Consider the following 69,143-nt stretch of genomic DNA (forward strand, 5'->3'; position numbering starts at 1 on the left):
CCCCGCCCATCCCCCTGCCCAGCCCTCTGCACGTGTTAAAGACATTGAAAGTGAAAGTGAAAAAGTCACTCAGTTGTGTCCTACTCTTTGCGACCCCATGGACTATACAGCCCATGGAATTCTCTAAGCCAGAATACTGGAGTGGGTAGCCTTTCCCTTCTCCAGAGGAATCTTCCCAACCCAGGGATCAAACCCAGGTCTCCCACATTGCAGGCAGATTCTTCACCAGCTGACCCACAAGGGAAGGCTTAAAGACGTTGAACTTGAGGTTAAAGTCTTCCAACAAAGAAAACTCCAGGCCCAAGTGTTTCTCTGGTAAATTCTAGGAGGTGAGCAGTGTTATGCAATCACTTTCTGAAGGAGAGGACATACTCCCACCAGTTCCCCAATGACTCCAAAGCCAGGGCCCTGCAGAGTGAGGGCACCGTCTGTCATCACGGGGATCCAGCCACAGACCCAGAGGGTAATACGTCACCTCCATTCAAGCTCAACACAGGATGCAAGGCTGGATCAACACTCAGAAAATATTCAGTGTAATTCGACGTGTTAACAGATGAAAGAAGAAACCCCTGAGATCATCTCAATAAACTTGGAAAAAGCATATGGCAAAATTTAGCATCCACCCCTGATGAGAAGTTCCCGATCACTAAGAAGAGACCTACTGCCCACGCCGAGTCCGAGCCAAGTCCACGGCATCTCCACGCCATCAGCAGCGCACAAACACAGCACTCCAAGAAGGGAGGCAGCAGGCAGCTCCCTGCTCTCCGCCTGTACCCACAGAGGCCACGCTCTCTTTGCCACAGACCTGTGTCCTGTGTGCACTGTGATCCTGTGGTTACGTACCTGTGGCCACACAACAAACTACCCCAAAATCCAGTGGCCTCAAACAGTGACACCCATTTATCACCTCACACAGCCTCAAAGGCCAGGAATCTGGATAGGACACAGAGAGGTCAAAGGTCTCAGCCAGAGGCTGGTGTTGGCACAAGCTGTGGGCCGAGCACCCCCACGTGGCCCTGGGCAGCCTTGGCTGGATCCGGAAATGAGAGTTCCTGTGGGAGGAGCACCCTCCCCACTCCAGTATTTTCTGTGTGGCGAGAGCACAGGGGTTCCCAGCCTCCAAGGGGCCTGGGAGGAACGTCTGGGGTGAGGGTCCAGGCCAATCCCTGGATGGGCAGGCAGCCCCTCCTCCCCTCCAACAGGGACCCCATCCCCATGGAGGCCACAGTCAGGGCGACTGTCAGCAGTGTACATGGGTTCCCTCCGGTCTGGGGGTGGGTTACCCCCTCACAAGAGGAGGAGCACAGGCAACTGCCCCACAGGTCCCACTCCCTGGGCTGATTCTACAGGACCAAGAGGGGTCCCCAGGGGCCTGAGACCCCTCCCACCCCCAGCTGGCTCCTCCAGCTCCCTCACTCTGCCATCTGCAAGTTCTGAGCCCTGACGGGTGGCCCAGGTGGCCAAGGGGGAGGCCTGCAGCCCCCGAGGTGGGCACAGGCTGGCGGGAAACCAACTGCTCAGACCACATGGACCACCTCCTTCTGAAACCAGCCTGTGGCTCCTTTGGGGCAGCTCTCAGAATTCATGGAAGCTGTGCTCAGTGTCAAAGCCTGGCAGCCCACTCTGCTGTCTCCCCAGAGGGCCTTCTGTCTCCCCATCTTCTTGCACAACTCCCTCCGACCCGGCACCTCTGGCCAGGCCCTTTAGCTCCTCCAAGCCCTGTGGTCCTCTCCTAAATCAGGAGGGGCTCTAAACGCAGGCCAAGCCGCAAGTGGAGGACAGACTCCTGACAGGAGGACTTGTTCCAGGAAAGGAAGGCTGGGCGCTGGGCCTTCTCGGGAGGCACTGGGCTCTCAACAGGGGCTCTGTCCAGGCCCCTCCCATCTGTAAAGCTTTCATCTAGCCCTGCTCTGCCCACTCACCTAGCCTCTCTCCTGAAGAAGCCCCTCCCTCCCACCCCAACCCCCATCAGAAGCCTGGGGAGAGGCGAAGCTGGGGTCACAAGGCCTGTCCCCCTGGCCCTTGTCTACAAGACGGGCGAGCCTTCCTGGCCCGGGGTGGGCAGGCACCCATTCTCCGGATGCAGGCACAGCACAGCAGCATCAGGAGCGTGGAGGGATGGTGCGCCCTGTGAGGCTTGGAAGCTGCAGGGAGCATGCTCCTGGGCTTGCTGGAGCCAGGGGGTGCCAGCATGTGTGGACGCTGGGATGATAAGAAGGGAGCCACCCTGACCTGAGGCAGGTGACGTGGGACTTGGGCTCTAAAACAGTGAAGGGGCAGATGTGCTGGGGCTTCGCCAGGGAAGATGACCCCAGGACCAGGACCCCCGGACACCCTTGTTGGGGAGCTGCCTGGGTCCGGGAGGGCAGCTGTGTCCTGAGGTCAAGGTGGAAGCAGAGGTTGGGTGGAGGACCAGATCTGTGTCTAGGTGGCTGGGCCCCGAGCCTCCCCGGGGCGGGCAGGTGGGGTGGACCGCAGGCAGCGATGCGGCAGACGGGAGGATTCAGTCTCTGCTCTCTGCGCCAGCCAGCCACCAGAGGAAGTTAACAGAAACTAATTCCAATGCAAATGTCAAACCCACCCTGTGATGAAAAATTAGCAGCTCTGAATGTCAAGGAGGGAGTCCCAGCTCCAGCTGTCTGGCTCCGGCGAATGGCGTGGGTGGCGGATAGGGCTGAGCTGTTTTCTCCAGCTCCTGGGCCAGGGGCCGATGGAGGAGGTAGCTGGATCAGGGCCACTGTTGGTGCAGACTGACCACTGGATGGTCAGAGCACCATTGTCCTCTCAGCCCCTCTCCCAGGAGTCCAGCGGGTCCCTGAGTGGCTCAGGGGCTTAGTCACGCCTTCTCCCCTGCCTCCCCACAAGGCAGAGAACCAAGGATGCATTCAGTAGGTGCTCCATAAATACTCTTGGCCGTGTGAGCACGGCTCCTGTGAGCATGAGTCCTGTGCCCAGCGCCCTCCTGGTCCACTGGCCCATGGACACCCTGGGCAGGCCCCAACCAGGGTCACTCCAGGAAGGAAGGCAGTGTCCCAAGCCACCCACTGTGTTCTCTGCTCCCAGCCTGGCCAGGTTTCAAGGCCATGCTTGAAAACTGACAGGCATTTTCCACCTAAAAGTGTCTGAGAGGCACAGGCCACGTGCCAGCGTCACCAGCGAGGCCTCCTTCTGCACGTGCAGAAGTAAAACGCCAACTGCTTGAGTTAAGCTGTTTCATCTTAAATTGAAAAAGAAATGACATTCTTGCAACTTGTAAAAGCAGATGCTGGCTGCTACAGGGTGGGGTTTCCTGAGGACCAGCAGTGTCTGGATTTGGGGCCTTTCCTGGTGTCAAACCCCAGCAAGTCTGCAGGGACTCAGGCACCCAGGCTCAAGAAGCTGGCCCTGGAGAGATGGGAGGGCCTCAGACGAAGAGACCCATGGTGGGAGGACAGAATGGGCTGTACACCACCCACGGGACATAGGTCTACGCGAGGGAGGGGCCCTGGTGCAGGGCAGCACAGAGGCTACGAGGAGAGGGCAGGAGTAGAGGTGGCCCCAGAAGGACCGTAAGGATTGGGAAAGAGCCATGGAGGAGGGAAGGGGTGGGTGGTCACCCCTCCCAGAGGTTCAGATGTGAAAGGAAGGTTTGGACTTTTCCTTGCTGGCACTGGGGGGCCCTAGAAGGGTTCAGAGCAGGACGCTGCCAAGGACAGAGGGACAGAATGCAGAAGGAGAGGGCACAGTCAGCCAGGCAGAGAAGACCGCGGACTCGGTGAGGTGGGCTCACATCTGTCCTCACACAGAAGAAACTTCTGGGCCTGCCCTCCATTGGGACAAGCATAAATGTGCAGCTTCTAAGCCAGCAGCCTGGTGGGCTGGTGTGGACAGCTGTGTCCCACAAATCCCCATGCCACCATTTGAGGTGCAATCTGGGGGCTCCCAAAACACCAGGCAGTGACGACGGCTGGGTCCCTGCTCAGTAACCCTTCTTTCCCACCTGTGAAAACCCTGAACTTCACCCAAGTCTCACCAGATCTTAGAGCCCTGCCCTGCAGCACCAGCCTCGGGGATGTAATAGCGTTTGCAGACAAGCCCAGCATCCCTGCCTGCCTCCTGTGTTCCCAGCGCAGGGCCTGAGCTGAGCTGTGTTAGGAGAAGGTCAGGGAGATTTGCTCCGTCAGCTTCCGGAAAGGGAGCCGGTGACAATAGAACTTGCTCTGGGCAGCAGCTCTAGTAATGCGAGATAGCTTCCAGGCCTGTGTCTGTGGCTCCCTCCCAGGTCTGTATCTATGGCTCCCTCCCTGGGTTTCAGCTACTTAGGCAGGGCAGCAGGATGGTCCCAGCACCAGACATCCCGCTTTGGACTCCTGGAGGGTCAAGGGTCAACGTTTGCCCAGGACCTGCTGTACCTATGGCCCATTAGGGCCACTGACCCAGGATTGGATTAGGCTCTGCCTTGAGACAAAGGTGCTTGACAAACCAGCAAGGGCAGCCTGTGATCACCCATGGAGCTGTCTGACCTCTGACCTCACGCACACAGTGGCATTTCTGTCCCTACCGTCTGTGCTCCAGTAGCCATCATGAAAAGTCAGGCTTCATAAGTGGTATCCATGGTCTGGGTTTCAGGCTCCCTGAACTCAAGGCTGTGTCTGCCTCATTCTTGTTGCTGCTCCAAGGACTGACACAGATCTGTTCGGTGAATGAATGAATACCTGAATGAATGAATGAGTGAATGAATATGTGAGTGAATGAATGAATGAGAGAATGAATGTTTGAATGAATGAAGGGCACCACTCCCAGAGAAGCCTTCAGTCTTGTGTGCTAAGTCACTTCAGTCGTGTCCAATTATTTGCAACCCCATGGACTATAGCTCATCAGGCTCCTCTGTCTGTGGGATTTCCTAGGCAAGAATACTGGAGTGGGTTGCCATTTTCTCCTCCAGGGGATCTTCCAGACCCAGGGAAGATTGAACCTCCAGCTCTTACATCTCCTGCTTTGGCAGGCGGGTTCTTTACCACTAGCACCACCAAGCCAAGTCCAATTCCGAGAACACCACCTCATGGTCTTGGGATCCCAGGGGCTGCAGGTTTGAGGGTCCAAGCAGGACTGTGGCTGCAGCCACCCCAGCTTTGAGCCCTGGATTGCAGAGCAGCAGAACAAGCACCAGGCAAGTCAGTAGACTCAGGGACCCAGGCCAAAGTTGTTGGATGGAGCAGTGCCTCCTACTGTCCTGAGGCCTGAGGGCCTGGCTAGCATCCTAGCCTCTCCCCCTCCAGCTTACCAGCCCCCACCACAAGGAGCCCCCGCAGCAGGAGCCCTTCCTTGAACCCTCAGGCCCTTCCCCAGGTGTCACAGAGTCCAGGGCCAGGCCTGGGGACGTCGGTACAGTGGAAGCCACCAGTCAGCCTTTCCAAGTCGAGGAATGATGGTCCTTGGGAGCTGCAGGGGAAGGTTCCCCAGATGGGCTCCATGTCCCAGAGCTCCGGGCAGCTCTCCTCCAGGTGAGTGCTGCCACCTAGTGGCACCAGGATGCAGAGGCCCTGGGGCCCAGGAAGGGCGAGAGGGGGCATCCATCCTGGAAGGGCTTAAGGTTGGGCAGAGGCTGGACACACCTAGAGGCTGGCATTCCCCACCAGCCTCCCTACAGCCCATGCCTGCGCGTGGCATCTGTCCACCACATGTCCTGTCACTCCGTCACCACAATCTCCTCTGACCCTCCAAGGCCAGCACTCACATGCTGGGTCCCCTGCCTGCTTCACCTTCAGGCAATAAGAGGCGCCGCGTGTGCTAGGAACCCTGGTGGAGCACGAGTCACAGGCAGGGGCATGTGATCAAGGGGGCAAGTGAGCTCGTGGGGGGGCTCATAAGCCATCTGGAAATGCACCATGGGACGGGGCGGGGCATCATCTTCCTACCCCCAGAGGGCTTGTCCAGGTGGGTGGAAGGGGCAGAATTGCGGGGGAGCAAGATTTCAGGATGAGGGAGGGGCCGATGGACCAGTAGGTGCCCAAGCGGCCCTGTGGCGGGCAGGCAGGGGGTGAGCTGGTAGATAGCAGGTACCCACGGCGCCCTTGGAGCAGCACCCCAGGAGGGAGAGCAGGGCCCCCAGGGGTCTGCTATGACCCCTCGTCTCTGGAGCCCTCTCCTCCGGCTCGAGCAGACGGGCAGGGACACAGCAGGACCCAGGTGGGTGATCTGGGTGGACACAGGTGAGAACAGAAGGGGACCCTGCGCCTGCAGGCAGGAGCCCAGCTGCACCTAGAGCCCAGTTCTCCCCCAAACCCAAGGCTACCCCAGCCAGAACTTTCTGGAAGTCTCACAGCACAAAGGCCTCTGGTGGGTGGCCTGGGCCTGCCAGGTGCCTCCCTAAGCCCCTGCTGCAGCCAGGTCACCTGGAAACAGGCTGTGGAGGCAGCAGTCCAGGCCTGGTCACTGCCTTTCAGGCCATTGTCCTGCTGAGCTGCTCTTCCTACTCAGCTGATCCCCAGGAGGGTCCAGCAGAGTGGAAAATTCCAGAGGGCAGTGGGCAGTATAGTTGAAAACACAGGCTTAGCTCGCCGCCACATCTCAGACCCACCTGCAGCCCATTCCTCTCACAGAGAGGAGGTATGGGGGCAGCGACAGAGCAGGTGCCACGCCTGGCAAGAGGGCCTAGGGGACATCAGAGTCCAGGCAGGGAGCCAACAGCGAGTTCTGGGTCTCCACTCACATGCAGAGCATGCACCTGAGAAAAGGCGCCCACGCAGCATCTCCTGAGGGTCCGGTCCCAGGACTCCTGCCGCTCCCAGTGACGGAGAGAAGGCCAGGTGGGGAGCTCGGTGGACTCAGATCCCAGGCCTGGGGTCATGAGCATGTCTATTGTGTGAGCCACCAGCCTGTCCTCCATCGTGACACCAGTGACAGGACACTGAGGACTCGGTGCCCTGACCTTGGAGGGTGCAACCCCACCTAAGCCCTGTCATAGGCCAAAAGCCCTGAGCCCCGAGGAAAGAGGCCACACACTGTCCAGGTTGAATCACTGTGTTTTACTAAGTGCACAGGTCCACTGGGCATCCGACTCCTCCCCGTGGCGCTACAGCTTCCCAGAACCTCCCACGTGTGTCCCTGTCACCAGATCCCACCTCGGCCGTCCCCGGGCAGCCTGCGCTGGGCCCTCCGGGGGACACACGCATCAGCCTGATAGTGAGTGCAGTCAGTGAGTCTCAGCTGGTCCGTAGAAAACTAGATTCTTTCCCTGGGCGTCTGTCCCTGGAAAACGGACGGCACGCAGGTCACCTGTCGCGGGCGTGACAGGTCCAGGAGCAGAGGCCCGGCTGTGCTGCAGGGGCGCGGGCGCGACGGCGCTCGTCAGCACTGAAGGCATCATGACATATTCTTTGGAGCATGAACACGAACAAAAGTGCAAAGACAGCCAAGACAACAGCACAGATGGGGCCGGGGGCCGGGCCGCCTTCGGACGGCGTGGGATGGGAGCAGGGTCCCCAGGTGGGCAGGCAGGCAGAGCCCCGCAGGAGCCATGCCGTGAGGCCCCCTACCCCCTGTACTTGCTGCAGACCTGGGCCCGCAGACCCTGGATGGAGGAGGTGGCAGGGTCGCAGGTTGGTGCCTGGCAGAAGCCAAAGGGGCAGGGGGTGACCACGGTGAATTTTCGTCAACGTGCATTAAGGCAACAACTTTATGAAACTGTCAGAGCTGGACGTGCAGCGTTCAGCAAAGTCCACACACCTGCCCAGAAACCCCAGGACCGAGGGCTGCCCCCCAGGAGGGTCCCTGCCTCTCCCGGTGCCTAATCTGCCTATACTGAGGGTCTCTCCAGACAAGGCCATCCAGCCACAACTCCATCAGGCAAGGGGACCCATGCAAGTGTCCAAGATAAGAGCCACCCAACTCCTCCTCAAGACAGAGGGGTCTCTCCTCCCACAAGCATCTTTTTCATGCTCCCTACCTCCTTCCTACACTCTTCTGCCCCCAGAATGCTCTCCGCATCTGCCCCCATCCTCACAAGTCAACAGAAGCCAGCAAGCTGTGTGCCCCACCTGTGCAGCTCCAGGGGCTACAGTGTCCCACCCTGGGCAGCCGGCTTTCTAGGCCCCTTGGACAGAGGGTAGGTGTAAGCCCCTGATCCTAGCACATCACATCCTTCAGGAAACTCCCCGATCGTCTCTCCCACTTAGCACTTGGTAAAGGCCCAAGTGGAGCCCCTGGGGGCAGGAACACAAGAAGCAGCTGGCCTGGGATGGCCTGTGGCTCCCCTGGGCACTAAAAGCAAGTAGCCCGGCCCTACGGGGCCTAACATCCATCCATACACGCAGGCAGCCTGGAGTTCTGCTCAGGGGTCACAGAGGGCAGGACTGTCCACATCACTGCCCAGGGCAGTGAAGACCATGCAGGGCAGTGCCACACGAGGAAGTGTCTAATTTGGAGCCATGTGTACTGGGAGTCATGAAGCCACCCTGCTGCTCATAACTCCCCACCCCGCTGGTGGCAGGGTGCCCTGAACCCTCCAGGTGGGGCCTCCCTGCCGAACCAGCCCTCTTCACAGCCATTTATTCTGGGGACTTAGGTGTGGAACCAATGTTGACTTTGCAGCAGGAAATCCGGGCCAATGCCTCCACCAGCACCTGGCATGGTCTTGACGTCGGGGGAGCATGGAAATTAACACCAGCCATCTTACGAAGGCCTGTCTGCAGCACCCCCGCTCCGGGGCTTCAGAAGCATCAGCAATGTCCCAGGGCCACGTTCTGTCCACAAACAGCAGGTAGACGGTGTAGCAAAAAAGAGGACACTTCCCCCCATCCCGTGCTGACATCTTAGGCCCGTGACCACCCGGGTGCCCCAGCCTCGGGAAGGGAGAAGTTAAAACAACGTGTGAAAGCTGTGGGGAGCTGCTGTCTGGTGGCCGCTCCAGCTGAGTGTTAATTAGAGGGCAATGACTGGCTCTTCTCATGGGGTGGACTCCCTGGCAAATCCCCCCAAAGGAGGGTGGTGCCCCCCGGGGGGAGGGGCCCGGCAGGGAGGCCCCAGAGGGAGTCCCCTGCCCCCTGGCGGGGTTCCTTCATCCTCCACGGTGGCCATGGCTCATGCTGTCACAGAAGAGGGAGGTGTGGGGCAGAGAAGGGAGAGGGTCCTGAGGCTGGGCCACATGGCTCAGGAGGGCGGAGGGAGCCACCAGAGCCCCCACATTGCAGCTGGATGCCCACAGACACCAAGGCCTCCCTGGCCCAGCCTAGGCCATCTTGGCATCTGGACAGCCTCCGGGGCAGCTGAGGAGGAGGAAGAGGGTAGGTGGGAACCTGCATGGGCTCTGGGGATCCCCCTGAGATGCTGCCCAGAGGCCAAGAGCAGGAACCCCACCCAGGGTCAATGTCCCAGGACTGTCTGCAACTCCCAAACTCGCTGATTGCTATGGATTGAAGCAGGTAGAGACACAGCGAGTCAGACAAGGCGTCTGTATATGGGTGGGTAAGCATGTGTGCACATGGGTGTGTACGATTGTGCATACATGGGTGAGTGTGTGCACTCTGGTGTCTGGGTGAGAATGCATGTGACTCTGTGTGCAGGTGCTGTGTGTGTACCTGTGGGTGTGTATGCATGAGTGTGTATGTGCTGTATGTCTGCAGGCATGAGTGTGAGCACAGGCTTGTGCAGAGCTGGGGGAGCCGCATGATCAAGTAACTGAGATGCTTCTCTTGGGAAGCGCCTACCACACGGGCGGTGGGGCAGGGTGGGCCCGCAGCCACGGGTCACCCAGAAAGTGCAACGACTTGCCCGGAATGCCAAGCACTCTCCTGCCACACCTCCCGAAGGTGGGGCTCCTGCAGCAGCAGATGGACACAGAGGAACACATGTTGCTCGGGCTCCTGAGGAGCCTCTACCCCATCATCTCCTAAAACTGCACCCCGAAACGGTCCTCCAAGCAAAGATGAGGGGCAGGATTTCATGGAGGACGCGTCACAGACTCCTTGCTGAGCACAGCACGTGGAGAGTCAGGCCTCAACCCCTCTTGCTGCAACCTTGGAGGCCCTCCTAGCAGTGGCCTTGGCGCCAGCATCTGGCTTAGCAGCTCTGCGGACCAAGCCAGCCCCTCTGGTCACCAGGGACCCACAGCACAGGGCATGCCTGTGACGGGACATGCACCCCTCTCCAGGGGCCAAAGGCCCCTCCTACCAGGCTGGGGGCCCACGCAGGCCAAGATCTGACGTGGGTGGGTCCCTGCTGCTGGCAACCTGAATCGAACCCTCCCAGAGCCAGACAGCAACAACTGGAGGCTGGAGCGGCTGTGGATGCACTTGGTCCAGGGGCTGCCCTGCTCGTGCCCTGTCGGGGGCCTCCAACTGGTGCCTCTCTCACCCAAGATGGGGGGCAAAGGGGGCCTCCGCCCTCACCCAGAGGAGCTGCCACTTGCTGGGGTCTCTTCACACAGCCAACACTAAAGAGGGGCTTTGCTCACCACTGAAGGTCTGAGGTGGAGAACACGAAGGGGGCACAGAGCAGACACGCTGGGTGGAGGGGGCCAGTGAGGCACCACCCCCTGCCCCAGTCCACATGAAAGATTCCACAGCCAAGCCCTCCCTGGAGACTGGGGGGAGGCATCCTCGTGCCTCGGCCCTGAACACAGACCTTGGTTCTGACTCCAAGCTCGGGTCCTCCTGCACTGGGCCAGCAGACAGGTGCACATGGCTGGGACCTGCGGATCCTGGTGAAGTGGTGGGGGGGGGGGGGCAGGGCACGCACAAAGGCTGCAGTAGACACTGCTTCCCAGGGATCTCAGAGGGCCAGGACCCTAACAGCCAGGGGCATTCGACCCTCAGACACTGCTTTCAAATCCTTCCCAGAGAGCAAGCACAATCTCTCACTGACCAGGATGAACGGAAGCATCCTGAGACAGCTCAGGCTCTCCCTGGACCTGATATTTCAGGGGAAGTCACTACTTGGTAGGCTTCGCAGACCCAGCCCTGGTGCACAGGAAGGTCACTGCCTCAGAGGGCACTAGGTGCCCAGGCTTGCTGTTCTGTCACCCCAAATGCCAGATGCCCCTGCACACTGACAGCTGGGGGCCCAGGACAGGGTCCACTCTGCCTCCTGGGGTTGGACTCCTGGCTCAAAGCGACTGCCCCTCAGGCCCAAGATGAGAAGGATGGGCACCACTGTTTCCCAGGGCCCAGGGTGGGAACAGACATCTCTGATCCCAAGACACCCAGAGGTCACAGTCAAGGGCTGGTCAGTGAGGAGAGTGGGGGTATGGTCAGCCTAGGAGGGACAGGAGAGACCACCTACAAGGCAGCTCCTTCATCTCTGGACAGTGTGGGGCAGGACTCTACTGAAAGGCTGCAGCATCATCCAGCCGCGGTCCTGTCGGGAGACAGGTGAGGCAGGGTCCCTGGAGGACAGCGAGCAAATCGACTCACCATAGCCAGCCCAATCAGGACCCCAGAGCATGAGCCCAGCCAGGGGGCACCCTAGCCACTCAGCACCCCTCCCCGCAGGCAGGTCCATATCACAGTGCTGGCCACAGCATGGTGACCAGCGTCCAGCCAGGGGAGAGGGGAGAGGACACAGGGGACACCCCCCAGCTTTCAGGTCTGGAAGGGAGACCCCAAGGATCCCCTCCAGGAGCCTATGGAGCCGGCCCCTCTCCACAAGAGTCAAGTTCAGGAGCTCTGAGGCCACTCTGTTCTGGAGGGGGTCCCGAGCCTCGCCCCCACGCCCCCTTCAGGCCAGGGTCCTGAACGTGGGGCTGGCTCCTGTCACAGGGCGCTCAGAACCAGGGGAAGAAGGCGACACTGACCAGCAGCTGTGGGTGGTACCCAGGATGATGGGGCAGGACAGGAACGGGGGCAGAGACAAGCCACACGCCCTGGGCCTCAAAGCTGCTGATCCTCACAAGGCAGATCTACCCCTCGCTGCCACCCTGCCCCCAACGAAGCCTCCACCTGGCCACCGGGGGCCTATCCTCAGCCTTGACCCTGGCCTCTGTCATGCCCGGGCCAATGGTCTGCAGAGTCTCCCGAGTGGGCACGGCCAGCCGGGCTGCCCCTTGCTGGAAAAGAATTTCTGCCAACCTTCAGTGCGAGAGACTGAGGGCCACGCCTGCCCACCGCCCTGCACAGGCACCCCTACTGCCCTGCTCTAAGAAAAGGGCCCTGGAGCATCTGCCTCGAGACCAGGAGGCCAGGAGTCAGGGGGAGGCTAGCGGGTGGCCTCATTTCCGGGGCCCAGCCCAGCCCATATCACCGAAGGGGCCCTCGCCCGTGGCAGAGCGCGGCGGGGGCCCGCACGGGGTGCAGAGGTCCGAGTCCGTGTCCGACTCGCCCTCCGCGATGTAGGGCCTGACTTTGGCGCATGGAGCGACCGCCGCGTAGCAGCTATTGAGGGCATCCAGGTTCTCCTTGGACTGGGAGATGCTGAACCCACTGAAGGAGCGCTCCAGCTCCTCGTGGTCCACGGATGGAATGGAGATGGATGTGTCACTGTCCCTCAGCGCGCCCTCGTGGGGCCTGCAGGCCGGGGCATCCTCTGGCCTCAGGAACTCCGTGCTGGCCCGGTGGCCCCCGCTGTAAGCGGACAGGGACCGCTCATGGGCAGGTGGCGGCGGGATGCGCACCAGCGAGCTGTGGTCCCCCACGGGTGAGGTGCCGTGGCCTGGGCGGGGGTAACACTGCTGCTGCCACGAGGTGGACGGTGGGCACTGGGCGGGGAGCGCAGGTGGGGGTGCCGCGAAGTTCTTCTGGCCCACGGAGCTGGTGGAGCGGACGAGCTTGATGATGCAGCCGCTCCGGCCACCATGGTCCCGGCTGTCCTCGGGGCTGTGGTACGGTGGCGCTGGCTCCGGCTCCTTGGCCCCAAAGTAGGCCTCGGTTTCCGTCGGGGGGACACCCATGCGCTGCATGTAGATGTTCACCAGGAAATCCAGCTTCTTCTCCATGGACAGGACCTGTGGGAGGGGCTAGTGAGCCATGCTAGATGGTTCCCATGCTGGGGTGGGGGGTGGGGTGGGGAGGACAGCCCCTGGAGGTGGGAAGGGCTGGATGCTTCTCATGGCGGGGTCGGGATGCTCTTTGGAGTTGGGGAGGGCAGCAACGCTCCCTGGACAGGTGGGGACCCTAGACACTCCCCAGAGGTGGGGGGACACAGAATGTCACCTACAGAATTGCAGAGGCAATAGAAGGCAGGACACCCCCTCCCCCATTAGCTCAGCCTCTGACCGCCCCCATCAGGGTATGTGGCCTCAGGGCTTCAGAGCATGGACACTGTTGCTTCTATGGGCCACTCTGTGGGTTCACCCATAAAGCAAACTCCACAGGGAAGGAATCACCCGTTCCTCTCCTGGGCTTCCAGAAGCAGACCCTCAGCAAAGGGTCTTGTGTGTGGTTCCAGAGGACTTGCTCCCAAGAGAGTAGAGGAAAGTCAGACAAGGTCAGCCAAGTGGGGTGGAGAACCACCACGAAGGCCCTGCAGCAGCGCCCCCCAGGCGAGAAGAGAGCCAGCAAGCCAGTGCTTGGCCTGGGGTCTATAGGCTCTGGCCAGAAGAAGGGAAGTGCCCCAGGCCTGGGAGTGCTCACAGGGTACCCAGGGTCCAGACACCACAGCCCTCAGCTACCCACAAAGCTGGCGCACCCTCCCGCAGCAGCCGCACTGACACCACGGACCCCCAGCCTCTCACACCTGCTTCTCCACCTTCCCCAGCCTCCCCATCATGCTGGGGTCCTCGGGCAGCTCCGCCTCCGCCGGGCCCTTGCCTCGGTCTTTGTCCGCCATCGTTGGGCCACGCCCCACGATCTGGTCCACTCTGCCGGAAGAGACCCACCCCGGGCGTGAGGTCGGGTGAGAGCGCCGGGGCCCAAGGCGTCTCCTCCTGGGCCAGGCCGCAGCCCCCAGTTTCAGGCTCCGACTGAGCCAGAGACTACTGAGGGCAGCGAGGAACCAGGACAGACAGACGCCTGGCGCCAGGTCCCCGTCCTGCTCTCTGCCACCCTCGGGACCTGTCCCTTGACCGTCCCATCCCAGCGAGGCTGGCACATCAGCGAGGAGCAGAGAAGGAAGCCAGGGCCATGCACTCCCAGCTCCCCCAACCTTCCCCACCCTGAGCCCCGCCCCCACCCCAGCTCTGCTCCTGGATAACGTGCCACTGAGGCCCCGCCCACCCGGGGGTCTGGAGGGGGCGGGGCTAAAGGTGGGCAAAGGGAACCACAAAAGCGCGGTAGGGGGCGGGGTGGGGGGCGTGAGGGCTACGCTCCATGCGCCAGACGCGGGAAGGGACACAGACTAACACCAAAAACCGCCAACACACAACCAGAAGGGACAGACAGAGCCACTGCCAACCAGAAGGGGTCCCTGTGCGCTCGTGCGTGTACACGTGTGTGCTTACTATGCATGCGTGTGCGTGCTTCCATGTATGTGCGCGCACTTGTGTGAACGTGAGTGTGCCCTTATGTGCACACGAGTGGGGGATGCGGAACACAGCTGAGGTGGCCTCAAACAAGGGCAGCAGTCAGAAAAGCCAACAAGATGGGAGGGAGGCCTCCTTCCTAGAGGGGCTTCTGCTTGACCACCGTGTGAGCAGGAACGGCCCCAGAGGAGCTCAGAAGGCACCTTGAGAGCAGCAGCGTAGGTGCAGCCACATGGACACTGGGCAAAGACACTGGGGCCAGGGTGCGGCTGGCAGGACAGTGACCCGGGCACAGGCCACGCGAGCCTCATGGGCAAAGCCTCCTTCCAGGCTCCAGAGTGGGGAGGGCCGCCAGCCCCCCCAGAAGTGCCACTTGAAGCCACTGCCCCTTCCCCGGCTGCCTTCCTCACCCACAGCTGCCCTGATCGCCTGTCAGGACTCGGGGATCTGTCCTGTCTGTCGCAGGAAGCAGGAGGGGTCAGGCTTGCATCAGCCATGGGGCAGCCTCCTCATGCTCCAGTGGGCATCATGCTTGATCATGCGGGGGGAGGGGGGTGGCGGTTGGGGGGGGACGAAGGGCCCTCAGACTCCAAGCAGACACTGTGGGGACAGAGCGGGAGGAGGGCTGTCTGGTGTTCAAGTGTCCACACAGTCCAGGCACGGGCGCTCAGCGCCTTCACCCCTGCCACATGACAGGCTGTCCACCTGGCTGCTGCCCTGGGAGCCTCAGCCCAGGGTCGGCCTGGAGCTGCTGCTGGTGGGTGCTCCCTGTACCACCCCCTCCCCTGGGCCTCTGGTGAGGAGCTGGGCTTAACCCCTCGTGCCCAGTCGGCCCTTCGGCCCCTTCTCTGTGGAAGTCTGCATGTCCTCTGGCTGCAGTGGTCCGGGAGGCCTGGGGACTCCTAGGGCTGGCAGGGCCTTCTCAGCCTCTGTGCTCTGCAGCGATGCCGGAAGGGCGGGCTGCTGCCTCGGGGCACAGCTTCCTTGGGGCTGTCCTCCATGTCCTCTTTGCGGGACACAGGAAGGACAGGGGATGCGACAAACACTGTCTGGGCTGCCCTGGGTCAGGCCTTCTCCCCCCGAAACTCCTTTCTTATAGGAGAGCTGCCAGGCTGGGATGCTGAGTACACTGACCCCCGGCCTTATGCAGAGAAACCCCAGCACACAGGAGTCAGACACCCCACTCGCTCCATTGGCCCAGCGGCCAGCATCCTTGCTGGCCTTCAGGACACCCCTGGTCCTCTCTGCCAGCACCCCATATCCCTGCCCTGGGTGCTGCTCTCACAGACCTACTAGGGGCATCACAGCCATCATTTCAACCGTCCAGGGGAACAGGAAGGCTCCCACGTCTGAATTCACCACCAATGACCCTGCTCCTGCTGCCTAACACCTAACTGCCCTCGTACTCCACTCCTCTTTGACCAGGACCACCTCCTACAGGAACCCTGACTGTGGTGACAACTGGACACAAAGCCCAGGGTTCTGGGGAACCCCTGGGCGCCCCACTCAGGTTGGGGCCTTTCCTAGTCACTCTTCACCAGAGTCTAGAGGCCAGAGGACTGGCTTGGTCCATAAGCGGCACAGAGTGACCCACCGGCAGTGGTGCTGGGAGCCTGCACTGGTGCTCGGGCAGAGCCCCCACAAGGCAGGCCCTCACGTCTGAATGCATCTGGTCCCTGGGGGGCTGCCATCTACTTGTGCCCGGGGAGTGCCCCACAGCAGTCACACAGGTGTCACACGGCCTCCCCAGGACCATGCCAAGAGGAGCAGCTCAAGGGCCCCTGACCCAGCCTCCCGGGGCCTCAGAGGACGTCGCTTTGTCAAGGACAGGAACAACTCCATATCCTGTCGAGCAGAGAGGGTGCTGCCGTCATGTGGCTGGAGCGAAGGGGACTGGCATTCCACACAGACAGGCGGGGCGTGTCCTGACCTAGGTGAGTACTGGGGTGACTCTCTCGGAGGGGCCGTGGGTCCTTTGCTGGGGTACTTCTTGTGCCGGGGAGTTGAAGGGGGTGGGGGGCCCACAATCATATCTATCCTGGCGAGTAAACAAGAAAAGAGACACCGGGAAAATGCATCGTGAAGCAACATGTGGGGGGCAGCAGGAACTTGCAGAGACAAAAGGAACGACCTGCTGAAGGCCGCCCCGACCCTGGAGCGCAAGGACTCTGAGCTCCAGGACCTCGGCACCGGGCGGGTCCACAAGCTCGTGGCCCTGTCTGCCCAGGCCAGTGTCCACATGCACGGGACACAAGGCAGCTGGCAGCAAAGTGCCAAGGGTCCCAGGAAGGACATGAAGGCCCTGCCAGTGAGCGACAGACATCCAGCTCCTGCGGGGTGGGTCTGTCTCATCTGTTTTCCAGACGGAAAGGGAGGGAGAGGAGACCATCTAGGACAGAAGAGCCTGGTGAACAAAACAGCTGCTGTGACGGGTAGAGGTGGGCCAGCCACTGGGACCTGGGGCGGCCTCTCGCTCACACTTGCACACATGTGAACACACGTACACGCTCACACACTGCACATACCTGCATGTTTACATGCACTGGCACATGTCCACACACCTGTGTACACATGCACTCTCACACGTACACAACTGCATGGGCACAGACGTTCGCACAAACACACAGGTCTACTCAATGCTCGAGGAGGACACTGAGCGGCTGACCTCCTGGCCCAAGCCTGTGGACAGGAAGGGGTCAACCCCTGGCCCCACCCTAAGGGAGAGCTGGAGGCCTAGATGGACCCCTCCCCTGGAATCTCAAGCAGAACCGGGCGGACACCACCTGCCATGGGGCCAGAGGCTGGGCTGACCCCCAGTGCTGCTGCGACCATCCAGACCCCTCCATGGCCAGGGCCCAGGCTTCAGGGCCAGAGAACTGGCAGCAGCCTCAGGGGAGGGGCCTGGCCAGCGGAGGGTGAGGCCCACGCCAGGATAGACCCACGCCAGCCATGGCATCACGGGCACCACAGACACGTGTGCTCGTTTGTGTAGACAGTGCGTGCTTCTGAGCACATGTGTACTCAGTGTGCATGTGTGTGTGTGCTGGCCTATGGGACATGTGTGTGGACATGCGGCTTAGGAAACAGTTATTTGTGTATACATGTGCCAACATGCATGTGCATGTCGGAGTAGACATAGTTCTGTGTGCATGTGTGTCCTGGGTCCTCACTGTGTCTGTGTACATGCATGTACGACTGACTCCTGGAGTGAACAAGCCAGAGACGGCAGTGCCCGTGTGTGCACTGCCCCGGCCACACCAGGCACCTCTCCAGCCCCATCGCCTACTCTGGCCATAGGAATCCCTCTGCATGAGGGGAGGGAGAACCTGCCCTCCCATTCTGGAGGAAGAGGTGCCACATGGCCTAACTGCTGCCCAGCAGGCCCACAGAAACCTGCCCCTTCACCTCTCAACAGAACTAAGCTCCCCAGCTCACGTGGGCACACATACATGCAAGGACACACGACACACACAGATACATGCGTACACCCACACACTTCTGCCAAACATGTGTTGCACTCGTGTGCACACATGCACATGCATGCACTTTACACATACACACGTGTGCACACGTGTGCCTAAGGTCTACACACACGTGAGTACACGTGTGCATTCACACACGTGCATGTGCACACATACATACATACACGTTTGCCCATCATGGCAAGGGCAGAGAGAAGAGAGAGACAACAGAAAGATTCAAAAACAGACCACATGAGGACACGGCAGAAAGCCCACATGGGGCCGACGTGGGGCCAGAGAGGAAGGGCCCAGACGTGGCAGCAAGCAGGGCCAGCCACTGTGTCTGCAGCCGCATCTGCCACCACACCTCTGCCGGGAACGGGCAGCCCGCACTGCACCGGTCCCCGAACAGCACCCAGGTTTGGCCCAGAGGACCCGGCTCCGCACCCCAGGGCAGGGTGGGCCCTCTTGCCTGGACTGCAGGTTTTTGATGCGGGACAGCATGTCTAGGTGGCCGGCTGAGTACTGCTCAATCACGTCCATCACATCGTAGGGCCGCAGGCTCTCCTTGAACTTCCGCTTGGACACCAGGAACCGCATGACACTGGAGGGGTCAGAGGAGGGGCTGTGAGCCCTGGGCAGAGACCACCAAAGGCAGCCCCCAACGATCACCTAGCTGTGGCCCTCCCAGAATCTCTAGCCCTATTATCCGGGACACCCACGCCCCGTACTCCCTCCACCTTTGGGCCTAGCTGTGCCGAGGACCCTTGTCCAGTCAGGAACCCCCGTGCAGCACAGCTCCTGCTGTCCACGGCACCTGGCACCCGGGTGCAGGCGATGGCCATGACAGCAGGTGCCTTGTGAGCGGCAGGGCCCGGGCTGAAGGGGTGTCGGCCGCAAGGCATCCCCCTGGAGCCGTGTCTTCACACCCGCTCCCCAGGCCCCGCGTGCACAGATGGCTCTGTGAGAGGCAGCCAGGTCCTCACCACACGGCCCGGATGCTGACTTTGAGGCCTGGGGTCAGATCCTCTGTCACAAACTCGCAGTTGCAGCTCTTATTATCGTCCACGATGTCCTCCCCTGGGAGACTTGCTTCTGGGTGGAAGGACACAGCCCGTGAGGGGCCGGGCAGCACCCGGCGCTGCAGGGCCTGGTGCTCTGGCCCTGCAGCGCTCCAGTCCCCACTCCTGCCTTCTCAGCCTGCTTCCCTCTACTGTGCTTTACGGGGAGCGGCCACCATGAGAGTATAAGAGGGCATCACTGTGCATGGACGGATGGGCAAAACGTGGTATGTCCACACACAGGACCTGGGGAATGTCTGCCCTAAGAGCAGGGCTGCGCCGTCACCAGTACCGTGGGTGAGCATGGAGCTCGTGATGCAGGACAAGCCCGTGCAGCCCCACCTCCCAGAGCCTCAGGACAGCAGGCCTCCACCCCCGGGGCTGCCCAACCCACCTTCTGAGTTCTGCCTCGAAGCAGCACCCCTAGCCCGGAATGCCTGCCGGGCGCGGCCACGTTCCCCGAAGCTCCAGCTCTTGGGCACCTTGCTTGGACTGTCCTCCAGGCTCTGGTCGGCGCTGGGTGACCGGCGGACGGTCTGGGCCTGAGGGGACCCCTTGCCCTTGGCAGCCACGCCGCGGGGGCTGGAGAAGACACGGTCTTTCAAACTGACCTTCTGACTGCTCCCGCAAGAACCAACAGACGGACAGACACACAGAAAGACAGCAAGAGAGGTCACCCTGCAAAGAACACTCCAGCCCACTGGCTGCTGGTGGGTGGATGGGGCGCCGAGGCCATGGGGATGGGGAAGGAGGGTTGCCCGGGTGAGTGGAGACGGGTCAGCCCTACCACAGACTCCCGGGGCCCACTGGGTGCTCAGCCTGGCCGGGGACCGGTCACTGGACTCTGAAATCACTTTCAGTTACCACCCAAAGGTGCCTGAGCTCTTGCCACACTGTCCGGCCAGGCCTCCTTCTCCAAACGTCCTGGGCACCTCCTGAGGGTGGCCCCAGGTCAGGAGGGTGAGGTCTGCAGCTGACCCCTGGGCCCCTCTGCCCAACCCTGGGGAGCTGCCTGGAGGAAGAGTTATAGGGGAGGGGGAGGGGAAGCAGCACGGAGGGCAAGGGTCTGCCCACCCCTTCTACCCAGGGCGGCACAGGCTCCCCCAAACAGGACCCATCCAGGAATAGAACATTCACGCTCTGGAGAACACTTGGGGTGCCAGCCGAGCCCTGGCCAGAGGCCGCAGGGAGGGGGCAACCATGGCCATCCAGCTGCAGCCCCATAATGGGCTCCCTGCCCTCATCTCTTGGTAACCACGGAGATGGATCTGACACCCCGAGTTTGTCGGTTCTAACATCCTCCAGGCCTCAGGCAGGAGACAAAAGCAGTTGTGGTATTTACAGGTCAGGCCCAGGGCCAGGCGGCCACTCACTTCCTCCCACAGACCACCATCTGCCTGGAGGAGAGCGAAGTCCCTGTGAACTGTGAACCCATTCATGCCACCACACTGAGGGGCCACCGGACCTCCTGGAGTGGCCTCTGCACTGCCCTGGGTCCCAGGGCCTGGGGCCAGCCCACACGGGCCCCTGGCAGAGCCTCTGCTGCCCCTGGGAAGCGACCACCACAGCTGATCCCTCAAACAGTGCCAGCCCCATCACAGATGCCCCAGGTCAGCCACCTCCACTGACCCAAGGGGGACCCACAGCTGACACAGCGTCAGACGGCGCAGAGATGATGGGCCATGGACAAGAGAAGGCCCATGGCCTGGTCCACCCAGCCCAGACACTGCAGTCCAAGCTGGTGCCCCCACCTTGCCCCCAGCCAGCTGAGACCTTCTGTACTAGTTCTCAGGCCTGAGGCATGGAGCCCACTCGGAGGGGAGGTTCCCCCAGAGACTCTGGGTGCCCAGGGTCCCCTTGAGCACAGGAGCCAGGGCATTTGCTTGCTCAGGACACTAGCCCCAAGCCTGTAACTGCTGTGCCCAGCATGAGGCCAAGACAGGGGTGGGGGGCCGAGGGACCCCCGGAGCCAAGGCATGGGGGCCAGTGTGCAGATAATCTTCGTCATTCCCAAAGGAGACCACCAGGTGGTCCAGGAGAACCAAGAAGCAAGGGCCCCGCCAAGCCCTTGATGGGGACCCCCAGCTGGACTTGCTGTCCTGTACATACCAGGGGTCCCTGGAACTTGACCCCACGCAGCTGCCTGCGAGGACAGAGCCACAGGAAGGAGCCTTCCCTGGCCTCGCCCTGGCCCCGCCGTCCCATCCCTGACTCTCAGACTGCTCAGACCTCAGAGAAGCGCCCTGCTGGGGGACCATGGGTGGTGGTCTGGACTTTCTCAGTTATCACAACTCAGAGTCACAGGCACGCAGCCCCCCAGCCACCCTGATCCTTCGTCAACTCCAGGTGCTCGAGTGCCGACAGTCCTGCAGGAGTCAAGAGAGGCTCTCCCTCACCTCACAAGCCAAGGATGGAAGCAAACGCAGGGTGGGGCTCTGGACGCCTGCCCCCAAGGAAGGAGAGGGAGGCTAGCCCACCCTCCGAGTGAAGGGCATTTACACGGGGCCAGGGAGCAAGCTCAGGAAGGTCTAGGGGAGAAAGCAAGGCCCAGCCTCTCCTCTCCTGCCTGCCACCACCCCCATCCCCCATCCAGGGCAAAATCCCCAAAAGAGAAGCCAGCCATCAACAAGGATAAGCGAGGGGGCGCCCCGGCTGAGTGCCGCTATACCCTAGTCTGTGCGGCCAGGGCCCAGCTTGGAGGGAGAGGGCCAGCATCCACCGAGAGAACCGTCTGGCCCACGGCTGGACCTTGGATGTCCAGGGAAGGTGAGGAAGATGAGGGGAGAGTTGTGAAACACACATAGCGGGGCCGAGCACGGCCTGGGCCCCTGGACCGGCCATGGACACCTCTGGCCCTTCCGGTTCCCAGGCAGCCTGACCACAGCCCCCGACCTGAAAAGCCAGCCCCCTGGACACAAGCTCTGGGCAAGCAGGACAGCTTCTGCTGGGACCCCAAATCTCCCCTCCAAGGGCTGCAAGAGCCCCCCACCCCCGCAGGCCTACTTCAGAACACACAGGCAGCACGGCAGGTGCGGGGGGGTCTACCCTCCGAGCCCCTCTCCGGGGGAGCAGGATTCGGAGCATGCACGGATGCAGGTGTGCAGGCATGCCGCCCTGGAACCCCGACCTGCTGCCCGGCCCCTCCCCACGCCCACCGCTCAACATCCCTGCTTCCGGGGCCAGCTCGGACCACATGCACACGATGACTGGTGAGTGCAGCTGCCAGCACCTGCGGGCCGCACGGGGCAGGGTGGGGCGGGCAGCAGGGGGCCCAGAGCAAGCAGGAGGACAGACACTTCCACATCCCCGAGAGCAGACAGGGCACAGAGAGAGGAAACGTCCCGGCAGTCAGGGAGCCCACTGGGCAAAGGTCTGCCCTTCCACCGTCCCGTTTCCAGTCTGCCCTAAACCAGGCCTGTACGTGGGAGGAGGGAGCCGCGGACCTCGGGCTTTCTGGTGCATTTGGTGTGCCAGGACCACAGGGAGCCCGGCACACACAGGACAGAGCCGCCTCCCGCAGGCGGGCAGCGGGTGGAGGGCAGCGCCCTCCCTTGCGTAGTAGAGGTGCTAGATGGCCCAGCCATGCGGAAGTCTCGCAGGAGAGCAATCAGACCCCGGAAGGCGCGCTTTGCGGGTTCAGACCCCCTGGCCGGCCCCTCTCCTGCTTGGAGCACAGCATCGTTGGGGCATCGTTTGGCTTAGGGCAAAGGAAGGGCGTTAGCGCCGTGGCCCTGTCGCCCAGGAGGGCACCTGGGGTCAGAGGCAAGCAGTGGCTCCACGAAGGGCTGGGAGGTGAGCTGCCAATCAGAATCAGGGCCTAGGGGGCCGGACGGGCGCCAGCCTTTCCCTGGCGCATCTAGAACCTCTAATAAGCAGAGTGTTTGGAGCGGGAGGGGACAAGAGCCGTGCAGCAATGGTCGTCCGAGCGGCGTGTCCGCGGTACCTAGCGTGTCCTGGGCAGCATCCACACAGGGACTCTGCGCACCGTCTGCCTTTACTGGAAATGAGGAGAGGACAGTTAGTCCTGCGGGCGCTGGCGACCGGAGGGACCCCGGCCGGGCGCGCGGGCGTGGGGTACACCCGCCACAGAGTTCGCATGGGAGAGAGAAGTGCGAGTGAGGAGGTCGCGCACAAAGTCCTCCGTCAGCCTGGAAAAGAAAATAGTCCCTATTTTTGGAGAGAAAAAAACTTTTTTTTTCTCTCCAAAAATACCTTTTCCTTCCAGCATCTATTTGGGGCCATCTCTTTCAAAAGATGTATTATTTTTTGCTATATTCATGCCAACAAAAAAATAATACATGGGCTGGCTAAGGCTTTGCTGGTTCTACAGGGACAGGATTTCAGAAAGCTCACGTTTTCAGAGGAAAAACGTGCGAGTTTGGCTTCACAAACCAACCCAGACAGCGGCCTGATCAGAAGTGGCCCCCATTTACCCAGAATGCAGTGGCCACCTCTACCCGGAGGGGAGCCAAGGAGAGGAGGCTTGGGGCACCTGCACACGAAAGGACCGGCCACGGCCAGACCCTGGGTGAAGGCTATCCTGACCTGCGGCTAGCTGTTCAGGAAAGGCTGCCGGTGGTCAGCCTGCCCAAGACCCTCCACAAAGGCCAGAGCGAGCTGTGCATAAGAACCTGCAAGTGTGTTAATTGATCAGTCATGTCCAACTCTCTGTGACCCCATGGACCATAGCCCGCCAGACTTCTCTGTCCACGGGGTTCTCCAGGCAAAAATACTGGAGTGGATAGCCATTCCCTTCTCCAGGGGATTTTCCCTACCCAGAGATCGAACCCGGGTCTCCTGCTTTGCAGACGGACTCTTTACTGTCTGAGCCACAAAACTTTTAAGCAAAAATGAAAAGAACCAGCAAGAACGTCAAGAAACCCTTCACTTCCCTGGGGTCTTGCTCTCTGCCTCCACCTTCGAAGTTGTTGCTTCTGAGACAGTGGCTCTCAAACTGCTGTGCCTGGAAACCCGGACGCAGCCAACAGTGTTGACTCACATTCACTTAAACACGGGTGGCACCTGCCACTGTCCCAGCAAGGATGTCCCCACATTAACACCAGCAAGCCAGGGTCAAGGCTCCTCAAAGAGCTTTCCCTCGGCTTCACCGGCCTCGTCCTCCGTGGAGGACCCTGCAAGCATGTGCGCTTCCCTGGTGGGACCTTCCCCAGTTCAGGTTGTAGGAAAAAACGAACTAGAGGGCCCCCGGGGCAGAGGGGCACATCTTCCCAGGACTCAGACCACTCCCACCCCGGCCCAGCAGCCCACAGAACTCAACTTTAGGGCAAACGTGCTCTGCCCAGGCACACCCCTGAGGCAGCCACAGTTCCACCAGGGCCTGCCAGACAGATGAAGACCCTAAAGACTGGGACCTTGCCAGATCCTTGCAGGGGTCCCCAGGCCTGCACAAAGAGCCCTGCCTTGCCCCGCCTGGGGGCTCCTCCCCCAGGAAAGAGCATGAGGTAGGGTGGGATGTCTGCCCCTGGCTCTTTTGAAGGACCTCAGCCTTGAACAGATGAGCAGCCCCGCACTGCCCACCCACCATTTCCTACATGACACCTCAAGCCTGGCTTCCACGCACAGGAGCTTGGGGAGTGGCTCTCCAACTGCAGCGGTTTCTTTAGTTTTAATGAAAATTTAAACAGCCTCACGTGGCCAGAGGCTCCTGCATGAAACAAGGAAGTCTGAGAGCAGGACAAGAGCAGGGGGAGGGGGACTGGTGGTGGCCCAGCCACCCCTCTGAACACTGCTCCTTTGCTTCGGGTGGGCAGTGAGGAGCCCTGACTCCAGCCCATCGCCTCTGGGCTCTAGGCTGGCCCTGGGGTTTCCTGCCCACATTCAGCCCGGGGGGGCCTGGGCTCAAGAGGGTGGAAGAGGTGCCCACAAACAGTCACCAACACCAGACTGGACAGACACGCACCCAAACACTGCACATGGCCCCCCACGATGAAGAGGGGGCCACACGGACGGGAGCAAAGCAGCTGGGGCGCAGGGGGTTCCCCAGGCACAGGAGTAGGCAGTCAGAAACGGGGTGGATCAAAGGGCAGGTCAGAGCCACACCCGGAGCAGCACAGCCCGAGACCCCCGTCTGCCCACCCCCGCCAGCCCCACGCCTTGGTCTGACGCCCACACAGCCACAGTGCATGTCCCCACCTTGAGCTAGGACCAAGGGGTCTCCCGGCAGTGGAGGGCCCTCGCACCCACCCCATCCACCTGCTTAGGGTCCCCTTGCCGGGCAGCCCAGGAACAGCCCACCCACAGGTGTCCAGGGCGGGACCCTTTCCTGCAGACCTACTGTGCACCGGGTGCTGCACAGGGGCTCCTGGCTGCTCCAGTCGGGGCACAGAGATGCCCTGGCTGAAAGGTGTGCACCCAGGATAGGCCGGCCCTCTGTCCCAGGGCCTCAGCCTGGGGCCCCCAGGGGAAGCTGCTGGTCACAGGCAGGGACACACGGACACACGGGGAGGGAGGGAGGAGCAAAAAGCGGGGTCGAGGGGGGAGCCACAGAACGTGCCGGAGAGCCGGGGGCTCCCGTGAATCCTCACCTGGAGTCCTGCTTCAGGGTCAGCCACCTCATCCCCAAAGACAGAGCGGACGTGAAAGGGGCCCGAGAAGGGCAGTGACATGATTAAAGGCACTTGGGGGGGGCAGGCAAGATTTTCCAGATTGGGGGAAGGGAGGGCAAAAGAGGAGAGAGAGAGAGAGAGAGGCTGAGACGAAAGTTGTCTGGAGGGGAGAGGCGCGCAGGCGGCGAGCACAGGGAGCCGCGACAGGCCGGAGGGGCCGCGCCAAGGGCCAGAGAGTGCCCATTGGGCAGAGCTGAGGGCAGCCGTGCCCACCTCCTCGGCCTCAGGGTCCTGGGGGCTCACAGGAGGGGCTGATGGCAGCACCAACGGGAACCAACAAAGTGGAGCAGCCTCGGGGCTCCCCAGACACCAGGCTTGCTGCTCCCCCTCCCTGCCCACCTGACCACAGCCCCGTGCCGGGCCCGTTGGTTTGTGCCCATGAGAACAGAGGTCACTGCCCAGGATAAAGCCACTCTGGTCTGGGATCTAAAGGGTCATCTCTGCTGCTCTTTGGGCTGGTTGGAGGCAAAGCACTGCTGATATTTCCAGGTCAGCTCCAGTGGCCAACCCGCTTTGGGAACTCAGGGGTGGGGTACATGCCCCTCTCCGATGGATGCTGAAGCAGGGCTCAGCCCAATGCCTTCACAGCTGAGCAGCCTTCAGTCCAGGAGGGCAGGAACAAGCAGGCAGCATCTTTGGCCCATGGCCTGGGGGATAGGACTCCCCGTGCAGGTGTGGACATGGCACCCGGGAACCCCTGAGCTCAGAGATACACAGCAGTACATGGGCAGGTTGGAGGTCACCAGACTCGAAAGTGGTGAATTGATCTGGCTTTCTTTCAAAACTAGGAAAACAGCAGGGTGCTATCACCCTAACCCCAGCAGAGATCACCCCCGGGAGTCCCCATCTGGGGTCCCGGTCTCAAATTCACCTGAACCAAACAGAACTGCAGGGGCCTAGACAGACACGGGTAGTGCCGAGGGGGTGTGAGGCGGGGCAGGAGACCCTGCCCAAAGGGAACCCTCTCCCACTCCTCCATCCTCCAGAAACCTCCACAAATCAAGACCTGCAGGGGTGGTGTGAAGACCTCCCCTCAGAACAGCACCCCCCGCACTGCCTGACCCTGATCCGCAGTGTTTGGGACACCCCGTGGGAGTGTCCACTTGGGCCACCCTTGACTCAGAGCAGCCCAGACCCTGTGCCTGGAGCCAGTGGGACTGCTCCCCTGGAAGCCCCCCACCTCCCACCCAAGGGGCTGCAGTCACAGGCGGGCAGACAGGAGTTGTCCCTCAGCTCGGGGGCCTGGAAGGAGGCATAGACCCAGGTGCCCACATCGCCACCGGGCAGGGGTCCTTGCGCAGTGGCATTGGGGAGCATGCACAGGCCCCGCAGCAGCGCGAGCTCCACGGGACACGCAGAGAAGAGCGGAGGCGGCAGAAGGCAGGCGGGCACTGACCTGGGAGATGGCTCCGGCTGGGGCTCCTTCCTGCAAACAGAAGCACAGGATATCAGAAGCTGGCCCAGCGGTTGGACCCCACACAGGGCCCAGCTGATGCACAATGCTCCCATGGGCCAGGGCTGTGTGTGAGGGGTGCAGAAACAGCCCACACACCCCCAGGAGCTCCCCGGGGGGTCCAAGGAGGCAGATCCCGGAGGGACAGTGAATCTGGAAGGGGTCACAAGTTTTGAGACTGAGGGTGCTATGACCCCATGTTTATGGACACTTGTTTTAATCAGCATCACCAATATTAACAAACTTTGAAAGAGGCAGTGTGAAGAAAGCTCTGGAGCTGTCGAATTCCACAGTCGATACTCAGGACAGCTAAGGTCCTTCACTTAACCATATCCACGAGGACTCTTCCAGATAAGGTCATGTTCACAGGTCCCAGGACACAGATGAATCTTTGCAGGGGGGCACCATCCAACCCTCTCCAGATGCCCCACTGCTGAGAGCTCTTCAAACAGCCCTGGGCGCTGGGCCCAGCAGGCATCCTCCCCTCCTCTCCCACTGGCCAGTCCGTGTCCTCGGCAAGCCCGTCTGTGTCAAGTGCTCCGGGAGTCGCAGGTTTTGTAGTCGTGAAGGAACCAGCAGGTGCTACCCATGTGTCTCCACCCGATGCTCCAGGGTGGACTCTTCCTCTGACCTGTGGCCAGAGCACCAGCCTCCCCGCCCCATATGGAGCACCACCCCCACCCCATGCCCACCCCCAAACCAGCCGCCCTCAGGATAGGAGCCAAGACTGGTCAGCAACAGGGGAAAACCGCCAGCAGCACCAGGGCCTGAGGCAACAGGATGTGAACATCCTGAGCCATCAGGGGCCTTAGTCCAGCCTGGGCACCCCTACTGGCCCTTACGGAGCCAGGGGGGATTAGAGCCGGTGGATGCTCCCGCCCACCTGAAGGTAAGTCCGGACTTGCTCTTGAGGTTCCGCAGCAGCTCCAGCTGGTTGAGGGGTGGGATCAGTCTGCAGCAAGAGGACAGGTGAGTGAGCCCCCAACCCACCAGAGCCCCAGGGAACCCCATGCCAACTCTCACCAGAGTCCACATCTCACATGGGGACACAGGCCATGACCTGTCACAGGCAGAAACAGGAGGAGTCCATGGCGGCAGCAGACCCCCGGGGAGCCCATGCCTCCACCTCTGCGGCCCAGGCACTTTCTGTATTCCTCTGGGTTCACTTTCCCTGGGCACCTCGGCCCTGGGAGTGGATGGTACCCAGGCCATCCCTAGATGGGACACCCACGTGGAGCAGGTCCAGCAGGGCACCAGAAAATGGGAGGGCACCCTCCCCCTTCCCAACCACTGAACACCCCCTGGATTTGCAGCACAGTTGAAAATGCAGTCCCCAACATCCTAGGACTCCCAGACCCCTCTCTCACTGAGCCACTCTCTGCCAAAGCTGAGAAGGGCGGAGGTCCCAGGAAAGGACTGTGCTGGGCAGAGCCCACTGGGCGGCTCCTGGGCGACTGGTCTGGCCCTACTCTGAGTCCCATTTCCCAGATGGAGTCCCACCCACGAGGACAGCCACATGCCTGGCCTGCCTGCCAATCCAGCATTCAGCGCTGTGGCCACCAGCAAGGAAGCCAGAGGTGAATCAAGTCCCTCTGGGATGCCAGGAAGTGGTCTGTACACCTGGGAGGCTCCTGGGGAAGCCCACACCCCCACCTCCAGCTGCAGGAGCCTCACCCAGAGACTTGGGTCCCCATACTGTCTGGGGACACTTTTGTCCCTCCCCCCGCACCCCATTCCCCACTCCCCACCTGGTTCCTGGACACTTTCAACCCTCAGCTTCCATCTCGTCCATCAGTCACCCTGTCAGCTTCCAGGCACTGGTCTCTCCTTCCTGACTCAGCCTCCACCTGCTCTGACACACCCACTGGCTCTGATAAGCCCACCTGCTCTGTGACCCCCCACTGTCTGTGAACCCCCCCACCTGCTCTGACACCCCCACTGTCTGTGACATCCCCACTGAGTCCCAGGCCCCCAAACCCTGTTCTGAGCCTTCTTGACCCTGGGGACCCCTGACCCTCCCAGGCAACTGTATTCAAGCCTCTCCTGGGCATTCTCACTCTGTCCTACAGTACCACCATTCCCCACACACCCTGGCTCCAGCCCCTACCCACTCCCAACCCTTCCACGTGCCCCATGTCCCTGCTCCCCGGATGCCCATCCTCCTCTGACCCGCTCTAGTCCTTCTGCTCGGACTCCCCACTGTCTCCAAAACAGGAAGATCTCTGACCCCTTGCACCCGCAGCCCTGACCTGCCCCTGCCACTCAGTCTCCAACTTTGCTCTGGTCTCTCCCAGCTCCTCCCTGCCCAGCCGTGCCCCTAGCACCCAAAGGAACGCCCGTCCCCCAGCCCTGCCCTGGTCATTGCCATCCCAGGGGAGCAGATGTGGCCCCCCTCTCTGTTCCCTCTGCAGCCCCAGCCCCGCCAGGCCTGGATCCTGGGAACGCTCGCCCTCCTCTTCCCCCTCCCCACTCCTCTCCAAGGCTGTCCCCTGTCCTCTTAGGTCCAGACCAAGCAAGAGGCCTGGGCAGTTCAGTCGGCTCAAGCCATGGGTACAGGAGAGCCCCAGGATGGACACTGGGGCAGAGCTGGTCTCCTCACTGCCTTGAGCACCCACCATGGCCTGGAGCAGAGACCCCGGGCAGCTGGACCCAGTCAGCCCCCACACGTGGGTCAAGGGCAGGGACACGCAGTTAGGACGCCATGCCTTGGACACAGAGCGGCAGGGGACAGAACACAGACGGGCAAGGACGTGCAGGCACCACACACTCGAGGGCCACGCACACACAGTCCAGTCGTGGGGGACGAGAGTGCAGCGGGCGACAGGGGTGGGACACACAGGAGCGAGCAGTGTTAGTCTAGGGGTCAGCTGGCTGCGGAGGACACCACCAGTCCCCAGGCCCGGGGCTGGGCAGGGGTGTCTCCCCGGACATCGGTGGATGTGGTGCTGCTGGAGTAGGTGAACCAAGGGGCTGCTGGTCTGGGAGGAGCCTGTCAGGGTCTGAAGCAGGGTCCCCCCACCTGGAGCCCCAGGAACCCGGGTCAGCAGCCAGGAAGGATACTGGTCCCTCACCACCCCGCCTCTGGGGGAGGGGTCAGGCCCTCCTGCCTGCGGACCCTGGCCCTGCCTGGCCCCCTCTTCCCTTCTGGGAGCAGAGGATTAATTCTGACAGGTTCCCACAGAGGGCACCAAGGGAGGATGAGAGATCCCTGCTCTGCAGGGCGGAGTACGGTGCCACCACTCTGAGGGGAAAGGCAGGGCCTACAAAGGGCACAGGGGACCCTTCCTGGAGCAGCTTGGCACCCTGGTCTAGACAGGGGACCCCAGGAAGTGAGCTGTCTGGTGCAGACATGGTCAGTGGGGCTACATGGATGGGCCACAGAACCCTCTGTCCGCGGCCTCGAGTCTCACTCTCACTGCAGTGGGAAGACTTGGGGCTGGGGGAGTGGATGCAGAGAGAGAGAGAGACCCCAAGCCCAGAGCAGTCTGCCAGGACTGGGGGCTAACTGGGAGTGCCCCAAACTGGGACAGCCAATACTCCGTCTCCACTACCTCTGCACTGGGCATAAGTGGGGCCCCGGGGGCAGGGTGGAGGCGCAGGGGCAGGACCCCAGCCACTGAGACAGGCAGGAAGCAGAACAAGGGACAGAAAACACCTGGACAGACAGTTCCAGCACAAGAAAGCAGCTTGGGGGCGGGGGGCAGTCAGGAGAGGGGACCAGGGGAGCGAGGAGGGGGCATGTGGCTCCAAGTAGGGGCCACAGGCTGGGCAGGGCTGGCTCAGGGGGCCCCGGGACAGTCCCCAACAGAACAGAATCACACTACACACTTTCCGCCCATGCAGTCCTACCTGGAGGCCCCGTAGGTTTGAGTTTGCGAGCTTTCAAGTGTTTTTCACACACACACAAAGGGAAAGGAACAGAAGATTGTAAAAGAACGGGAGAAGAAAAAGGAAATGAAAAAAATAGTCGAGGAAAGTGGGGGAAACAACAGAACAAAGAAAATTAGCACGAGGGTCGGTCCTGCCTTGAGGACTGGGAACACAGGGCCTGGGGTAAGAGCGAGTGCCCTTGGGCCCCCGGCACCCCAAGACTGAGTGTCCCTGGGAGTGATGGTGGGTCAAATGCTGGAGAGGGGAGTGGGCAGCACTGTCTCCCAGGTGACAGATCCTGGGAGAGGCAGGTGGGGACCTGCAGGAGGACTCTGCCCCGGTGAGGGCTCCATTGGGTGGACACTCAGGGGCAGGTAAGGGGACTCTTCTGGCTGAAAGGACCCAGAGTTCAGCGTTCACCGGAGGGCATCTGACCTTCATGGACTCTGGCCAGGCCCCACCCTTCTCACCTCGGACCTCATTCTGAGCCCGGGCCTGGCACCAACACACCCCAGGGGCAGAGCCTGGAAAGGTGCCCACTGTCCATGTGGCCCCCAGGGGGGCTCCCCAGGACCCTCTGTCCCCCGCAGGGATCGTGGGAGTGTCTGCTCCTTGTCCTGTTGGGGCCTCTCTGTGGTCCGGGGGTCTCTCCTTCCTCAACAGAGACCCTGGCCCTCACTAGGGGTCAGAGGGTCAAGGTTATCCTTTTGCTTCTAAACACAGGGCCCCCCACCAGCGGGGCTGCACCCGGCTGCCGTCCGTGGAAGCAGCCGCATTTACCTCCGTGAGCTCAGGGGGCCGTGTCCACCAGACTCACACACTACACCCCTGACAGCAAGGACACTAAGCAGGGGGCGGAATGAAGGTGAAAAATAAAAGCCGCAAACTATAAAACAGAGAACAAAGTTAATAAAATAAATCACACACGACTCGTTTCTGAAAAGTACATGTTTTAAAGAAAAAGAAACAAAAAGCAAACAAAATGATGAGCAACTGAAAACGGGGATTAAGGACAAATGGGGGGCACACCCAGGCAGCGTGGGGGGCGCAGAGGTACCTGTACATGGGGACGGTCACCGTGCGCTCGTAGTACTGCCACGTGGAGTGCAGGTCCGTGCGCGACAAGTTGGTGGCATAGAACCTCCAGGCGGACTGTAGAGAGGAGGGGGGTCAGGCGCCGCTAGGGGCCCTCCCGCCTCTCCCGGGGCCTCGCTCCCACGCATCCCTGTGCACTGGCCTCTGGACAGCAGCCCAGTGTCGCTCCCATCCCCATGGGCCACAGTCACCTCTGCAGAGTAGAGCTGGGAGCGGGGACCCAGCAGTGAGTCCGCACGGAACTCCAGTTCTTTCCCTTCCATCTGTCCCACCTAATGCCTGGCAGCCATCACTCGGCATCATGGTCACCTTCCTGCCCTCCCCGGGGGACAGGAGGTGAGGGCCAGAGCCAAGGACATGGGCCGCATCCTCCACTGTAAGGCTGAACCCCTGCAGGGCCTGGCCTTTACACCAGCCTTGGCCAGGCCTGGCCTCTGCTCCCAACTCTCGTTAATCAGAGTAAAATACACATAACGTAAAATTCACCCTCTTAAAGGGCACAGTTGATTGGCGCTAAGCTCGTTCCTGATGCTGTGCAAATGTCCCCTTGACAAACACCACACTTTCACCACCTCAAGACCAAGGGCCCCCAACCCACCAGCATGACTCCCCACTCCCTCCACCCCTGGCCTGCCATCCCTGATCTGCGTCAGTCTCTGCGGTTCCCCACTCTGGACACTTCCTAGCAATAGAATTTCAGTGGCAGGCCTCCTGGGTCTGGCTCCCTCCGTTTAGCACGTTCCCAAGGCCTGTCCCTGGTGGAGCCCATGTCCAAGCCTTGTTCTTTTTAAGGCCAGACATATTCAAGCATGGGGCTTCCCAGGGGGCTCAGTGGTAAAGAATCTGCTGCAATGCAGGAGATGCAGGTGCAATCCCTAGGAAGATCCCCTGGAGAAGGAGATGGCAACCCACTCCAGTATTGTTGTCTGGGAAACCACATGGACAGAGGAGCCTGATGGGCTACAGCCCATAGGGTTACAAAGAGTCAGACACAACTGAGTGACTGAACAACAAGATTCGAGCCTGTGGACGGACCACACCTTCTGCACCCTTTCACTGGCTGAGGCAGTGTTTCAACCTTTGGCTCCTGTGAATGGTGCCATTGTGAACACCTGCGTGAAGGACTGTGGCTAAACACCTGTTTCCAGTTCTGTTGGGTGTTCACCTAAGAGTGGGATTGCTGGGTCGTGTGACAGGTTTAACCTTTGGAGGAGCCACTAAACTGTCTTCTACAGCAGCCACACCATTTCACACCCACTCCCACAGCGACGTATGAGGGTTCTGACTTCACATCCTCATCAACACTTTTTTTAAATTGTGACCCATCCTGGTGGACATGAAGGACTTTTGCTTTGCATTTCCCCCATGAAGAACGACACTGAACATCTTTTCACGTTCTTATAGGCCATCTGGTATATCTTCTCCAGAGAGATGTCTACTTAAATCCTTTGCCCATTTCTTAGTTGGGTCGTTTGTCTGTTTGCCATTGAGCTGCGAGTCCTTCATGTATTCTGGATACCAGATCTCCATCAGATATCTGATGTGCAAATATTTTCTCCCATCCTGTGGGTTATCTTTTCACTCTCTAAGGAGACAGTTCAAATAGTGCCCTTGGACGCATAGAAGTTTTCCTTTCATTTCTTATGCTTTTGGTGTCATATCTAAGAAACCAGTCTCAGAGGCTGACTTCCTACCGCATGAAGTCAGGTGAAGTAAGCACTTACCGTCTTCTCCAGTCACTTCTGAGCCTGCGTTCAGCGCTGGGCATGTGTGGCCTCATGGAGCCCCCAGTGTGTGGAGGTCCTTCCCCAATTCCTCCCCATCTCCTGCCCTCCCCCAATAATTCGGAGCTTCTCAGAGAGGAGGGGGCTGTGGGGAAGTGCTGTCTGTTCAGGCCGCGCTCCTTCCCTAACCTTGCAACCACTGGCAGTGCTGTGACTTTGGTGTCAATAGTGGGTGGGACTATTGTCAATGGGGGGGCGGGGGAGCATTTCTGTTCTTCTTTACACTCTTTTGCATTTAAAAGAAGCAGTCATTTGAAGTTCTCACAGTGAAAGACAGGTATACATATACACACAAAAGTAGGCTGCAACCTGGGAAAGAAAACATCTTTAAAAAAACAAGCCAAGCCATGTGAGGGACCAGGCCAGTGTTCAGCCTGTAGTAAAGGCCAGTCAATGCCAAAAGTCCACTGGATCCCTGGTCCTTGGGAAGGGCTGCAGGAACCTCAGCCTCTCAGGCAGCCTGTGCCCGGCCCAAACTTTCAGGATAGCTCAGGAAGCACCGCTGGATACTGCATGGCCACTGTGACCCCAGTGATGGGGTGGGTGGTGCAGGCTGGGCAGCACAGACTTGGCTCTGCCACCTACCTGCATGGGGGTCACTGAACCCCGATCCCACAAGTGCAAGGCAGCGTCGGTGCTATGAGGGGACAGCTCGGGAGCACTGGTGACAGCCTGGCCCAGGGCCTATAGACTGCTGGCCCTGATGTGCCATAGGAGCTGGGCCTCTGCAAACATCTAAGCGGTTCTCAGCACAGACTTGAATTCCCCAACAGGAGACAAATACCCAGTGGGGCTTCGCTCCAACACCGCGGGCCCAGGCCAGGGGTCCCATGGGTCCGTGTGGGGCCCACACGGGGGCTATCTGGACGCACCTGGATCAGACCTGCTGCGGGGTTCCGCCTCTTCTCAAAGTGCTTCTGACGGTGCTGCTCTTGAACTTTCAGGGCAAAGCCAGACCCCAAAATGCCCTGCAAGTCACTGGGGTCAGACAGCACCCAGGGACCAGAGCCCCCCCCACCTTGCCTGCACACTCCGGGCTCCGCCTTCTCGCCCCCACCCCCAGCCCCTAGTCACCAGGAGACAGACTGGGGGGCTTCATCCTCACAGGAGCTTGGCAGGGCCCACTCTGAACACACCTGGGCACAAAGGTTGCCGTCCTCCCATTCTGTCTACACTACAATGAGCCGGGGGTGAGGCCCAGGGTCTCAGAGAAGACCACCCAGACAGCAGCACCACCAGCTCCCCCATGTCCTGCACAGCTGCAGTTGGAGGGCTAACAGGGCCCCCATGCCTTCTGCAGGAGACCTGCCAGAGACGTGTCATCCACAGCACCGCTCCTGGCCACAGGGACCCAACTGGTCAATCCCAGGGCTAGGAGGCGCTGATGGGGACCCACAGATGCAGTGAGAGGGGAGCCCTGCCCTGCCCCATGTGACCCCAAGGAGAGAAGTGGTCACCGAGGAGGCCAGACTCTGTCCCCCGCAAAGGCAGGAAGGGCAGGACTCACAGCAGGAAGAGCGAAGAAGGAGACACCGATGAGGGTGAAGGTCGCTGCCAGGAGCCTCCCGTTCCAGGTCTGAGGGTACTTGTCCCCGTAGCCAATGGTTGTTAGGGTGATCTGTGAACAGAGAGCCTACACTCAGGCAGACCTGGCAGGAGCCAGGGCCCTCTCTGAGGCCTCAGGGCAGCTGGACAGACCCATGCCCCACGCTGCCTACATGGGGCCCGTGAGGCAGGGGTCACCACCAGCCACCCTTCCCCGCTCAAGAACCAAAATGAAACTCTCCAACAGGGCGTGGGGTGGGGGGGCGGGGTGTTCAGCCTCCACTCTCATTTTACACCTGAATTGGGCAGGACAGGTTCACCCAGGAGGGCCGAGCTCCAGCCGGACGGGCAGCCGGGAGGCTCCGACAAAGCCGGAGCCTGACAGGTGATAGGGCCAAGGGACCCTCTGAGGATGCTCAGGGGTCATCTGGGGGCCTTTGGAGGGGGGCCTTGTGAGCTGAGGCCAGAGATGGAGGGGCCCAGCTGCCAGGAGGGGCATGGAATTGGGGCACCTCCACACACATGGTCTCACGAACTTCTCCCTCAGAAGGTCATGCAGTCCCAAAACAAGGGCAGACTTGGGGACATGGGGGGATTGCTAAGGCTTCGGCCCTCGGGGCCAGCATTCAAGGCCAGTGTTAACGGCCAGCATTCGGGAGGCCAGCTTGACAGCAAGGTGGTGGGGGGACTCCCCCAGTGCCCATGAGGCCCCTCCAAGGACCACCGGCCCACAGAGCAGAACAAGGGGATCTCAGGTGGAACGGTTCCCAAGAATGATGGGGCGGAGCCAATCTCATCCCATCACAGAGCAGAGTGAAACTTTAAAGTCTGCAGTTCACAGAGAAGGGACTTCCCTGGAGGTCTCTTGGTCAAGACTCAGCAATAAAAGTGCCGAGGGCCCAAGTTCAGTCTCTGGTCGGGAACTAAGACCCCCACACGCCAAGAAACATGGCCGAAAATGAAACACTAAAATAAAAATAAAGTTCACAGAGGAAACCCCCGGTGTAGGTGGGGAATACCCAGAAGGGGTTGCCCGTCTGAGTGTCCAGCACCCCCAGAAGAGCTCACAAAGGAGGGGCACTCCGGCCCCCACCTGGAGGCGTCCATGGAAACAGACAAGGAGGAGGTCCTGGCTCGAGCAATCGGGGTCAAGGTCTGCAGGGCCCTTTGGAGGGTGGCCCAGGAAGCCTTTTCTCAGAAGAGGCCATTGCACCAGGTGACAGGAGAGGGGCCCTCAAGGGGCCCAGGAGGTAGGTGGCCATGAGCATGGGCCAAAAGTTTACCAGCTCTGGACGGAGTCCCCCTCGTCAGGAGCAGCCTGGGAGGTTGAGTCAGGGGGGTCTAGCTCCCCTTTTCAAACTCTGCTCCATCAACATGACAGGCAGCACCGCCCCTCCCCCTCCATCACAGAGATCACACAGGTTGGTCAGGGAAGAAGGAACCGGCCATGGCCGGGTACAGGCTCCGAGGGCCAGGCTTCTTGCCACCCCACATAGACCAGTGCATCCCCCACCACGGCCCATCTGGGACGCCACCTCCACATGGCATTCTGGTCAGAAGCAGCCAGCCGATGGCCCCAGAAAGATGTCTCCAGCCAGGTTAGGCAGGATAACTGGGGCACACCGTGGGGAGGAGTGGGGGGATCTCAGACCATGGGCAGGAGGGACCCCAAGGCAGGCCACGCCCGGCGAGCACGTCCTTGGTGAAGGTCCCTCTCCTTGGCCCCAGAGGCCAGACACTCACCAGGCCCCACCAGAGTGCGTCCGCGTAGGTATCAAAGTGATCGTTCTCCCCCTTCTCTGCCAAGTACACCAGAAATGAGGCCAGGATGAGGCAGAGGAAGCCGATGTACCAAGCAGTGACCAACTCCTGAAAGAGATGGCCACGTCACAGCGGCCAAATTGGCGCCCAGCCCAACCTGCCCAGGAGTACAGGGCCCCATCTGACTGGACGTTCGCTGAGCTCTGGGTCCCCTGGGCTTCCGGGGCAGGTACGCCTCCCGAGAGCCGGCTGCAGAGTCCCCGGGAGCCCCAAGCCTGGGCAGACAGGAGAGGCAGCTGGTTTTCCAGCCCCAGCCCCAGCCCTGGGTGGTCCCACACCTGTGTACCTCACCCCTAGAGGATGGCAGGCAGGGATGGCCCAGAACCGCATCCACCCAGGAAAGGAGTGGTCCTGAATGGCTGTTAGGCAGGCAGGCTGGAGAATGTTCCCTGAGGCTGAGGGACACTTCCACTTTGTCTTGTTAACCAAGGCCCAGCCTCGGGGCCTCAGACAAGAAGGACAGTGGGGAGGAGGCTGGGGGCCAATAAGCCCACCCACCAGCAGGATGGCCTCTCCGCACAGCCTGGCAGGGTGGGATCTGGGCTTGTGGAACTCCTGGGAACACAGGGTGGGGATTGGGAAGGACCTGGGACTGCAGCCACCTCGCAGGTCCCACAGCCCGTGGCCACCACGAGCCTCAGTCTAATGCGCAGGTGACTGGGGGATGGGCACTAATCTAGTACACCCAACACCATGGAGCCAGCCGGTTCTGGGCCTGGCAGAAAAGCTGGGGAGACGAGGTCAAGGGTCAAGTCATGGGAAGACACCCAGAGGAAAAGAGAGGCTGTGTCATGCCCGGCCAGCCCTCCCCACCCTGGCCTGGCACCCTCACCTTGCTGTGCGCATAGACCACGGAGCCCAGCAGCTTCCAGGTGCCGCCCCGCCGGTCCATTCGGATCATGCGCAGGATCTGCAGGAAGCGCAGGCTCCGGAGCGCCGATGTGGCGAACACATTGCCCTGGGAACCGGCAGCCAGCACCGCGATGGACGCGATGAGCACCATGATGTCTGCGGGAGACGGCGGAGCTGGGGGGCGGGCCCTCTGCTGCAGAAGGGCGGCCCCCACCAGGGCTCCGGAAGGATGGACAGATGAACGCACACAAAGTACCAGCATGGCGTGGTTCCGCAGTCCACCCAGCCCAACCCGTCCCTAGGCACGGCCACCCGGCACCTCATTGCCCTGCACTCAGGCCGCATCAACCACGGGCTCTGCTGCCAAGAGGGCAGGTGGGAAGAAACTTTCAGAAAAAGCTGGTCCTGCATTTGTGCCTGCCCACCTATCCCCACCGGGCCTCACCAATCACACAGAAGGGCTTCCGGGCAAACTTGAGCCGCCCTCTCCAGCCGCGGTACCGACAACAGCAACCCGCAGCCCAGATCCGCACGAAGTACTCCACACCGAACACCACGATGGTCACGATTTCCTGCGGGTGACGCTGCAGCTGAGCCACTACACTGGATGGGGGGCTGTCCTGTGTAACTGGTGTGGGGCCCCCGTCCTGTGTTGCTGGTGTGGGGCCCCGTTCTGTGTAGCCGGTATCAGTGCGGGTCCCTGTCCTGCGTAGCCAGTGTGGGGTCCCCATCCTGCGTCGCTGGTGTAGGGCCCTGTTCTGTGTAGCCAGTATGAGTGTGGGGTCCCCGTCCTGTGTAGCCAGTGTGGGGTCCCTGTCCTGTGTAGCCAGTGTGGGGCCCCCATCCTGTGTAGCTGGTGTGGGGTCCCATCCTGTGTAGCTGACGTGCATTCAGGACACAGAGGGTACAGCTGATGGAGGGTCTCAGGTAATTGTCAAGTTGGGGGTGCTCCCAGGCCTGGGGCAGCCCCAGGACACAGGGCAGGGGGGAGGAGGACTCCCCAGAGGTGCATCTGGATGCAGGATCAGCCTCCCTGCAGCCCTGCCTCCCATCACTAACAGCAACATACAAATTACCCTGCAGTTGCCATGGCGCCCACCCCTACCCATCACAGGAGTGCTGTGAGCTTCACAACCCCCACCCCACACCCACATCTGCAGGGAAACACCCCACACTCCGAGGTGGAGGGGGCCACCCAAGCCCGCAGGCTCCAGTGAGAACGGAAGGTGGGAAAGGGCAAAGGGACAGCGGAGGCGGGGGCTGTCAGGTGCTGTGATGACACAGGGTGGGGGGCAGGCCGGGAACAGGGTGCTGGGGTGTTGTGGGGAGGGGCCAGTGGAGGCTGAGGAAGCTGCAATATCACCGTCAGGAGGGGAGGCTGGGAGGAACCGAAGGGCTACCAAGAAGAACAGTGGGTGCCATGAGGGTGGGGGTCCCTGCCAGTGGGGGACCTGGAGGGTCAGACCAACAGGATCAAGGACAGGCTGCCGCCCGCGGCCTCGAGTGCCATCAAGCCCTCCGCGCCATCCTGCGGGACCCACCAGGATGTAGAGCGCGCCCTCAGAGCTCTTCTCGTACTCCTTGATGGTGGAGAACACGGACAGCACAAGGCAGGAGAAGACCAGCAGGAACCTAGGGATCGAGCAGAGGGCGGTCAGCCAGGCCGGGCGCCCAGAGCAGGGGACACCCCCCAGGGCTCCATGGCGATGACCAGCCTCATCTGCTCTCCAGGACACCCACCACGTGTCCCTTGTCTGTCTGCTCCCAAAGCTCTCAGAGCAAACAAGGGGCACTGCCTCCTGGGTCACTGGGCAAATGAGAACTGAGCAAATGCCACAGTCTACCCTCAAGCAAGGCACCCAGGCATGGTCCCCCATCCCTGTCTACAACTGTCCTTGCCAGGCTCACAGGCAAACACTTCCTGTCCCCTAGTTCACACCGGCTTCACCCATGCCGTCCAGCATCCTTGACCACCAGAACATGCCTGCAGGCAGTGTTGGGAGTGGGCACAGAGAACTAGTCAATTTCCAGAACCAGGAACCGCTGGGCAGTAGGCGTCCAGCCAAAGGGGACAGGGTGGGGCTGAGATCCCAGGGAGCAGAGCCCCTGAGGGCTGCTGATGGGGGTCTAGGGCTCCTGAGGTGCTCTCCCACTTTACCACCACCTGGGAAACCCCAGGCATCCAGCTCCACCGTCCCTGGGCATCAAGACCACTGGCTTCTTTGGTGGCAGAGGTGGGGTGGGGAATGAGACCCTCAGAGCCAACGCCACATAGTCCAAACCCAGCCTGGCCACGGCGACAGTGATGTGGGCCCGGCCTGCCCAGTCTGGCCAGAATCACCGAGGGGGTGCTCAGCGCCAAGGCCTACTGAGCCTCAGTCAGATCCAGGGGTACCTCCGGTGGTCCTGCCCACATGCCCGGAAGAGGCCTGGCAACAAGGCCCAGAGAGACACAGGCCACCCCGCTTACAGGGCTGACCCAGCCCTTCCTCAGAGCATGGCCTCCTGAAGACAGCTCCATCATCGCCCCTGGCCCCATCCGTGTCCCTGGCTCCATCATCACCCCCAGCTCTATCTGAAGGCCGCTGGCACAGACAAAAGGCATGCAGGGAAACGGTCACATTTCAAAACCGCAATTAATTTCCTTTGTTCATTAGCCAATTTATTCAATTAGCTGAGCCCAGGGACAAAAATGTCCAGATGTCTCATGTGCCTTATATCCATAAATCTCTGCCCACAGTATCCTCCCCTCAACTCTGCTGTTGAGAAGGAACCCACATGCCCAGAGAGGGTCTGCCAGGGTTGGAGGAGATCCCAGGGCAGTGGGTCAGGATGCCAAGGCCTGTGTGGTGGGAGAGACTGAGGTTGGTCGCCCACTTCAGAAGGGGCACTGGGACCCAGCTCAGCTCAGTACCGGGACTTGGGAGCTGGGGGGACACACGACCCGGTGGGCTTCCCTGGGGAGGTGTCCATCACACTGCAGGGTGAAGAGCTGGTGGGGCCAACAGAGAAGGGAAGGTGTTCCTGACAGAGGGAAGAGTAAGTGGAGTGGCCCTGGAGTGGGTAAGGGGTAGACAGTGAGACCGAGACCCAGCAGAGGGTGAGTCTGACCAGACTAGAGATCGGGGTGTCCAGGGTGCCTGACATCATTCTTGTCTGCTGGGGAGGCAGGGCCCAGTGCCATACCCACAGATGCCAGCTCCTTGTGCTGCATAAGAACACTCCTCTAGAGAACAAAGAAAAGGCCAGGACTCTGGGTGACCAGGCCCTCTCTGCCTGGCTTCCTCGAGGTGGCTCTGCCAGCATCTCAGAACATTCCAGAATGTCCCACTCTTCCTAGCAGACAGAGGCCAGGCTGTCAGGAGCCCCACCAGCAGCTCAGGAGACAAACCTGCAGCCCAAGGTGGGAACCTCACAGCGTTCCTCCCCTCTCCCCCAGAAAGTGCCGGCCACACTCCCAGTTTTGTTTCTGATGTTTTGGGACAGATGGCCACAGATGGCACCACCAGGGGGTGCAGGGGAGGCAGCGGGACGGACGCTTGGAAAAAGGCTGGCACGCCCACTCGGCAACGAGGAGGAAGCAGAGGAGGGTAGCAGATGCCCCCAGGGAGCAAGCACCCCTTACTCTGTGCTGCCAGGTCCAGGTGAGGCCCCCACAGATCCAGAGGGACACCTCCAAAGTGCAGTGGTGCCCCCACAGTCCTTGGCCACTCGCAGGCAGCTGGCTGATGGAAGTCACTTACTCCAGGCCTCTCCCGTCTGCGGGCACCTCAGTGACTGGTGGCCATCCCCACCCAGCACCCAGCTGCAGCCTGGCACCTGAGACTTCCATCGCCCATGCCCATCTATAGACAGGGAGGCAGAGGCCCCACAAGCCCAGGAGGGGGCTCTGCCTCTGGCCTCCTGGCTTCAGACACTGCATCCTTGGTGACAAGGGGCACTTCAATGGGGCCTGGCCCCCCACTGGAGCTGGTGGGGGTGGGAGGCTAGCTCAGACGCAGGTGCTGCCCTCCCACAGGACAACACGGGTGACCACCCCTAGCCCTGTGGCCATTGCAAGGTGCCCACTGCAGTTATGCTGGGGCCTTGGGCACTGAGGCATCCTGGAGATGCTGGGGAATCTGAGCCAGGCAGAGCCTCTCTTGCCTTCATGACCTGGGTTCTGGCCTCCGGCAGACTCCTCGGAGCTGGCAGCTGTGTCTCAGAAGAACTCCCTCTGCCCCGCTGCTCCTCAAGAGAGGAGTTGCAGAGGTGCGGGGCAGACACTGCCAACAATGCTGGGGCCCTGGGAGGCCAGCTGTGTGCTGGGCACTGACCCTCAGGCCCCAGAGTCTGTTTCCTCCCGGACAGACCGGTGAGCGGGTCCACCCCACCCCACGCACGCTGGGAGACCAGCCCCTCTGCTGCAAGGTTCAGCTTAATGCCCAGTACCATCCTGCACCTCTCCTTGCCACCTGACCAAGGCCCCAGACCCTGGGGGAGGGGAGTCTTCACGCCCTCCAGCCCAGGAACTATCCAGGCTGCAGGGAAAGAAAGGAGCGGTGGCAGGAGGTATCCACAAAGGCAGTACGTGGTGGCTAATTATGATAATGAATTCAATGTCAGGATGCTTCTCCTTGGCAGCAGTTGCCATGGAGACAAGCATCTCGAGCAGTTGGTCCCCAGCCCCAGACTCCAGGGGCTGTGATGGGGGGCAGGCAGGGGGGCGGGGCAGGCAGGCACAGCGGACCTTGCTCACCACCTGGAGAGTGAGCATCAGCCAGAACCACCACAGCCCAGGTGCACAGCCGGGCCTGCACCACCCAGAGCACCCAGTCTACCAGCGGCCATGGCGGGGGGTCAGGGTGGGGCTGGCCCCAGCCCTGCAGGATCCAAAGCAGCAGGAGAGACCTCCACCAGATGGCAGGAGGGACTTCCATGGCCTAAGCTCTGAGCAGAGATGGACCCCTCTTTTGAAATAGGTCCTGAGTGCAGGGGTCTGACGACAGAGAGGAGGGGCAGGCAGGAGATGACGGGAGGGACTGAGGGTGCTGGAGGCTTGGGCGTCAGCCAGAGGAGCCCCACAGCCAAGGCTGACAACACCCATTGAGGCAGGGAGCCCACAGCTGTGCCCGCAGGCCCTGGGTGCCCATGTGTGTGGTCTGCCTGCCCCTGTGCTCTGGGGAGGGACAGCCCCCACTTCCGGAAGGAGACCCCACTGCCTCCGGTTCTTCCCTCCTGCCTCCTTCCCCCATCTGACTTCAGGGAATATTTCTCTTCTGGCAAAACATGACTAAGCCTCTGCCACCTCATCCCACGTCACTGTTGGGAGGGCACCAGGGTGGGGGCCGTGGTGCAGGCAGGGACGGCCCCCCTAAGGTTGTCCCCGCAACCCAGACTCCCCCCTCTCCAAAGACTGAGTCAAAAGGTAGCTGGGATTACTTGCCTTATTCTACATATTTAATGAGATAGGTGTACATGCTCAGTTATGTCTGACCCTGTGTGACCCCATAGACTACAGCTTGCCAGGCTCCTCTGTCCATGGGATTCTCCAGGCAAGAATACTGGAGTGGGTTGCCATGCCCTCCTCCAGGGGATCTTCCTGACTCGGGGATCGAACCCACATCTCTTACGTCTCCTGCACTGGCAGGGGCATTCTTTACCACAAGTGCCACCTGGGAAGCCCTTAATGAGATAAACCTCTCATAAGCAGGTGGCAGGATTGGGAGGAAAAATAGTCGTGTTGCTATCACCCATTTGCTCGCCCCCAGGCCCCAGAGCTGGGAGAGGAGAGTGGGAAGGGGTCACTGACATCGAGCCCCACCCCCAGGCTGGAATTCACAGCATGTCTGCTATGCTCCAGGCACCCAACAACTGACAGACGGGGAAAGTGTGTGTCCATTTTACAGATGAGAGCACAGAAGGAGCACAGAGGCTGTGAAGCTGCTCACTGCAACCATGGGGGCCAAGCCTGAGCTCCCCTTCCACTGGCGGGGTCCCCAGAATAACGTCCATTCTGATAAGACTGTGCCTCCCTGGGGGCCGGGTGACCCAGGAGCCAGGAGAGACCGGGGGAGGGGGAGCCACCAGTGTGAGGTCCCTGGGGAACCTCCCGTTGCCTCGTCCTTCAGGACTGCAGCCGGCGCCGCAGCCTGGAATCTAATTTCACTGCCTAATAAACTGCTCTGCCTCCAGGATCCACTGCCACGTCCAATCTCTGGGAGCGACAGGAAGCCTGGATTCCTGACGGCGGTTCAAGGTGCAAAGCAGATGCAGGGAACCACTCGTCATCCTGCCAGGATCAGAGGGAGCTGGAGGTTCCATGCAGACCTCTTCCCTGGAGCCTGGGCCACCAATGGGGCAGCACCCAGTCTACTGCAGCCCAGCCAGGCCAATCAAGCCTGCTGCCAGGAGAACAGAAGACACTTGGAGACACCACCTGAACCTAAGGCCATGGCAGTGAAGGAGGTGGGCCCTGGGAACCTTGCAAACAGCATGAGCTCAATCAGTGCCTTGGACCTGACAGGCTCTGACCCAGAAATCTCAGACCCTGGGAAGGTTCAGCTTCAGACTCAGCATTCAAGGCCTCTACAAATGACCTTGGCCTCCCTTGTTCTGGCCCCCAACGCCTTCCCCTGCTCCCTGCTGGACCAGAGGTCACTCCACATCCACAGCAACCCCCACATCCAGCCCTCTCTCTCCCAACACCCAGGGCAGGAAGGCGTGCTCGGGGGACCCCTTATGCTCCCACTGGCCAGTACCTCGGATGGCTCTTGTCCTCCAAAGCCTCGGCCACAGGGAGAATCTGGTGAATGTCTGGTCCTACCCTTCCCACGCACCAGTCCCCTGACCACGCACCAGTCAGAAGCCCCAGGTTCCAAGGGACCCCCCAGTACCCCCAAAAGAGTAGACATCTGTGGTGAAGCCCCAGGGGCTCCGGGAGCTACAGGAAGGGCTCTCCCCTGGGGCCAGGCCAGACAGGAGGACCCCTGGGGCCCTGGCAGGAAACCCACTGGCTCAGCACCCACAGAGACCACTTCCCCAGCCCCTCCCATCTCGTCCCCAAGATGGCCACTGCACGTGGGATCACTCTCCAGTAGTCACCTGTCTGCACCCAGAGCCAGCACTGACAAAGGCTCACCCGAGTGCCCTCCTCCATCCCACGTCAAACAGGTTTGGGGGTATTTTTTGTTTGTGTGTTTATTTTAGCCACACTGCATGCAGGATCTTAGTTCCCTGCCCAGGGGTTGAACCTGTGCCCCTTGCAGTGGAAGCTTGCAATCTTAACCACTGGACGGCCTTGGAATTTCCCCTCCATCCCCCATCAGAGTCCACCCGCAGCCAGCCTGCACACATGGATGGGTCCCCTCGTCATCCCCAGCCTCCTCAGACACAACAGTCCCCACCAGGCTCACAGCCCCCGTGAGGGGTCCTCCCTGCCAAGACCCCATCTCAGGCCTGCTCCACCAGACTCTTCCATCTCTCTGTCCCCCATTCCCACTACCCGACACCCTACCAAGACACCTGGAGGAGTGCCCATCTCCTCCCGCCAGCTTCCCTGCTCCAGGGCCTTTGCACGCTCTCCTCTACTGCCCAGCACTCTCTGCTGCATCCCCAGTGCAGGGCTACCCCCGTCCTCACGCCCAGGTGCCATGCTCAGCATCACCTTCTGCAAGAGGCCCCCAGCTCCCTCCAGTTTCTCTCCTGGCGCCCCCAATCATCCTGGTGCTAGCTCTCTTCACCTGCTCTGCTCATCTGTCCCCTCAGTGTGCAGCCAGAACCCGCACACGGAGTGGGCCCACATCCTGACAAAGGGCAAGGTCAGTTCCAGCCCACAGCCTCCATCAGACAAGGCTCGATAGTGCAGACCCGCCAGACAGTTTGGGAGTAAGGAGGCAAGAAGGGGCCACGGACAGAGGCCCAAGGGACCCAGAGGCTTCTGAAGGCAGAGGGTGGGGGTCGTGGGACCAGGAGAGTACGGCACACCCCAGGGAGCCTGGCCACACATGAGTTCACAGGCAGCAAACGCACTCATTAAAAACAGGAAATGTTTGCGTGTGTCCACACAGAGCCATGAACTCAAGTGTTCACAGCAGCTCCAGACACCCCAAACTGAGGGGGACACCCCACAGGTCATCAGCAGATGCACAGTGGGCAACTGGCCCCTCTGCAGTGGAACATGCTCAGCCTTTAAGGGGAGCAAAACACTGACCCAGGTCACAACCTGGATGAACCTTAACACATGACACTCAGTGAAGGAAGCCAGATGCGAAAGTCACACAGTATGTGATCCACTCCCATGAAATGTCCAGAACAGGAGCTACGGCCCCAGGGGCTGGAGGTGGGGAGACAGACTGGATGGGCTCAGGTGTCTTAGAGGGGGACAAACACGTCCCAAGACCAGAGACAGCTGGTGGCTGCCCCTCACTGTGAACCCAAAAAACGCCCACAATTGGCCACTTTGGAATGACTAATTGTACATTCTGTGAGTTTCACCTCGATTACAGAAGAAAGACGGGCAGGTTGTCAGGCTCTGAAGAAGCAAGTGAAGCCCCATCCACATGCTTGTGCCCAGGCCAGCCTTCTCACCTGGGTCTCAGCTTCCCTCTGAGAAAGTCTCAGATAGCCCACCCCTCCCCACACACTGCTTCCCACACCCCTGCCAGCAGGGAACCTGACCCATCCTTAGAGGAAAGACACTGCTCTGAGGCCTCTGGGGACAAGAAGGGCCCCAGCCTCCCCTAGAGAAGCCTCAGCATCCACTCGCAGGGAGCAGGCAGCCACTAGCTGGTTGATTTCCTCAGTCGTGGGAGAGGGTCCCCTCCAGGTGTGTGTTCTTCCATGGTTTTCACTGAGTTCTGTCCTCGTAAGGCCTGGACTCCCCCAGGCCCGGCTCACTCTGGGGGCCCCGTCTGGAGGTGTGTCCCCCGGGCCTGCCACACACTCCCCCAACACAGGCACCTTTGGGGAACTGCCCTAATCAGGCGGTCAGCATGGCTGACTCTGGCCCCTACAGGTCCCACAGCCCCGCCACATGGAAGCCTGGGCAGGAGTGGGGTGGGGACGGGTCCCCCAAGGGCACACTGCTGTGGACAGGCTTCTGGGCTCAGAACACAGTGCAGATACCAGCTTTCGGGGGAGAGGGGCTCCCCCAATGAGGGGGTCAGTTTGGACTACACCCCTGGTATCCAACATCCCCTTTGTGAGCACAGGAGCCACTCGGGGCTCAGGGCACCCCAACCACTGTTCTCCTGACTCAGGATCTCTCATAGAGTCACCCCCTACCCACTGCCCCCAGGTTGACGGGACGGCCAGGTTTGCTCCCCCAGACTCTTCCTGAAGACCCTCCAAGCAGCTCTCAGGCTGGTCCTCCCACCACACTCCCACGGCTCCCAGCTCACTGGTCCTTTACAGACACCCCCAGTGTCCTCTCAGCCTGCACTTCACGCCTCCAGCAATGGAGGGCTCACCCTCGGGCAGGACCTCATTTTAACAAGCCCCCTCCTGGGTCCCTCCCCAGGCCAGCACCCAGAGCCACTAAGGGCGCAGGGTAAGGGATTGGGGACAGGGCCACGTTTTGCCCCACTCCGGAGAGATGGGGAGCCTTGATGACAGAGACAAAGTCCAACATTTGCCCAACTGAGGCTTGTCTGACTCCACGGGTAAATCCCCACTGCGCACGGTCAGTGTGGAGGAGGGTGACAGAGTCTGAATCTGATCTCCTTTGAGAAACACAGATGCTCGGAAACAGATCAGGAATGACAAACGCGCCTCCTCGGGTTTTCTGCACCTTCTCCGTCTCCTACAGTGGACGTGTGCAGTATTCAGAATCAGAAAGGATAGAAAGAAAGCACCATAAACAGGTGCTTCTCTAAGAGGCCGCCAGCCCCCTCTCTCAGACCACGCGGTGCTGTCTGCCCACTGCATTGCCTGAAACACTGGGTTTCCATCCAGAAGATATTAATTCAGCTCTCAGCTAATTAAACTGCAGATTGGAGAGAACCATCTTGGAGAACGTTAACCAAGGAGGAAAGAGCACTCTAAGCACAAACAGCTGAATCTGGAGACAGAAGCAAGTGGTCCAGACAAAGGGTGCCCATGCGTCTGCCCCAGGAGCCCCTTCCCCGCGCCAGCCACTCGTGGACAAAGCCCCCGTTCTCCATGGTCCTGCACGGAGTTCACAGGGAGAAACAGCCAAGGGTTCCTGATCAGGACCACGGCCAGCGCCCTGCCCAGCCCTCCAATCACACAGGACCCAGCCTCCCATCCCGACCCCAACAACCCCCCACCAGAGGCTGAGCTCTAAACACTCCCACTTCTTGTTCCTCCAGTGAAAGTCAGAACCCTGCATCAGACCCTGCCCTCCTACTGGAGGGCCGTCCAGGTACTGCCACTACATCCTACATCAAGGCTCCGTCTCCCCCGTGGATATGGCCCAGCAGGACTGGCAGTCCCTTAGGGCCCTGCTTGCAGGAACAGAAACAGATCAGCAGGTGCTTGCCCAGGCTCCCCCCACTTCTGCACCCCCCATGACCCCACTTCCTTCCCCAAAGCCTGGGATCCCAGGAGAAACTGGCCTTTTCCTCAGACAAACCTTTCAAGTATTTTTTCAAGCGTTAAATGGAAAAGCAAACTCAAGAGTTCTAAGCTCTCTAGTTGGGTCAAGACTGAGGCTCCAAGGAGGGAAGGGGGGCCAGACAGGACCTAGAGGAGGAAGGGGCCTGGGTAGGGGCCGCACGCAGCAGACTGCCAGGAACAGCCTGGGAGCTGAGACCTGCCACCACCGCTGATGGCCAAGGGATAGCTCAGGACAGTTTCCAACAACTCCTCATAGGACTTTCTGGAGCAAACATGTTCTGCACGGTTACAAAATTATTCCAGGTAATCCAAAAAAAAAATAAACAACTAATTGTATTCAAGACAGATAGCAGGCAGAGCCTAAGAACACTCAGATCTGGGCACATCCTGAGGGTGAAGGTCAGACTCAGGGATGGAAGCTGGAACACACCCAACCTCCCATTTCAACTGAGTGAAGCCACCATAGCCTCTACAAGGAGCTGCTGGGAAAGGCCTGCGCATCTGGTGTCCCCTTCCTTTGGCCAATCCCAGATGCTGGGCAGTGGGACCAAGACTCTGGGCAGCTGGTGGCCAAGGAGAAGTGAGAGTCCCCTCGCAGGCAGACCTTCCTCAGACCAGGGGTCTCACCATGTCCTTGGACCTGCTAGAGAAGCCGAGGGCCCTGACCATCACCTGCCTGGCTGAGTGCTTGTGGCCCCACTCACCAGTACATGGCCTTGGATCTGTTCATGAGACAGGCTCACCTGGGCTCGCACCCCAGTGTCATGACACCTGACAAACGCCCTGTTCTCCCTCCAAGGGGCATCATCCTGCCTGTTCCCAGGGGAACCCCTTTCCGTGGTAGAACACACACTTCCCACACCCAGGCCTTCACAACTGGGAACTCTGGGGCCCGCCACCCCCACAGGCTCTGACTGGGCTGCAGAGAAAGCCACCCAAACTCAGAGCAAATTGGGGGATGTGGGCTGCGGCTCTGCAGCAACCCCTCAGGAGGATCAAGGGCCCTGGAGACCCAAGCGTCCCCAGCCCGGCTTCCTCATGCATGAATGGAAAGCTTGGTGCTGCCCAGCTTCAAACAACAGACTTCAGCCTCTAACTCCAGACCATTTGTGTTCAAAACAGCCCCCAGACCACCTACCTCCAACTCTGGCCAAGGCTGTCCTGATTCACGTGAGGAACAGACAGCCTTTAGAAATAGTCATCTCTGTCCCAGACCCCTCCCGCACACACCCACGTCACCGAGAGAGGTCTCGGGGTTCACCGTCACCCCACCAGCTCTCAGGGAAGTGAGAACATTCACTGGGCAATGGCAGCCCGCAAAAGTGGAGGGAGGGGGGCAGCTTTGTCCAACCCTCCCCCACGTGGAAGGCGGAGTCCCCGGGGGACAATGCAGGACTGCAGGCCCCTCTTCTTTCCACCTCAGCTCTCACCAAACTGGTGCAGCCTTTCTGGCCAGGTGGGCTGCAGCCGGGAGGGCACAGGTGAGGCCTGGTTCCCGGGGCTGCAGAGCTGTCAGAAAGCACAGCCGGGCACCTGGGGCAGTGCCACCTGGAGGTGGGCTCCTCCTGGTGGCCTGCATGGCGCTAAGTCACCATACAGCAGCTCATCGGCACATAGCCCACAGGGAAACCTGAAGTCCCCTTTATGGTCTAGGTCCACGGCTACAACCTGTCCACCGTGGTGCTTTTCAAACCAAAACCGTGTGGCTTCCTCACTTGGAGGTACCAGGTGCTAGGACCACTTAGCGATGAAAGGAAGACCTCCCCCAGCACCTGGACAGTGGCAGAACAAGCGAGGTCCTTTAGGGGATGGCCAGTCCCCCTGGACAAACATGCAGCATCAGACCGGGCCCCGGGTCTAATCGTGCGGCCACGTTCATAGCGGCCCTGAACCCCTGTCCAGACCAGCCCCTGGCCAATGGGACTGAGAACATGCCAGACTGGGCTAAGGGCTGGGCTGAGGGCGGATGGCCCAGGGTGCTGTCCCAGACGCACCCACCTCCATCTGCCTAGAATTCCTCCTGCGGAGCAACTCATGATGCAGCCAAGACCCCGTGACCGTCACACACGTCGGGCGCTGTGTTGAGTGATTCACAGGAGACAAGCCCAGAGCCATGTCCCCACGTCACAGACACAGACACGCAGGGCCCTGCTCCAGAAGTGGCTGTGGGGGCAGGATCCCTACCAGGCTCGCCTGGAGCCCCCATCCCCACCGCCCACCCGCCTTCACCCACACATGTCCTCTGAACCATCACTGGTTACAACCTCAGGCTGCGCCTAAGAGGGGTATGGGGACGATGAGGTGACATCTGGTACTAATACATGTGCCCACCCAGGAAAGAGCCTGCATTTATACTCAAGAATGTTTTCAGTGACCCGCCTACCAGCTAACCCAGCAGCACAGTTTGTAGTAATGAGGTATCGGACACGGACCAACGTCCCTCACACGCTTCACCCCTGGAAGGGCAGCAGCTTCCAGTGACCCTCCCTGGCCCCGCCCCCTGCCCCCCTCTCCGTCCTCCTCACGCGCCCGCCTCGGTATGGAGGCTCAGCCCTCCGCATGGTCTCTTCCACCTCCCCGGCCCTCAGCACCTCCCATGAAAGGCCCAGAGTACCCTCAGTCCCCTGGACCCTGTTCTTTCTCCAGTGGGTTCAGAACCCCACTCCCAAGGGTAGGGGCAGCCTGGTGGGCTCACTAGGAGGGACTCAGAAGGTATTGTGAGCAACAGCCAGAAGCAGAAGCGGCCTCTGCTTAGCCGGAGCGCTGGGATTAACAGAGTCTGAGCATTCATTGACTGACTCAAACAAACAGGGGAAGACATCCCCTTAGACACTCCCTCCACTGCTGAACTCAGTCTATGCTCTCAGAAATGACCCGGTCCCTCTACAGACACTCCAGGGTGAGCCGTTTTCAGGTGCGGTTCCCATTCAACGGTCCCCCCCACCCCACAAGAATCTACGAAAAGACAAGTTGTGAAGTTTGACTTGTACTGATTTCTAACAAAACAGAGGTCTTTCTTTATTCTGATCTGTGAAACTGTCAAGAACAGAGCTTTCAACTGACTGTTACCTTGAAGACAAAGACTGTCTGTGGGGCATCACGGCCCAGTGTAATTAGACACCATGATTAAAAAACATTTCATGGTTGTGGGAGGGAAATCCTACAAGGAGGCCTGAGGTCTCCAGATGAGCGGCCAGAGACAATCAGCCAAGCCCTGGTCTCCCTGGAAACCACAATCCTCCTACCTTCTCACCTTTGGGGAAATTTCCATAAGATTCTCCAACTCTCCAATCAATAGTCACTTCCTCCTCAGGACGGTGGGGGAGTTTGGGAGCTGGAAGGAGCTGAGGACATGGCCATTCAGACTCCAGCCTCCTCTCAAAGCAGAGCCCTGGTCACTCGCCCTGGGCCCACACTCACCCCCAAAGGCAGTCAGGGTGAGGAGAAGAGTGACCAGCCCGTGAGGTCCAGCCTTGCCCACTGAGGACAGACGGATGAGAAGGGGCAGCAGGCAGCCTGCACGTGACCAGATGTGGAGCCAACTGGGTTATCCAAGGCCATGCAGGGGATGAGTATATGGCCCCAAGGTCCCAGACCCCCATCCCGCTGCCCCCAGCCACAGGCCCAAACCGTTGCAGGCCACCAGAGGTCTAGCTGACGCCATCTGAGGATAGAGGAGGCTCGGTGTACCAGCCCAAGAGAAGGCAACTCACAGCAGTGAGCTGGTGAGATAAGCCCTGGCCTCCAGGGGTCAGTCCCTGCCCTGCATTGCCAGCATTTTCCATCTGCCTATTTTAAACACCATTTCATTGGCAACTCCTAGTGGCTTTTGGATGTTGGAAGTTAGCCAATCTGCACCCAAGCTCTGGGCAGAGACCCCTTCTGGTGTGAGTGGGGCAACTCCGGAATTCTACCCCTTGCCTTGGTCTTCCCACCAGTGAAAATGGGGCCACAAAATGAGAAAAACCTGAGACCGGCAGACTGCAGGCCCGCAAGATGTGTGGTTCCTCTCTCCTCCTAACTCAGGCCTCAAGCAGATCCCCCACAACACCAGCCTGCCCGCCCAGGGGAAGGAGTCATGTGGGGAGGGGTCTGACGGCCCAGGGACTGCTCTCCCTCCAGCCCAAGCAGAGGAAGAGACCTCGGGGCTGGGCAAGGTGGCCCGCCCTCCACCTGATCTGAGATCCCTCCATACTCAGGGAAGCCTCCTGCCTTCAGAAGTGTTTCTGGGGCCGCTCCCAGGCAGAGGCAGTGATGGCCATAGCCCCGGGCCTAGAGGCACGTTCAAAGAGACGGCCCCTTCTGCAAAGGGTGGAAGAGAGGGAGACCGGGCTTGGCCTGATGCCCACCAAGCCAGGGGGGCCACAAGGCAGCCGCCTCCTTCCCCTCCTCTGATGCTCAGAGGGTCCGGCACACCCCTGCCTTCCAGAAGCCAGGCTTCGGTGGCAAAAGGCAGAGGAAGGTGGCCTAGGAAGGCAGCGCTGCCCACCCCACCACAATGCTCCCTGCCCCCATGGCTCCCCCAGGCCCAGCTCAGGAGGGGCTTGAACTGGCTTAATTAATGAATCAACAAACCAAACTGAGGAGTGTCGGTCCCTGCTGGGGGGTGGGGGGAGGCTGGCAGTGTGCACAGGGGAGACCACACCCTCGGGACCAGAATGAGGGCAGAAAAGGTCTCCTGAGACTGATGGCCTGGGCCCCAAGGATGCGCGGGGCCTAGGGACAGTGGCGAATTCCATGCTCGGGGACTGGGTGATGGTTGATGAACAAGAGAGGACAGAGATGTCGCTGTTCAGGGAGTATCCCGGGGCCAGGTGAGGGGAGGCCCCAAACAGTTCACCTCCACAGCGCCTTGGGGGCAGGGGCAGCTGGGCCCCTTTACTGCCCCGGAGCCCCCATGCGCTGCAGGCCCACTTGTCCTGACTTAGGGACACTTGAGAAGGAGGCAACAGAGACCCCACTCTGGGAGTGGCTGCCTGGACCCTGGCCCCACACACTATCCCTACAGCTTTGGATGCAGGAAGCACAGACGGCTGACTGCTTCAGGCTGGGCATGGAGGGGCCAATAGAGGGGGCCTGGGAAGCCCTGCCAGCTGGGACCTTAGTGCCAAAGCACAGAAAACCCTCCAGTAGCCCCACTGTAGGTCAAACAGGAGTGGGGGCACCGTGGGCTGTGTCCATGGGTCAGAGGTCACCTCAGGCCAGGACCTGCTGGCCAGAGCCGGCCCCCAGGACCCACTTGAGCCCCAGCCCGGCAGGAGAGAAGACAGGGTTCTTCCAAGGGTGAGGAGCACACCTGGGCACATCCGCCCAGGGGGATTACCAGGGTGGAGCGACCTCCTCAGGGTTGGCAGGGCTGATGCGGTGCCAGGGGAACCTCTGGGGACAGTGCCCAGGAGGTCTCCAGGGCCGTGGTGACCCACTCCTCAGCAGCTGGGCACTTCCCTCCCAGGGTCTTCTCCCCCCTCCCACGGAGGGTCCATACAGAGCATACACTTACAGGGCACAGCACGCTCTTGGGGCACACAGCGCCTGTTCTAGGTGGGCCCTCAGTTGGTAGGAGATGGTTTCCCAGAATCCAGCCCTCACTCCCATCCCAAAATGCCTCTTCTCACAAAATGGCCGAGTCCCAGCCCCAGGCTGGCTGGGATGGGAGACAGTGCCTGCAGGCTCAGAAGCCATGCACACCACCGGCATGGGTGCACACACACACACACACACACACACACAGGCACAAACGCCACACACATGCAAACACCCATGTGCACACGCTGGCCCCTGGCCACCAGCCCTGCCTCAGGAGCCAGGAGGTCCCTGAACACTGGGCCTGGGGACACCGGCAGCCCTTTCAAGGCCAGGGCGGGTGGCTCCAGGATGGTGGCACCCCTTCTCCTGGGGGTCCGCTCTGCCAAGGAAGGGGTCCAGAGCCCAGAATGTGCACAGGGGCCTCAGGCATACACCTGCCCCTCCTGCTGCTGAGAGGGGTCAGGGCTGCGCTGCGTGGAGGGAGAGTGGGGGTTCAGGACAGCTCAGGGATGGGTGCAGGTGCCACGGACAGGACAGCCAGCTAACTGCCCTGGGCCTAGGGCTGGGGAGGAGAGTAAGATTTGGACCCCTCCCCATTTCAGCAATCCAGGCGCTCAGCCTGGACGAAGACCAAGCGGCTTGGGGGGATGGGGAAGGGTAAGCCAGCCCCTCTCCCATTTCCCTTTCTTTGGGGGAACCCATGTAGAGGGGGCCCCCCAGGAGTCCAGATCCAATGGCAGGACGGGCAGCGCTGCGCTTCCTCCCAGGCCGGCCCTTTGTTCCGTACAGCGACCGTGGGGAGGGGCCTCTGGGGCTGAGGAGGGGAAGCTGGGGCGTTGCAAGGCTCCCCATCCTGCGGGGGAGGGGCTGATGCAACCCAACCAGGCCGCGGGAGGGCGGGCGGGGGAGGGGGACAGACGCCCCCGCCCGGACCTGAACGCCGGATCCCAGAACTCCTTTCAACCGTATGTCTCCAAAATCGCTCTCCGACCTCCGTCCCCCGCTTGAACCAAGGGACCCCAGGCACACGGTGTGACCGACGCGGGCGCCCGGACACAGACGGAGGCCCTCGTCCCCTGCAGCTGCGCGCCCGCGGGCCACCAGCGGCCGATTGGCCCGGTGCCCCGAGACCCGCGCCCCCGCCCGGGTGGGCACTCACACGTAGGCGTGGTAGATGAACGCCCAGCCGCGCGGCCGCTCCAGCACGTTGTAGAGGAAATTTTGCAGCTTGCGGTAGAAGGCGTTGCGCTTGGGGGGCTTCCCAGCGCCCGCGCCACCCGCACGCGGCTTGCTCAGGATGCTGCCGCGCTTGGGGGCCTCGGAGCCGGCGATGAGCAGCGCGCCGTCCCGGGTGGAGTCGGGCGCGCCGGGGTCCAGCCCCACGAAGCCCACCTTGAGCTTCTTCTCCCCGCTCGGGCCAGGGTACACGCCACCGTTACGCGACTTCTGCACCATGGTGCCGGGCGGCGCCCGGGCGGGCGCGGGTTCAGCGAGGGCGGCGCGCGAGGGGCGGCGCGGGCCCGAGCCCAGGTCCCCGGCCCGGGAGCCGCATGGCCGAGGCGGCGGCGGCGGCGGCGGTGGCGGCGGTTCCGCGCTCCTGCCGGGCCCGGGCCGCGCGCGGGGACGTTGCGGCCACCTAGCTCCGCGCGCGCCTGGGCGCCTGGCCCGAGGCCGCGCCGGCTCCGCCCGCCGCCTCGCCCCGCCCCCCGTTAACTCCTGCGCCGCTGGGAAGGAAGGGGAGGGGAGGGGAGGGGAGGAGGGGGGAAAGAGATGAGGGAGGACCGGACTGGGCCACTGAGCCCAGCCCTTCCCGCTCCTGCGGCCACGTGTGCCCTGGTGAGGGAATCCGGACCCCTGGTCCCCTCTGGGTGGGCGGAACCAGGCAATCACACCGCCTAACCAGAGCCCCCAGCTCTCCCTGGCCCCAGCTGAATTCTAACCAGCTGACCTGGACTGGACACCTTGGAGCCGGGGAGACAGGAGCTCTTGCCAGGCTCTCTGTTATAAAGCCCAGTCCCCAAGGACCTTGTGCTCCTGGCCTCTAGATGGACCAGGCATTTGGACGGATGCTCTAGACCCCAGGGCCCTGGGTGAGCAGGGAGGCATCTAGGACTTCCTTAGAGGTGGCCTAAACTGGGCCTTGGAGAGCAGATCCAGGAAGGCACACAGCATGGGAAAGGCCGGGTTTGCAGAGACCTCGGGGCAGGAAAAGGGGCGTTGATGGTCAGGAAAGTGAGGCCCAAGACACCCTGGGGGGGCTGAAAGTCCCCAAGGGGCCTGGGCTTTGTTCTGTAGACTCCAAAGGGGCCTGTGGCAGGAGCAGCAATTGGAGAGCCAGCCCCAGGGCAAGACCTAGGCCTCAGGCCACTGGGGACATTGATGCCACGATCCAGGACAAAGGAGGGCAGGCTTGGGACACAGACAGCAGGGTGCCCCTTGGGAGGAGTTGGCAGAGTTAGCAGAGTTGGCTGGCTTCCCCTAGCCATGGATATCCCGGGGAGGGGGGCTCACTCCACAGCCCCCGAGGGTCCCCTGCACACTCAGTGCTGCCAGCTTCTCACCAGCCCCCCAGGAGCCTGCTCTGCACACCCGGGATGTTGATGGCTGCAGGTGGCCCTCCTGACTACATTCAGACTCCTCCCACATGCACTGGGCAGTGTGGGATCCACCAAGTGAACAGCCTGTTGAATAGTTGGCGCTGTCCTCAGCAGTAACTTGGGGCTCCTAAAGCAGCAGGACCCCCTGGGGCCAAGTCACCCGTGTTGTTTGCCCTTTGGGTTCCAAAACCAGTGGCCTGGTTTTGAGGGTTTTTTTTCATTTGGGCAGAAAACATAACGGACAGTGCAGGCACAGTGCTAAGTCATCTAGAATGTGGAAGCGGGGACTGCAGTGCATGCCACGCTCACACCGGTGCACACAAGTGCATGTCAGGGGCCACATACCTGACCCTGCCTCCCTGCCTCTGTGCCTGGTCACTGGCTCCGACTGCTAGCATTAGGTGGGTTCACCCCCACTGAGCCCAGGATGAGGGAAGAGGAGGAGGACCTGGATTACAAAAGGAAAGAAGGGACCACTGCATCATGCATGTATTGGGTCTACTCACCTGGGGGACACTCACGCTCAGTCCTCAGAAACCAGACAAATCACCTGTGACTCAAATCTACATGCTCCACGAGGGCTGACCCAGCCCATTCTGTTGAAGGGGAGGCCTCCCAGACCCCAGGGTTCCACCTGAGCTAGGCACAGTGCCTCCCTGGGGGTGCCCCTCCCTGGGGTTGGATGGGAGAGCAGAGTGGGCTCATGCTTGGGGGGTTCACAGAGGTGCACCTGTGCGGGTGCATCGAGACAGGAGCAAGCTGTGGGCTCTGCGTCCAAGACCCTGGGCAGGAACAGAGGCCAGAGGGGCCCAGCTACCTTTATCACCTCCTGGGGTGCTGAGAGGGAGCACCACCCTCCCAGCTGAAAGGGGACCTGGCTCAAGTGCAGGCCTGAGCTCGCTTGTCTACAGTGGTGTTGGTACCAACAGCTTCACCACATCTCTTGGAGGTTCTGAAAGGTGAACCCTGTGTTGAGGTTTGAAAACCTCTGCTTCTGCTGTTCAGGGCTCCTTCCTGTAATCACCTGTGCTTTCAGTTTTGTGTCTTGCACAAGTAGACTGCACGCTGTCCAGTGTTCCCACCCCTGCCACCCAGACAAAACAGGTCATTGGAAACAGTCAGTTGGGGTGAATTTCATGCAGGCGACAAGAATTCCATTTATTTAAAAATAGATGGGAAAAGCTTTCAGGCTCAAGTCATCTTTGCCAAGACTGCACTGACAGGATCCAGAGAAGAGGAGTGGAAAAATTCAGATGCACACGATGCCCAGCTCCAGTTTGGGGAGAAAGCTTTCTCCTGTACTCTTGAGCAGGGCGCTGTCCTTTCAGCACCACCTCAGAGCCTCCTGAAACCAACGCACACTTTTGCCCTCTCTTGGCTTCCTCCTCCCATCCCCCATATCACTGGTTACACTGAGCTGTCATATTCCCATCAGGGATCTCAGCACACAGGGCTGTGACCCTGTTTCCTGGCCAGGCTCCCCTGCCTTTGGGTGCATCTCATCCACCATCGTGTCCCTCAGAGCCTGGCACACGTGAGGCCTGCACTGGGAGTGGGGACATCACAGCTACCAGTGGCAGAGGCCATCTAGAAGCAGGTCTGGATCATCCCCTCTTTGGGAACCTTTGTGGTGACCCTTCCCATGGCTCAGGTCATGGCCTCAGCATTTCCCAGGAACCCACTTTTCCACTAGCCTAGAGGTGGTGACTCTAGCTTCACAGACTTAACATCAGACAGTGGGGCCTGAAGACATCAGAGCATAGGGGAGTGAGTGGAGAGGAAGCTGGGTTTCCCCTGGCTGTCCATCCTGGCCAAGGGCCATCAGCATCGAGGTCCTGCAGGCCATCCCCAGGGGAGGTGACTGCAGTACCCTGCTGTGGGAGCCCTTTCGGTTGAGCCCCATCTGTTGCTTTGTTGACACCCTGTGGTCACAAAAAATGCATGCCTTGAGGGTTCTTGCATTCAGACCCTGGGTCCATGGCCAGTGACCACATGGACGTGGGGGGTAGACACTGAAAAGCAGAGTTTCCTACTTCACCACCACCCCTTTTCCTCCAGTAGAAAAGGAGCAAGTCCCCTCCCCAACCACAATGCCTTCAGAAAAACAGATGGTTCCTCTGAGGCCCAGAGGGAGAGCTCCACCAGGCCAAGAAGCAAGACTTAATTTGGGAAAATGAGGAGAGACAGGTTCTCAATCACACAACCTGGGCCTGAGCTGCTGTCGTCTCAGCGCCTTGATCTGGGGCAACAGGAAGTCCCTGCCCAGACAGAGTCCAGTCCCCCACCCCCACCCCCACCACTTGCAAGGAATTTTCCGTTATTCAGAGGAAGGGCTGTGTTATTTCTCCAGCTCATGGAAGGAATAAGGAAGTGAGGAAAAGATTCAAGACATGGAAGAACTGATTTTTTTTAAACATCTTACACACTAAAGTCAATATAAATTTAATTTATAGGTTCTTTTTAAAGGGTCAAATCTCTCAACAAGCTTCCCTAGCCCCTGGCAACTCAGCTAATTGCATGCAGGAGCTAACTTGTGTTCCTCCACCACCAGTAACACCTTGATGCCAGGAGTCCACAGTCGCCTGTGACAGCAGGAAAAGATCAGGCAGCAGAGTTGGCCCTGGACACATACAGATGGGCAGAAATCAACATGGAGATTCTGAGAGGGGCTGGTAGGCTGTGCACTTCGTCATCGCCAGCCCATAGTTTCCTTATAAGGCATCTCACATTCCCCTTCTCATGCCTCCAGGCAAACAAGGAGTCTGTAACCCCTGTCCCCATTTAAGTTCATGTGTTCTTGTTTGGAGGTGTGATCCCCTGGGTTCTCTGCGTGTCAAGGCTTCCATGGCAAGTTGATCCCCACTTTCCTCACCATGGGCTTTTCATCTGGGTGATCAACTCGCTCCCCACCCTTCCAGCTCCTCTCCCTGGGCACATGATGCTCCAAGGATGCTCAAGCAGGTGAAGCGGGCTTCAGCATACTGTTCCCTCTGCCAGGAATGCTGTTCCCTCCTTTAGCACCAGAAGGTCCCTGCTTGTGGGTCTCCCCTGAGATGTGACCCCAGCCCCCACTCTCAGCTCTGGTTCACAATTGGAAACTGTGCTACTTATTAGCTCACCTCCTGTTCATCCCCCACCCACCCAGACAGGGAGCGCAAGAAGAGGGCAGTGCCATACTCACATCCCTGTGTGTGGGTGCACACACACAAACACACACACAGCTCTGTGCACACACTCACATCCTCACACACACACACAGAGCCCCGCACACACACACACAGCCCACTGCACACAGCCCAGTGCACACACTCACATCCTCCCACACACACTCACATCTTAGTGCACACACACAGACCACTGCTCACACATCACAGCCTCTGGCCCCGCCCACAGGAGGTGATGAATGAGTGAACAGTCACTTATCTCTAGAACTGGAGGTTGCCTGGAGCCTCCAGCCAGGATGGGCCCTTGATGACTGGCCTGGGGCTTGTGTGGCTGGGGGGCGGCCCAGTAGACTGTGGGTGGATGTGCACTGGAGTGCAATGCCGTGGAGACAGGCTCCCTACCAGCAGAGTGGTCAGCCGCCCTGCCCACACACAGGCATCGGCATCTGGGTCCTGGCTGCCTGCCCACTGCCAGCCCTGGCTCGCTTGAGTGCCTGGCTTGATTGCCCAGATGTCCAGTAGGCTTTAGACAGAGCTGTCCAGCCTGGACCAGGGCCTGTGGGCTGTCAGAGTCCCTCCCCACAGCCTCCTCACCCAGGACAAGGTCACCACACTCTAAGCCAGGGAGATGGGACAGAAAGGCTGGATTCCTGGACCAGCAAACAAGGACACACCTGCCTAGACGGAGCTGGAGCCCTCAGCCCACACTGAGAGTTCTGGCGGGGTGGCCCTTGATGAATTACTCCACCAGAAATGCAGTCCACCCCATGGCACTGCCAGAGGTGACCTCACGGGCTTCTTTCAACTGTGTGACCTTGGGCAGATCAAAGGATCTTTGCAGGGGTTCTCACTGATCAAGTGAAGAGCCATGGCTCCCACCTTACAGGGCTGCTGGGGATTCTGAACAGAGATGACCCTGTAAAGCATCACCCAGCACAGAGCAGCATCCAGGAAATAGCAGGGAGATGTATGGCAACCCCAGTCCTGGCTTACAAGCACTCTCTTTCTTGGTTTCTTATAGACCCTCCCCTGTGGAGGGTCTCCCAGCTCAGATACACTGATCCTGTCCCCTCCTGGTGTCCACCCACAGAGATAAGATCCAGTTAGGCCAGTCACTCTTGCCTAGGGCAGGTGCTACTGGTATCTGGTGGGGGGCAGAGGATAGGACAGGCTCCCCACCCCCACAACAGAGAATTCCCTACCCCCTGATGTTGCTAGCATTGAGGTTAAGACACTTTGATTTAGGGAGTTCCTGGTGATCTGGTGGCTAGGAGTCCACCCTGAAATGCAGGGGACATGGGTTTGATCCCTGGTCCAGGAAGATCCCACATGCTGCAGGGCAAAGAAGCCCACGAGCTGCAACTACCAAAGGCCATCCTCGCTAGAGCCAGTACTCTGCAATAAGAGAAGCCACCACCATAAGCCCACGCACTACAACTAGAGAAAGCCTGTACGCAGCAATGAAGACCCAGCACAGCCAAAAATAAATAAATAAATATATTTTAGAAAGACACCATGATTTAGGTTAACAAGATTTTCTCTTAAGTTGCAAATATTTCTGGGAAGCTAGCCATTCACTCCTTAGTATGAAATAGTGCCAACAAATGAATTCTCTCCCTAAAGCTCCTAATAATACCTAAGCCAAGGAATGAGAATGCTCATGGCAAAGAGGCAGGAGTCTGGGGTGTTGGGGAGGAGAGCTGCTCTCCCCCAGGAAGGGCTTTGGGCAGGGCAAGCATCTCTGGGGGGCACACTGGCCAAGTGGCCACAGATCACCATCGGAGCTCCACAAAGTAACCTTGGGTTTTCTACCTGATGACAGTCTCTACCTTCACACCATCAAAGAGCACCGCAGTCTTTGCTTCTGTTTCACGGCTCTTGTCGGTAACTGGGCACAGTGCTGGGCCTCTCTGCCCCTCAGTTTCCCAGCCTGTGCATAGCGAGTAATCAGAGTAAACATACCACGGGATTGTTATGACCGTGCAGAGTTAAGGTTTGCAAAGCACTAGAACAATGCCTGGCATGAGTAAGCGTTATATAAGCTTTAAAGTAAAACTAAGTGAATCAATTCCAGGGCTGGCTCTGCAAACTCGCCTTTCCAATGTGTGCCACCTTCTTCAACACAGGGATGAGGACCCTGGGTGTTGGGAGACTCACTGGAAATAACGGCATGAGAAGATACAGGAGGCAGAGAGCATCCCAGGAGCCCCACCCCCACCCCAGCAGGGGCAGCCACAGCCTTCCAAGAGAGCTGAGGTCTGCGGGAGCACCATCCAGCCCAGACCCCAGCCCTTCTGGTGCATGGAGCACCCTTGCAGGCCTTGCCTACTCTATGAAACAAGAGGTCTGCTCAGAGGCCAGAGATGGACGAGGAAACTCATGAACTCCAACACGGGATGCAGAAACATGGTCGTGCCCCCTCCCCACCCCTCCCCATTTGGCTCAACTTTACCGCCCCATCCCCCCACCTTCTAGGCAGCTGAGCCCTGGACCCAGTCAGCCAGCTAGACAGACCTAGCTTCAAACAGCAGCTGGCACCATTCTTGCCACCAGAGCCCTGTGTGGGCTCTCTGGCCCAGAGAGCTGGCCCTTCAGGCACTCAGGGCTGGCACGAGCCCAGCCACAGCCCTGTGCCCCCCAGAGTTGCCAGCATCCCTGATAAGATTGTTTTCAGAAGCTGGGACCACTTTGCCAAGCCTCTTCAGAGAGACAATCCAGAGATTGTGATCTGGTCTCTGCCCTGCTGACACTTCCAGGCCCACCCACCCTGCCAGGGTAGACCCCAGACAGGGAGAGCCTGGACACCATCACCTCCAGAGACTGTGATCTGGTCTCTGCCCCCCTGACCCTTCCAAGCACCCCCAGTCTGCCAGGGCAGACCCCAGAGAGGCAGAGCCTGGACACTGTCACCTCCCCCAGCCCTGCCTCAGGCCCCGCTCTGCACACAGTCCAGGCCCAGATCTTGGTGTGAGCTGACTGGACCTCTGTGCTGCCCGGGTTCCCAGCCACAAGCCCACATCTGAGTGGCCCCCCCAGCCTTCCTCTACCTCCTCCCCAGGCAACTTCCACGGAGAGACACCAGAAAGCAGCAGCTCCTCCAGACACAAAGCTCCATTCCTTCATGACCCACCCAGACCCACCCCAGCAGAGTTGGGAGCAGCCAGCCCAGCCACTTGGCTGGTTTCTCCCTGCATGGCTGCAGGGCTGGGAATATTGCCCAGCACTGCCGCTGTCCAGCCACCCACGGCACCCCCAGGAGTTCAGACCTGATTGGAGGCAGCCAGCCAGGAGTGCAGGTAGAGCCAACATAGCCTGTGTAGGTGTACACGCACATTCATGTACATACGTGTGCATGCACATGCGTGCTCCCTCAAACATGCACGAGATGCAAGCCTGCACACACATCTGCATACATGCCGGCTCCCGTGGGCTCCAGGACAGCCCACCACATTCCTCTCACACCCCACACAGCTACACACAGGCCTGCAAGCTTCACATCCCCGTCACACTCGTACACATGTGCATAGCTGGGTACACATACCAGGGACATTCATGCAGTCTGGCACAACCATGGCCCCACTCAGAGACATATCAGGGCACCCAGGAGGAGACACGCCCGCAGCCATTCCCGGGAACAGTCTGAGGCTGCTCCCAGGACTGTCACCACCAGGGTCACCCAGGTCCCTGGGGGAGAGAGAGAAGGTGCTTCCTGCCTTAAGGGGAGTTGTTGAGAACCCTGGGGAGATGAGGACAGGAGATAGATCAGATTTGGCCAGCTCAGCAGGACCCTGCTGCCCCAAGGACTCATGAATTTTTCAGAGGCATACAAAGTACAGACTGAAGCTGCCAGTCAGGCCCTGGTGGTTCCTGCTTTCAATTATTCACCAGCCCAGCAGAGGGTGGGAGACCAGCCCCAGGCCCCAGCTTCAGGGACCACTCACCAAACCCAGGCTGCAGGCACCAGCCCCATGGCCAGCAGGAAGGCTGCTGTCTGAATCCCCACATCATCCGGGGAAGCCTAGGTATCTAGGCCTGGTGTGAGTGCTGGTCTGTGTCCCATCCTTGGGCCCCAGCCCTGCGGCTGTACCACCATCCCCATCCCAGGGAGCACTTTCTGGGCTGTGGTGCCCACCCTATCCACCCACCCCCTGTCCAACCACCCACCGCCTCTGAAGCTGATGCCCCCACCCCACCGACCCAGTGGACTTTGTCCCCTCCTGTGCTCCCCTGCCCCAAACTTCGGAGGGAAAGGACCAACCTACCATCGAAACAAAGGGAGGGCCCTCCATCTCACCCAGTGACCTCAGCCCGAACTCAGATGGCCGCACCAGGAACTGGACAGCAGAGGAGGCAGGTGCGGAGGTGGCCGCATGACGCCCACAAGCGCCTGACCTTAGGGGGTCGTCCACCCACTGCCTGATTTCACCCAGTCTCCATTGGGTGGAGAGCGCAGCAACCTGACCCTTGCCAGCTGCACTGCTGCCCAGATTAAAGGTTCTCAAAATTCCATCCAGACACCCCGGGGCCCAAGAACCCTCCAGAAGGCCCTCAAGGTTAAACTATTTACTCAGTAACACCACTGCTTGTCTTTGTCCCTCGGGCCCCCCTCCTGCAGTGAGTGGGGTTTTCAGAGCCACGTGCTGTGTGAGGGCTGCGCTGTGTGACCCTGAGTTTTAAATATTCATGCTTTCATCTCTGGTGCAGAGTCCCTGGCTGCGACCTCAACAGCATCAGACCCTGTGAGGGTCTGAGAACTGACACCCAGGGTAATGCAGGGGTCAGCCGTCTCACCCAGCCGCCCCTTCTCACTGCCAGTCCCCGGGTGTGGCCAGTGCCTCCCCTTGAAGCCCCTTCCGCTAAGTAGAATAGCCCGGAGACCCAGGCCCCTGCCTACCCCAGCTCTGCAGGGTGCTGACCCACCCCCAAGGTCAGCCAGAAAGTCCTGGGAGATGTGCTGCATGTGCTTCCCCCACGTGGACACTTGGAGGTACTGCACCTCCGGATCAGCGAGGTCTGGATTTCTTCTCCTCCGCCTCTCCGTCCCTAACCTGGAGCAGGGCACCAGAGATGCAGCGAGGCACAGGGCCCTGCCAGGAATCATATGAGGAGCTGGCACCTTCCTGGGCCTGCCTTAATCTCTGCATCCCCAAGGGATCCCAAGGCACTGAGACCCTCTGAGAAACCTCACCCTCCACCATGGCAGGGACCCCCGACTGGCCCAGACTTTGTGGGAATGGGATACTGCTTCCACCTCTGTCCTCAAGCTATCCTGAGAGCCCACCAGCCTGGAACAATCTGTGTCCCCATTCCAGAAACACTCACCTGGGGGGGCGAGCAGTGTGGCCCAAGGACAGCCCTCTGGGGAGCAGGACAGGCTTATAGCCCCCAGCCTTGGCATCTGGATGACCAGAGTTTGTAATAGCCACTGGGACCAGAGGGTGAGGGTCTCCACAGGGACCACGCTCGGGGGCTTCCTTTGACCCCAGCCAGGGGCTGGTTTCATTCTTAGCCTGTCTCAAGCTGACAGGTTTTTCCTGCTTGACCCCAATTCTAACTGGGACAAGTGTGTCAGGACACTTCCTGGGACAGACAGCCTGCGGGGTCAGCCCAGGCTGGCCTGAGGGACAGGCCACATCTCAGGTGAGCGGCAGGAGGCGTCCACTTTCCTCTGGTAGGGCTGCCAGGTAAAATGCACTATCAAGTTTGAATCTCAGATGAGCAACCAATACTTTTTTGGTGTAAATAGTGTATGGGACATATTTATGTTAAAAATTGTCCACTGTTTCTCTGAAATCCATATTTGGCTAGGGGAGCTGTGTCTGTGGGTTTCCCTGGTGGCTCAGATGGTAAAGAATCTGCCTGCAATGCAGGAGACCCAGGTTTGATCCCTGGGTCAGGAAGATCCCCTGCAGGAGGAAGCGGCTACCTACTCCAGTATTCTTGCCTAGAGAATACCATGGACACAGGAGCCTGGTGGGCTACAGTCCATGGGGTCACAGAGTTGGACACAACTGAGCAACTCTCACTCTCTGTGTCTGAATTTGCCTACTCAGGCTGCCTTCCTTGGAGGCCTCTGGGGATCAGCCCAGATGGTTCCTGGGAGGTCTGCAGGCCGCCAGCACAGGAAAGCGGGTCCCCATGCAGCCTGACTAATCTGGTCATCCTTTATCTGGTCCTACTCTCCCTTCATACGGCCTCCGGGGACCCAGCCCCACTTTGGAACTTGGTGTGGAGACACCACAGCCCCTCTGTAGACCCCCCTGGACTCCATGCACTGCTCTGTCCCACTGCCCCCTCAATGGGCTGCATAATTCCCATCCCCACCTGGGGTGGTGGGCTGGATATGCTCCCAGAGTTCAGGAGCCTCAGGCCTTAGGTCCTGGAACCTGTGACATGACAAGTGAGAAGAAAGCATTTTGCAGAGGTGACTAAATTAAGGATCTTGAGCAGAGATGATCATGGATTATCCGGTAGTGGGGAGGGTCTTCAGTGCACTTCCTTGTAAGTGGGAGGCAGAGGAGGTTTGACTCAGAGAAGAGGAGGCCATGTGACCATGGTCACAGAGGCTGGGGGGATGTGGCCATAGGCCAAGGGACTTCAGCAGCCCCCAGAGGCTTCTAGAGGTGGGACCCTCCTCTAGATCCTCTGGAGCAAGCAGGCCGGCCCACGCTGGGTCTCGTCCCAGGGGTACTGGACTGTGAGAGAGTCCACTTCAGTGGTTTTAAGCTGCCAGCTTGGGGCCCATTTGTTGCTGCAGCCCCAGGGGACTCCTACACTGTGGGACCCCATGGCTGGTGGCTGCTCACGCTGGAAGGGACAACCCGAAGCCCAGCTCCACTGCAGACATGCAAGTGTGCACTGCGCCCACAGTGGGGGATTGGCTCAGCCCCTCCTGAGCTCGGTAGGCAGTGCCAACACCCCCTGGGGCTGGGGGCTGCTTTCTGGGGCAGGGCTGGCTGGGCAGGGAGTGATCCTGCCATTCCGTCCCCCTCCCCCCCTCACTGACCACGGTCGGGGCTTGCTCTGGGGTTTCTGGGGCCACTGTTCCTGGCTGTTTTATGAGCCCCACTGAGGAGCAGGGTGGATGTGGGACAAGTGACTGGCTTGCGGGAATGGGGTATAAGAGCAGACTTCGAAGAGCTTGAAAACCCAGGAGAAGAGCAAGGTGTGTGTGACAATCACTCCTGCAGGAGGAGCCTTCTGCTCATCCCTTTGTCAGAGAGACCCCCCCAAAACATTCAACCCCCTTTTGCGGATCTGAAGTGACCCATTCTTTGTCCTGGATGCCCCCACTAGGGGAACGCCAAAGCCCCCTCACCAGCTGGACTCCGAATTCAGCGACCCACCGCCCACCTGGTTAGCGTGGGTGTACGCCTGGGCACGTAGCCAGTAGGGGTGATGGGAGCTGGACGCGGTGGCAGCTTGGTGGAGGGCCAGGAAGGGTCCTAAGGAGCGCCCTCACGCAGGGCAGGTCGCCCACCCCCCAGCAGCAGACGCACAAGGTTCTGGGGTCGCTCAGTTTATTGGTAAAACGGGCACTGAGCGTGACAAAGGCTGGACGCGGAAGCCGGGGCGGCGGGGACGCTTTTCCTCTTAAAGAACTTCCACTGGACCTTGATGGCGAGCATCCAGTCGCTGACGGAGAGCCTCTTACAAGCGGAGGTGCAGACATGCGCCTGGCGGGGGAGCGGGGCGCCGGGGCCGCGCCGGGGACGGGGCCGGGGGTGGGGGCGGGGGCGGGGCGCGGCGCCGCCGGGGAGGGTCGCGCCGCGGGCGGCCGCGCTTCACTTGCCCGCCTTCTGTGCCTTCTGCGCCGACTTGGTGACCTTGCCGGCGCCGCCGCTCTTCTTCTCCACGTTCTTGATGACGCCCACGGCCACTGTCTGCCGCATGTCGCGCACGGCGAAGCGGCCTGCGGGGAGGAAGCGTGAGGCGCAGGCCCGGATGCAGCGCGCAGGCGCACTCGCGCCCGCAGCATCCTCCCCCAGCCCCTGGCCCTGGGGCGGGACCCTGGCGCGGAGCTCTCTGAGCCTGTTTGACTGTTTCCCGGGTGGAGGCAGGGGGCAGTGAGGTGCTAGGCTCCCTTCTCCTTAGATGGCAGGAATAACACATACGGGACTCCGCCAAAGCGTCGTTGTGGGAATTAAATGGCATGTAAACAGTCCTTAGAGCAGCCTGGTGCAGAATACAGTTCACCCTTTAAGGTATTCTGACGATGGCCAGCAACCTTGCCAGGCAGCTCTCTGATATAGATCTGTGGGTCATCCCTGGGGTATTGGTGGGGCAGACCAGCTGGAGGCCGGCGGTCAGTCCTCACTCTGCCACACTGTGGGCCTGGAGTGGGTCCCCAGGGGACTTCATCTGCAGAGGGGGATACCATCCCCTGCCCACCCAGTGGGGCCACCTATGCTCCATGAGACAAAGACCAAGGCTGGGTCTCCTCTAAACTCTAAGCTGCAACAGGAAAGTCCAGGACCCTCCATCCACCCCACCCCCACAGTAGTCCTCTGCCCTTGGCCCAGACTGGCTGCCACTTGATGGCTGCCCCTTCCCCATCACCCAGCTCACCGAGAGGTGGGTACTGGGAGAAGCTCTCCACACACATAGGCTTCCCCGGGACCATCTCCACAATGGCTGCATCACCGGACTTCAGGGACTTGGGGTTGTCCTCCAACTTCTTGCCAGAGCGCCGGTCAATCTTCTCCTTCAGTTCAGCAAACTTGCAGGCGATGTGGGCTGTGTGGCAGTCAATGACTGGTGAGTAGCCAGCGCTGATCTGCCCAGGGTGGTTCAGAATGATGACCTGTGGGCAGAGGTACACGAGGCCATCAGGCATGCCCAGGTGGGCACCAGGAGAGGGCCCTGAGCTGGAGGAGGCTCTGCCCACCCCAGGTCCCTGGGGCCCAGATGCTGTCCATGGAGGAAGGTCAGAATAGGGAGAATCCAGGCTCCCAGATCTGAACCCCAAGGTCCTCTTTGAGCATCTGAAAGGCCACAAGAGATAAACAATGACAAGGGCATAGTTTGAAAGGGCAGCACCAGAGCAGAGGCAGGGGCATGACAAAACTACACCTTAATTATCATATTTCAGTTATATCTCAGCAAAGCCAATTAAAAAATCCTACTCACGTACAGAGGTGACCAAAGAGGGCACAGTAAGCGTGTAGAAAACAAAGTACCACAGGCCTGTTCCAGCAGTAAACTGAGAACAGCCTTTTCAGGACCAGAGCGGGGCCTCAGTGAGGCTAGGAGCACCCTGCCCTCTTCCTGCCTGCAACCCCGCCCGTCCTTGGGGACCTGCTCTGCAGAGCGAGGATCTCAGTCCTCCCTGGCACCCAGCAGCCCCCTTGCTGAGGATAG

General features: G+C 60.3%; 2 protein-coding genes across 14 annotated transcripts in view; both read right to left on the reverse strand.

Moving 5' to 3' along the window:
• Nucleotides 1–6,986: 6,986 nt before the first annotated feature.
• Nucleotides 6,987–55,694, reverse strand: KCNQ2 (potassium voltage-gated channel subfamily Q member 2). Of its 12 annotated transcripts, XM_086332831.1 has the most exons (18): nucleotides 55,182–55,694; nucleotides 39,481–39,571; nucleotides 38,385–38,511; nucleotides 37,920–38,095; nucleotides 37,010–37,135; nucleotides 35,229–35,339; nucleotides 34,594–34,689; nucleotides 31,900–31,994; nucleotides 30,822–30,851; nucleotides 27,856–27,924; nucleotides 26,916–26,945; nucleotides 22,837–22,890; nucleotides 19,288–19,511; nucleotides 18,819–18,927; nucleotides 18,305–18,436; nucleotides 16,302–16,409; nucleotides 13,648–13,771; nucleotides 6,987–12,916 (listed from the first exon to the last, which is right to left on the reverse strand). In XM_086332831.1, exons 1-18 carry the CDS (start codon nucleotides 55,475–55,477, stop codon nucleotides 12,185–12,187), a joined length of 2,730 nt encoding a protein of 909 aa, XP_086188957.1. In that variant the 5' UTR covers nucleotides 55,478–55,694; the 3' UTR covers nucleotides 6,987–12,184. The 12 variants fall into 12 exon arrangements, with proteins under 12 accessions (XP_086188957.1, XP_086188958.1, XP_086188946.1 ...); XM_086332832.1 differs by lacking the exon at nucleotides 22,837–22,890; XM_086332820.1 differs by lacking the exon at nucleotides 16,302–16,409 and having other exon boundaries at nucleotides 18,819–18,924.
• Nucleotides 55,695–67,286: 11,592 nt separating this feature from the next.
• Nucleotides 67,287–69,143, reverse strand: part of EEF1A2 (eukaryotic translation elongation factor 1 alpha 2) — a 7,797-nt gene continuing 5,940 nt past the window's right edge. For both annotated transcript variants that reach the window (XM_086332833.1, XM_086332834.1), the window contains exons 7-8: nucleotides 68,352–68,586; nucleotides 67,287–67,695 (exon numbers count right to left, since the gene is read on the reverse strand). In XM_086332833.1, coding sequence (XP_086188959.1) covers nucleotides 67,568–67,695; nucleotides 68,352–68,586 — 363 coding nt within the window. In that variant the 3' untranslated portion in view covers nucleotides 67,287–67,567. The remainder of the gene's footprint in view (nucleotides 67,696–68,351; nucleotides 68,587–69,143) is intronic.

The sequence above is a fragment of the Bos grunniens genome, chromosome 13, assembly GCF_055505025.1.
Source record: "Bos grunniens cultivar Pamir isolate PY7600 chromosome 13, Bosgru_T2T1.0, whole genome shotgun sequence".
Taxonomy (NCBI): Eukaryota; Metazoa; Chordata; class Mammalia; order Artiodactyla; family Bovidae; genus Bos; species Bos grunniens.

Coding starts and splice junctions, on each gene's coding strand:
- KCNQ2 (XM_086332831.1), bottom strand. CDS start 55,477: ATGGTGCAGAAGTCGCGTAACGGTGGCGTGTACCCTGGCCCGAGCGGG. Junction 34,690..35,228: donor CCTTCTTCGCTCTTCCTGCT/GTGAGTCCTGCC, acceptor AGTGACTTGCAG/GGCATTTTGGGGTCTGGCTT. Junction 13,772..16,301: donor TCACCCCAGTACTCACCTAG/GTCAGGACACGC, acceptor CTCTTCCGGCAG/AGTGGACCAGATCGTGGGGC.